This window comes from Trichosurus vulpecula, chromosome 3 (assembly GCF_011100635.1).
Source record: "Trichosurus vulpecula isolate mTriVul1 chromosome 3, mTriVul1.pri, whole genome shotgun sequence".
In the NCBI taxonomy this organism is placed as follows: Eukaryota; Metazoa; Chordata; class Mammalia; order Diprotodontia; family Phalangeridae; genus Trichosurus; species Trichosurus vulpecula.
This window is the reverse complement of record NC_050575.1, coordinates 67909035-67981123: the sequence shown is the minus strand read 5'-3', so window position 1 is coordinate 67981123 and position 72089 is coordinate 67909035. Positions and strand designations below refer to the sequence as shown.

Sequence of the window (72089 nt, the reverse complement as noted above, 5' to 3'; positions counted from 1 at the left end):
AGAGTGGGCCATTTGAACAATGACATTTTCAAGACTGTGCTTCAGGAACTTCAATTTGCCATCTGTGGAGGATGGATTTGAAAGGGGAGAGACCACAAGAGAGAACAATAATTATGAGACTTCTGAAATATCAAGTTAGAAATCATACTACGGTAGTAGTTCTATTAGAAGAGAGAAAAGGAAGAATGTGTTAAATCATAGACTACTGAACTGGAAGGGATCTTAGAGCTCCTTTAGTTCAAACCTCTCATTTTCCAGAAGGAAACTGAAACCCAAAAGAGAAGTTAACTTAGCAAGGATATAGGGCTGATAAGTTTTAAAAGCCAGGACTAGAACTTAAATGTCCTAATTCATAGTCTAGTACTTCCCCACTATGCCATAATGTCTCTCTTAAAGGACTAATATGTGTTTTGAAAAGGAAAACTATCTTTAGCTTTAAAAAGTCTATATAACTGTCAATTTATTTGAGATTGCTATACCCCAAACTTCTAGCCCTTTCAAAGAAGGTCTATGTAGTCTATGTATGTGGTCTATGTAAGAGCTAAGTAGAGCTCTTTATCAATTTCACACTACTTCGTTTCTAGTCCCTGAGAATCTAGAATCCCAGATCAAACTAGAAATCAAGCCTCCAGTAGGAGAGGAAAAGACAAAAACAAATAGATACAAGGAAGAGGAAATGATGAAAAATCTATGATTGAAGTAAAAGGGGCAACATCTGTCTTGACAAAAATAGCTTGACAGGACGAGATAGGTGATTTAAGGAATTTACCTGGCTCTTCTTCTAAACCAATTGCTCTTCCGTTTGAATACAAAGCTATATTCATCACTTTGTCCATACGCCATGACAATATCTTCTAGTTGTGTCATTACAGTCTGGGCACATTGGGTCATCAATTCCAGGGCTCGGCTATCATTGGGTTTTGTAAAGTTGTGTTTTTCTGCAAAACTTCATTGTGGGAAGGAGGAGAAACAAAGGTAAGTTTCCATGAAGGAAGTTAAGCAAAGATAATATAATGTAATAGCAGAAACAGCAACACTGCAAAGGCAGAGTAGCATGCTGGGTTTACAATCAGGAAAACTACATTTCAAACTGTGTGACCAAGGGAAAGTCACCTAACATCTGTGGTTCAAGGAACATTTTAAATACCATATTAAAGACTATCAAATGACAGTACTTTATTTCTTCACTTCTGTCTCAAGGGCCTTTCCTGCTCCGACCAGGAGAAGGAAGTGAGGCTTTCTTCCATGACTCCATCTTTCCTTCAGTTCTACGCCACATTTATTCTCCCTTGCCCCTCTCTCCTTAGGTATTCTGGCACACCTGGACAATTTGTGGACTAACACTCTGCAAAGCATGAGTGTTTAATAAATATTAAATGATACAATAATCATTAGAAACCATTTATTCTAACCTCCTCAGTTCAGAGGAGGAGAATAAGTCCCTAAAAGTCACTTGATCTCAAATTAATGCTTCTTTGCCTTTCGGGGGGCAGGGGATCCTCCACTTCCTGTATGCCACCCCCTCAAAATCCTAAACAGATTTTTTGGGTGCTATTTAGATAATGTAGATGCAGAGGATCATTTAATTAACCAGTTGCAAACCTGAGGGAAAAGATGGCATGGGAGGGGGGTGTACTTTGCCACCAGCTCTCCGGGTGGCCGATAATCGCGTCAAGCTCACTTTCAATCTCAGCCCCAAGAGAGACGACATTTACAACTCCTGTTCCTATCGATTTAAGATCTGCAAAGCCCTCTTTCCACGACGCTCCCCCCCCCCCCCCACCGCCGTTCCCTTCCCCAGGTGGCTAGTTAAAGGAGTGCTGGACAACACCGCCCCCTCCAACTCCAGAAAGGAAAAGAGGGCTCGAAGTAGTTAGCGACCTCCCCCAAACCACACAGCAAGTAACTGGCAGAACTGGCGCTGGAACCCGAGGCTTCTAGCTCCAAGGCCACGGCTCCCTTCTCACGAGAGCTGAATCGTCCTCTCCTTGAACTTCCGTAAGGGCCAGACTCCCGGCTTTTGGCCGCCTTTCCAGGGCGTGAGAATGGGGGACGCTTCCCACCACAAGCTCATTGGCTGCGGGCTTCCCTTGGTAACAGGGAAACGGAAGTGGATGGCTGGGAGGGAAAGGCGGGGGGGGGAGAAGGAACCCGCCCCGGAAGCGCATGCGAGCCACGCGAACCCCTGGCTGGGCAGTGCTCTCACCGATGGAAGTTCCTTCCGTCCAGCCGCACCACCACCCAGCAATGGGCTAGGCATGTGTCATCCGTCTCGAAATCCCGAACGTACTCGAATTTGCTCTTCGCCATGGCGACCCTGCTGCTAACGGAGACTCTACGGCAAGAGAGAGCAACGGCCCAACGGACACGAGAGGCGACTATGGCACTGTTTATAGCGCACATTTCCGGCCGGGGGAAGGAAACGCCCCGCCCCGGAAGTGTCTGTTCCCGACCTGGCTCCTCTAGCCCGCCTGGAGGACCTTCTTCTCGCTCTACCCTTACCTTTCACCTCCCAGTCCTGTTTCTCCAGTCTGGTCCCTGATCCCTCACTAGGCATGGGGGTGGGGGTGGGGATTTCCATTTCCTCTCTCCAGGCTTTCTCACTAGCCACTTCACTTTTCCTCAGGAACCACGCTCACGAAAGTCTCTGCTAGCTTCCTCTTGGCCAAGTTTCTCATCCTTTTAGGTCCAGTTTGTTAAGGGGTCCCCTGAACTTACCTTTTTGAGTTGCCATATTTCCCAGAATCACTGCACGCAGAGCATGCCGGAGGCCGAAGCTCCTCCTGAGCCGACATAATTAGTTGTTGCACCCCAAGCTGGATTCCATGTGTGTCCTTGGGAGGCAGGACAGGCGCCAGTCAGGCTGTACCAGGCTGGGATAATGCCTGCGCAGCTGGGGTCCTCTGCAGAGGAGCAGACGCTCCTGTCTCCGTAGGCTAGTAGTTCCTAAGGGAAAAGAATGAGGCTTTTGCCATCACCTTTCTCCTCCCTGTAGCGGGTGATCTTGTCGTTTTTCCCACCTTTGCTGCTAGCAAAGTCCCCCTTCCCACGTCACTCCCCTCCCTTCATCCTGCTATTATAAAAATGTGAACTTCTGCAGAGACTGGGAACTCCTTGGGTTCCACATGCATGTTCATTTCTCTTGTAACAAACCTGGTTTTCACGTAAGTCTGGTGACGTGATTGCCTGTTGACAAATTCAGCAAACATTTAACTGTCTTTTGTGGACAGGATGAGGGGTTGGGGGAATTGGGTAACACAGAGGACACAGCCCCGCCCGTGGGAAGTTTCAGTTTAATATCGAGGAAAGAGGCCAAAAGGCCTGGATCTGAACGTGCTTCAGATGCTAGCTGTGGGATCCTGGGCAAATCATAAACGTTCAGAAACTCAGTTTCCTTACCTGCCAAATGAGACTAATAATACATACACAACACCCTTCGCAGCATTGTGAGGAAAAAGAGCTTTGAGAGTATGAGTTATTATGTAGCCGACTGATACAAGGAGTATAGCAAGGGTCCAGGCAAAAGGTTAATGAAGTATTTGAGGAGGGAGAGAATGTTTCCAGCTAGAGTTGTTAGGGAAGACTCCCTGGAGGAAGTGGCACCTGAGTTGGGTCGTGAAGAAAGGAAGGGGCTTTAGCAGTGATAGGATGGGGGTGGGGAAGATGACATTAGTCCATTTTTACCCACCTGAGACAATCTTGGAGAAAGCAGGATAAGAAAGGGGATGGAGGATAGCTTGGGGTTGAGGTTAGCTGGAGTGTTGAAAACATAGTGGAATCATAATTTTAGAGCTAGAAGGGATTTTATAGGCAGGTCATTGAGTTCAGTTTTCTCATTTTACAGAGGGAGAAACACAATGAGAAAAGTTAAATGATTTGCCCTGCCACACATCTGGTAAGTGTAAGGCAGAATTCAAACGCAGGGCTTTATGACTCCAAGTCTAACATTCTCTGTTCGACTCTGTGCCATGTCTTCAGAGTTTAGAGGTGAAAGGTGTTAGGATCTTGACCAGCAATGATGAGGCGGGAGCCAAGATAGATATGACTCCAATTTATTGGAAGCCGTTATCCATATTTATAGGTTTTTGCACTACATAAGCAGACGCAGGTGTTCAAGGGGTAAAGGGATGAGAGCATGGGAAGATCGATATCTGGTGGGAAGAATCTGGATTATTGTAAACTATGTCGCCTACAAGCGTATGGGAAAAACTAGGGCTGTGGTAAGGTGGTTTCCATAGGAGTATGGGAACAGAGCGAGGTGCTGTCCTACAGTATCTACAGAGGCATGGGAAGGCTCAGGCATGTAGCCAGCTGATATCAGAGCTGTATGAGCTATGTGAGGCACGGGGCAGGATGCCCTTGTAAACTATCAAAGAAATTCCCATTAATTAAAGCATGTTTGTGTTAGGCACTGGTTCAAGAGCATTAGGTAGTGGCCAGCTGTGTTCCTCCTATTGGGCTTGTGAGTCCTTGGTGAATGGACTCTGCCTGCATGAGAAAGGATGGCTATCAGAGCAGGAGGGGGGTGCTGTTAGGGGGGCTGCTAGGGATGGAAGTCTTTCCTCCGGGCGCCTACCGTTCCAACTCCTACTAAGCCTGTCTGGTATTACCCAGGAAACAGGCCAAGCGATAGGGTCCGAGCAGCCCCGGGGTCGGCACTAACTCCCTACAGAAAGGGACCTTGGGCTTAGTGGCTTAGAGGCAGCTTGATGTAGGGAAAAAGAGTACTGGATTTGAAATTAGGAGAAACCTATGTTTGAATCCTACTCTTGACTGTGGGGTCGTAGACAAGTCAAAACTTTATGAGCCTCATATTCCTATTTATAATATGGGGTTAATGCCTGTAGCACCTATCTTATAGGGCTATTGTGAGGGTCAAAAGAGATGATATGTATTAAAGTACATTGTAAACCTGAAAGTGCTAGATAAATGGCGGCTAATCCAACCCCCTGGTTATGTAGAGGAAGAAATAGAGGGAACATGACAGGTGTCTTCCTCAACTCCCCACTATCTCTCACCACCCATAGCCAATCTGTTTCCATAGCTGGTCTCTCCAATACAACCCTTTTTCTCCTCTGACCACTGGTGCAAGTCCTCGTCATTTCACAAGGTGGACTATTGCAGTAGCCTGCTGGTGTATCTGCCTGCTTCAAGTCTCTCCCCACTCCAACCTATCCCTCCATTCAGTCACTAAAGTGATTTTTCTAAAGCGCAGGTTCAACCATGTCACCCCATACTCAGTAAACTCCAGTGGCTTCCTCTTCCTCTAGGATCAAATACAAAATTCTCTGTTTGTCCTTCATAGTCCAGTTCCCTTTTACCTTTCCAGTCTATTTATACCTTACTCCCCACTTTATACTTTTCAATCCAGTGACACTGGCCTCCTTGCTGTTCCATGAAGGAGACATTCCATCTCTCAATTCTGGGGTGTTTCCCATACCTAAAACATTCTCCCTTTGCATCTCTGCCTACGAGCTTCCCTTGCTTCTTTAAAGTCCCAACCAACATCTCATCTTCTACAGGAAGCTGTTCCCAAACCCTCTTAAATTATGAAGTGCCTTCCCTTCTCTTAATTATTTCCTATTTACCATGTACATAGCTTGTTTGTACATTTTTATTTACTTGTCTCCCCCATTATATTGTGAGCTCCTTGAGGACAGAGACTGTCTTTTTCCTCTTTTTGTATCCCCAGAGCTTAGCACGATGCTTGACACATGCTGTTGTTCAGTCGTGTCCAACCCTTTGTGGCCCTGTGTGGAGTTTTCTTGGCAAAGATGTTGAAGTGGTTTGCCATTTCATTCTTCAGTGGATTAAGGCAAACAGAGGTTAAATGACTTGCCCAGAGACACACAGCTAGTGAGTGTCCAAGGCTGGATTTAAACTCTGGTCTTCCTGACTCCAGGCCTAGCATTCTATCCATTGAACCACTTAGCTGCCTCCAGTATATAGTAGGTGCTTAATAAATATTTATTGACTGATTAATAGGTAGAAGAGCCAGGGTTTTTATCCCGGTCCTCTTGACTTTAAATACATTGCTCTTTGCACTCTACCAGTGCTCTCCAGGTTGTCAAAGGCCTAATTACCAGAATAGGGATCTTATTTATTACTGTCTATTATGGATAATGCCATATATACGTATATATGTGTGTATATACATTTATATACATATATACACATATATGTACACATACATACACACACATATACCATAGAATACTACCCTATGGACCATTTGGCCTTTCCATCTGACTTCTGACTGAGAAATTTTGTGTGAGCTGTTTCTCTCAATGAGCTACTTGAGAGCAGGGACCACCTTACAGAGAATAAGCATTTAAGCCTTTCTTATTCATTCATTCATTCATTCATTCATTCATTCATTCATTCATTGATAGGCAATGGGGAATCACTAACAATTTTTTTTTAAAAACAGGGGTCTAATATGATCAGAACAGTGCACTGCTTGAGCAGCTTGGGAAGGATGAGCCAGATTGGAAATAGACTGGAAATTCACACACTTTTCCCTTCTGTTCCTTTTGCTTAGTGGAATGAAGTTTCTCTCTTACCAAAGGTTGTCATAGGATTTTGGATCTAAAATGAGCTCATTTGTCCAATGCCCTTATCTTCTAGATGAGGAAACTGAAGTCTGGGAAGAAGTAACTTGTCCAAATGCACAGCTAGGTAGCTGGGACGAGAAGCCAGATTCCTTGACTTCCAGCACAAGTCTCTTTCTCATCCCCATCTTTCCCTCCATGGACACCAAGGTACTCAGGAATGCTTTAATAATTCCATGAATCTAAAAATAATAATTCTTTCACTATCCTGGCTCACCAGTTCTCCTAGAGCTATGATGTCTGTAGAGACTGAATTTTCTGATATAATCTTGATTTCAATAGAAGATGTATTTTTTAAAATAAATTTTATTGATATCTTTTGTTTTTACATTGTCAGCATTTCTCCCAGTATTTTCTCCCCCTTCCTCCTACCAGAAAGTTTTCCCATATATACCATATAACAATTTTTTTTAAAGAAAAGAGGAAGAAAAATGTTTATTAACTGACTGTTGCAGCAACTTTCTTCTCTTGATGATTTCCTTGGGGGAAAAAGATATACAAGGTGTCCCAAAGACACTTCCCAAACTCCCATTTCTTTGGTCTCGATGCTAAGACTTCTGGGACATCCTGTAGTTTTAGTTAGGCTTTGAACAACTAGTATTCTTTGTCAGACCATGTATCCCATTTTTCTGAAAATACAGTCATTGTAGCTACAGAACTTGTACCACTCATTTGACACTTGTTCTGCCTCATAGTACAATTTTAGCAATATCTGTGGGTCTGTGATCTTATGAATATGGGGCCTTTTCTAGCCTATTCACACCTTTTCAATCTGTGAGACTCTTATCTATATCCTCTAGCAAATCCTCCAAGACTGAGGCCTTCCTCCAAGTCTTGTAATTTTCTGTGGGCATCAATGCAAACTATCCATCTGTTATTCTTACATCTCATAACTGCCCAGTTCACCTCACCTCCTTTATTCATCATACATTCAATATTCAGCAATCATTAATGAAGACCATACTAATGTGCCAGGCTCCATGCTTGACCTTGGGCATACAAAACCAAAAATTAAACAGTCTCTGTTTTCAAGAAGCTTATATTCTATTGAGGGAAAACAAAGAGTATACCAAAAAAAAAATCTGAAATATACGAAGCAAACACAAAGTAACTTCTGGGAAGGGCTCTAGCATTAGGGGGAATCAGACAAAGGACAAAGGAATAGGACAAAGATCCAATAAGATAAAGATGTAAAAGTTTTAAATTTTAATGGAGTAGTAACCTTCGCTTTGAGAAAAGAATGAGAAAGAGAGAGAGAGAGAGAGAGAGAGAGAGAGAGAGAGAGAGAGAGAGAGAGAGAGAGAGAATAACTTTCAAATGTTTTTATTAAGAACAATGACAGGGAGAGGATTTCCCCCCACAAAAGAGTTAAAATAGCACCTTAGGGTGAACAAAGTATGAGTGGAGACAAAGAAGAATAGTGGCACAACTGGGGCCTTCCTGGGACAATTTGAAAAGATCAGAAGAAAAATCCCAGGACAGGTTTGGTCCCTCAAAGTGTAAACACCTCCAGGCTAGGTTCCTAGGTTCTGTTTTACCAACAAGCTGCAAGCCCCTTAAACTACAAGTGGCGAGCCCTGGGGTTAGTTGGTTTGAGAGGCTGCCTTGGCCCCAGCCACAGGAACTTTTCACCCTGAGACAGTGAGGGGGCGTTGGGCATTTGAGCCCAGGAAGATTGAGGGGACCTCTGCTGACAAGGAACTTCAGACTCAGCTCTACTGGGAAGAGCGGTGGGGGCAAGAAGGAACCAGCACAAGTCTGGTGAGTGCAGAAGCAGTGAGGCAGAAATCCCCTGGCTATGGACACTTACAGGAGGTTGGAGGTTTGGCTTTGACTCCAGGCTGGAGGGGAGAACTGAAGATCTGCGGCAAGAGGCACCATTTCCCATACCCCAGGTCTAGAAGTGATTACAAAAATCGAGCTATTACCACAAAAAATGCACAGGCAAAGGAGAAAGAATCCAACCATATAAACCTATTACAGGAATAGAGATGACCAGGGTTCATCTTCAGAGGAGGATATTGAAGTAAAAAAAACCCAAAGAGTAACGTCAAATGTCACCCACCCAAAAAGAATTTATGGAAGATCTTAAAAAAGACTTTAAAAATCAAATAACAGAGATGGAGGAAAAACTAAAAAAAAAAATAAGAATAATCCAAGAAAAACAAGAGGGATATGAAAGGAAAGTCAACCAGTTAGATAAGGAGATCCAGAATCTTAAGTAGGAAAATGACACCTTGAAAATTAGAATTGGACAAAGTGAAGCCAGTGAAATTATAAGAGATCAAGAAATAATTAAACAAAACATGAATAATGAAAAAATAGAAGAGAAAGTAAAAACTCTTATAAGAAAAACAACAGATTTGGAGAATAGATCAAGAAGAGAAAATATGAAAATAATTGGACTAACTGAAAGTTATGATAAAAAAAGAATCTTGATACAATAATACAAGAAATAATTAAAGAAAATTATCCTGAAGCATTAGAACGAGGCAGGGAAGTAGAAATAGAAAAAAAAATCCATCGATCACTACTTAAAAGAGATCCTGTGAGGAAAACTCATAGGAATATCATAGTCAAATTCCAAACCCCCAGCTCAAGGATAAAATATTAAAAGCATCAAGAGTAAAACAATTTAAATATGAGGGTGCCACAATCAGAATTACACAAGATCTAGCAGCGGAGACAATAAAGGACTACAGGTCTTGGAACACAATATATGGAAGAGCAAAAGACCTGGGGCTCCAGTCAAAGATATCATACCCTGCAAAGCTAAGTGTTATTTTGTTTGTTTGTTTGTTTTTGCAGGGGGGAAGGAAGGGCAATTGGGGTTAAGTGACTTGCCCAAGGTCACACAGCTAGTAAATGTGTCAAGTATCTGAGGTCAAATTTGAACTCAGGTCCTCCTGACTCCAGGGCTGGTGCTCTAATCACTGCGCCACCTAGCTGCCCCCTAAGTATTATTTTGAATGAAAAAAAAATGGACATTTGATAAACTTTCAGACTTGCAAGACTTTGTAAAAAAAAGAAAGTCCTCAACTTAATAGAAGATTTGACATACAAGAATGAAGAGAAACATGAGTTTCTAAACAAAGACTAATTATAAGGGATTCATGAGGAAGGACTGTTTACTTTTTATATAATGTAAAATGTATGTCCAAGATTCTTATTAATAACTGGTGAGCTCATAAGAGATTGGGGTAAACCTATGATATGAATTTTTAAAAGTAAAACCATTTAGGAACAGCAAAAAAGAGTAACTATTTTCTATAAATGAGGTACAAGAGAAAGAAAGGATATGGAGGAATTAGATGGAGGAGGAGGGCTGGTAGTTCTGGTAACTTACTTTAATTGGTAAGAGGAAACAATACATATATATTTAGAAAAGTGTAAAAGTCTTCTCAATTTAGAAGAAATAAAATGGTAGGGGTATAGAGAGGGGGGAGAGGACAAGGGAGAGATCTTTAAAGGAGAGAACGAGGAAACAGGTAAAAGTGGGGTATAGAAGGGTGTTTAGATTAAGGGGAATGGGAGAATAGGGGAGGGATCTTTGGAGGGGGAAAGGCAAGCAATAGGATGGCAAGGTAGTTGGTAGAGGAGGGGGGTAGGCAAGTAGTAGGAGGGCAGGGTAGTGGGTAGAAGTAAAGTAGAGGAGACAGGAGGGATAGGAAACAAGAGATATGTACAAACATAACGACAAAGATCAGGAGTAGAGTGTGTTTAGGAAGGTATATGTCTATATGCGCATGTATGTATGTATAAGTGTATGTACATATCTGTATGTGTATGTATATATCGATAAACATATCTAAACTATATTGTAGCCTTCTGGGGTGTGGGGGAAGGGAAAAAAGAACAAAGTTAAAAAGTGCACAGCAGAGAACAAAAGAAAACATAAGGAAGCAAAGAAAAGATGGACAATTCTGAATACAAGGTGTACAATACAGGCTTTCTTGAAATGAAAATTTATTGTTACATATTTTGAATCCTCTCTTATGTTCTGCTATGCACATGACATGCTTTTTTTCTTCCTTACTTTGTATTTAAGTTTCAATATTTAAGTTTATGATATGTTTTTGTTTCTTTTCTCTATTCTGTATTTGTGTTCTGGTAAAATAAATTTTAAAAAAAGAACAATGACAAAAAGATAAGTATAAGGTTAGCCCTATAAGATTTGAACTAGTTTTCACCTCATGAACTAGTTAGACCAAACTTAAGATGAATACCCTTCCAGAACTGCCTTGGGAATGAGCTATTCCAGAATCTTCAAGGAAAATCTTTCTATGGATCAAATGACTACATGGGTCAACTAAGACCCAAGATAAAATAAATTGATTGAGTGTAGTTTAATCTATAACCTGACTTAGTTTATCTGTAAAGCCTGTTTAACCAGGTTTGTTTCCTTAAGGGATGTATTCGATTAACGACTCTAAATTTGTTTAACTTTTATGGCACTGAAGGAAGCATGGGACTATACATTTGTCTTTTTTCTTCTTAACATTTGTGATACATGTGGCCATATATGTTCCTTTAGTGATCAGGAAATTTCACTGTATTGGGCAATACGTTTGTTTCCTAGTACAAATCTAAGTCCCTTAACTTGTCCCCTGATGCTAACTCAGATTGATCCATATGACTATGAGACATTGAGAAAAGTTTGCTACCAATCTGGTCCCTATCATTCATTAAGGAATTCTATCAACCTCATGATAAGATGAGCAGTGAAAGAGATGCCTCTGCTGACTAAGGTTATTTCAAAGAACTTCCATTGAAACTTTAACCTAGCTCATTACTTCTGTGATGGTGCTTCTGCTAGTATAGGAATGCTGGACTTTAAAGCACCCAAACAGGGAAACTATGGGAAAACTTTATTGCATTGAACATAGCCCTGCCTGGCTGAGAAACCAGACCTGTTGCTCAGAGACCAGATTTGTTTAATGCTTAACTCCTGACTCTAGCTTATGTTGGCCCCCACCAAAACCTTCCACATGAGTCGAAGATGGATGATGTGTCCTTTCTAGAAACTGCCTCGATGCTGGCCAATAAGATGACTGTTTCCTTTTTTCTTTGTTTGAATCCTATGTAATACATAACACACAGGCTGGGGGGAGTGGGTCAACCTTTTTTTCAGCTTTCCTCCTCCAATGACTTAATAAACTTCTTTCTAAATTATTTCAGTTCTGGATTTTGTTCTCTACCACAACAGTTAGTCAGAGAGAAGAGCAATTTCCTATAGACATAGAAATATTCCAGAAGCCCTAGTTTGTGGATGACATTGTATTGAATGAATCAAGATCTAGACTACTACAAGACCTTCTCAATGAGATCACCCACAAAAGACAGATCTCAATTTACAAGCCACACAGGAAAAAGTTAAATGTATTAAGAATGCCCATTGTCCGGATATTTGCAGTGGCCTTTTAAAATGTTTATGCCCCGCCACTCCCAAAAAAAATTGAAAGTGCTTCAAGTGTAAGGGCCACATTTCATACCTCTTTGTAACCTTTTGAATGTAGAAGCCACCTTTTCTGTTCCCTCTCTACTCTCCAGAACAACAGAGAAAGTGATTTCTGAACTCAGTAAAAATCCCTTCAGTAACTGTTCCAAACTTTTCCTCAAGGTTCACCTCTACTTCTCCTCCCTCTCAGAAGAGGACCTCACTTCATACCTGACTGAGAAAGTAGAGGCCATTTACCTAGAACTCCAACTTCTTCTCTACTCTACATTCAAAAACCTCTTGGCATCATTATTTATTTCCTCCTTCTTTGTTCCAGCCTCTGATGAAGAGGTGGCACTTTTTCTGGCTAAGGACCAGACTCTAATTGTACTCTTGGTCCTATACTCTTCCATTTTCTCCAACAGATTTTTGCTTTTGTCCTCAATCTCTTATTCCCCACTGCCCACAAACACGCTGAAGCCTACCTTGTTCTTAAAATAATAATCACAAAACAACCTCCCTCCTCTCTCATTTCTCATTATTTCACATTTCCCCTCATTTTCACAACCAAACTCCTAAAAAGTTGTCTGTACTCCATATTTCTACTTCCTCTCCTCTCATTCATTTCAACCTTGTACAACATAATTTCAGAACTCATCACTCAACTGAAACTATACTCCAAAGATCCTTTAGTCGCCAAATCTGATGGTTTCTTCCTAAACATCATGTTTTGGCCTCTCTGCAGCATTTGACACTGTTGTCTTGAACATCCTCTTCCTCCTATACTCTCTTCTTTCTGGGTTTTTTCTTTTCTTTTTAAAATTCAATACTTTATTTTTTCCCAATTACATATAAAAACAATTTTAAAATTCTTTTTTCAAATTTTGAGTTCCAAATTCTCTCCCTCCCTCCCCTTCCCACCTCATTGAGAAGGCAAGCAATTTGATAAAGGTTATATATGTGTAGTCATGCAAAACTCATTTCCACATAAGTCATGTTGTAAAAGAAAACACAGACAAAAAACCCAAGAAAGATAAAAAAGCAAAGAAAACTTCAAACTACATTCAGACTCCACCAGTTCTTTCTTTGGAGATGGATAGCACTTTTCATCGTAAGTCCTTCAGAATTGTCTTGGATCACTGTACTGCTGAAAATAGGTAAATTATACACAGTTGATCATCATATAATGTTGCTGTTACTATGGACAATTTTCTCCTGGTTCTGCTCATTTTACTTTGCATCAGATCATGTAAGTCTTTCCAGGTTTTTCTGAGAGCATCCTGCTAGTCATTTCTTATAATACAATAGTATTCCATCCCAATCAGATATAGCAACTTGTTCCAGCTATTCCCCAATTTATGGATATCCCTTCAATTTCCAGTTCCTTGGAACACCAAAAGAGCTATTACGAATAGTTTTGTGCATATATAAATACATATATATATATATGTATATATATATATACACACACACACACATATATATGTATGTGTATACACACACACACACACACACACACACACACACATATATATATGTATGTGTATATATACATGTCTTTTTCCTTTTTGTTTTTTGTCTTATCTCTCTTGGATACAGACCTAGTAGTGGCATTGCTTGGTCAAAGGTATACATGGTTTTATAGCCCTTTGGGCATAGCTCCAAATTGTTCTACAGAATGGCTAAATCAGTGTACAACTTCACCAACAGTGCATTAATGTTTTGATTTTCCCACATCCCCTTCAACGTTTAGCATTTTCCTTTTTTGTCATATTAGTCAATCTGACAGGTGTGTGGTGGTAGCTGAGAGTTGTTTTAATTTGCATTTCTTCAATCAAGAGTGAGAAGGAATTATAATTTTCATATGAACTGATATGATGTGTGTAATGAATATACTAATAATTTTGTTTTCTCAAGTGATGCCTCTCTGGCTCTGGAGTCAGAGCTCACAATGCAGCTTAAACTGATTAATCAAAACTGACAATGCTCACAATCACTAGACCTTAAGTGAAGCAAATTAAAGGTTATAGAACCTTTTCCTGTCACAGAATTCTGGTTCTGTACTCTAGGGGAGGTGGTCATGACCCCCAAAGGATTGACTCTAGAATTGTTGTGTTGTGGGACTTGTGGGAAACCACTAAGTCATTGTTTGTAATCTATTTTCCTCCCTCCTTCCTCACTTGTGATTTAAGTATATAATCTCTGCTTTTACTTCAACTATGAGAACACTCTTCATTCTGAAACTGATTTATTAAACTACTTGATGACTGGCACTGCCCTTTCCAGGCTTGCTTTGTGTGGCTCAGAGCATTCTCGGGTTAGAGATTGGCTCAGTAAAAATCTTGTCAACAATAGTGATTTAGAGCATTTTTCATATGACCACACATCAATTTGATTTCTTCATCTGAAAACTGTGTTCATATCCTCTGACCTTTTATCAATTGGGGAATGGCTCTTATTTCTATAATTTTGACTCAGTTTTCTACACATTTGAGAAATGAGGTCTTTGTCAGAGAAACTCACTGTAAACATTTTTTTTTCACAGTAACGATTACCAATTATATATTTCCCTCTATTTTGTTTTCCCCTCTTATCCTACTCTCTCTCTCCTTTCACTCTGTCCATTCTCAAAACTGTTTTGCTTCTGGACTTTCACCTCTTATCATCTTCCTCTCCTACTTTCTTGTATGGAAAGATAGATTTCTACACCCAACCAAGTGTGTATGTTATTCCATCTTTGAGCTGTGAGAAAGAAGAAACAAAAAAAGAGAGAAAGAGCAAATAATATGCTTCAATCTACATTCAAACTCCATAGTCCTTTTTCCAGATATGGATAGCATTTCCCATCATGAGTCTTTTGGAGCTGTCTTAGATCCTTGCATTACTAAAAGGAGATAAGTCTATCAAAGTTAATCATCACACAATGTGGCTGTTACTGTGTACAATGTTCTCCTGGTTCTGCTCACTTCACTCAGCATCAGGTCATATAAGTCTTTCTAGGTTTTTCTGAAGTCCACCCGCTCATCATTTCTTATAGCACAATAGTATTCCATTAAATTGATATGCCACAACTTGTTCAGCCATTCCCCAACTGATAGACATCCCTTCAATTTCCAATTCTTGACCACCACAAAAAGAACTGCTAAAATTTTTGTGTACATTTGTATGATATCTTTGACATACAGACCTAGAAGTGGTATTGCTGGGTCAAAAGGTATGCACATTTTTATAGCCCTTTGGGCATAGTTCCAAATTGCTCTCCGAAATGGTTAGTTCACAAGTCCACCAACAATGCATTAGTGTTCCAATTTTCCCACATCTTCTCCAGCATTTATCATTTTCCTGTTTTTTTTCTTGTCAGCCAATCTGATAGGTGTGATGTGGTACTTCAGAGCTATTTTGATTTGCATCTCTCTAGTCAATAGTGATTTAGAGTATTTTTTTCATATGACTATAGCTAGCTTTAAAACTGAAAACTGCCTGTTCATATCTTTGACCATTTATCATTTGGGGAATCACTTGTATTCTTATAAATTTGACTCATTTCTCTGTATATTTTAGACATGAGGCCTTTATCAGAGACACTAGTTGTAAAAATCCTAGTCTGTTTTTCAAGGTGTTGTTTTCTTCAGTATTTTTTGTGCCTTCTTTACCAAGCTGTTGACTCTTTTTTCATGATTTTCTTGCATCACACTCATTTCTCTTTCCATTTTTCTTCTACCTCTCTTACTTGATTTTTAAAATCCTTTTTGAGCTTTTCCATGGCCTGGGGCAATTCATATTTTTCTTTGAGATTTTGGATGTTGGAGCTTTGACTTTGTTGCCTTCTTTTGATTTGTGTTTTGATCTTCCCTATCACCATATGAACTTTCTATAATCAAGATATTTTTCTCTTGTTTGCTCATTTTCCAGTCTATTTCTTGACTTTTAACTCTATGCTAAGCTCCAGTTTTTTTGTGCAGCTGTTTTCAGAGGTAATTATGGGGACCTACAAGTTTTTGGTTCTTCCATGGTGGTAGGATCTAGGGAGAGATGTGTTTACTGCTCTCCTGGCCTGTGTACTGGTCTGTGAGTGACCAGAAGCATTATTTTCCACCCTGAAACTGTGACCAGGGTCCTCACTCCCCTGGAGCTGCAAGCTCTGATATCTGGTGTTCTTCCTTGCCATGGGATAGAGACCTAGGACTGTCATCTGGTTCCAAGTATGGGCAATGCAACAGAGTTCTGCTTCCACTTCCTGCAAAGGGACCCCTGTAATCTCTTTCTGACCAATTGTCCTACTCCCTTACAGTCTGTGGGCTGAGAGATCCAGAAACCGCCACTGCCACCACTATTCAGTCACCCTTAAGACCTGCTCCTGATTTGCTGGGGCCCAGTCTGCACTGGTGCAGCCTGTCCTCTCATCTTGGTGCAACATACCTTTCCTGCTGACCTTTTAAATTGTCTTGGGTTGGAAAATTGTTTCACTCCATCTTTCATGGGTTCTGCTACCCTAGAATTTGTTTTGAGGCATTATTTAAAGGTATTTGGAAGGGTTTGGGGGAGAGCTCAAGTGAGTCCCTGCCTTTTCTCCACCATCTTGGCTCTGCCTCCTGCTTTCTTGGTTTTCAAGATACTTCTTTCTTCATATTCTTCTCCTATCTATCTGACCACTCCTTCACAATCTCCTTTGCTGGGCTACTTATTATTCATGTTATATTCCTAACTGAGGGCGTATCCTAAGGCTCTATCCTGGACTCTCTTTTCTTCCACACTCTTTTGGTGATTTTATCAGCTCCCATGGATTCAATTATTGTCTTTATGGAAAAATTATCTAGCTTAGTCTCACCCTTGGATTCTAATCCCACATCACGAACTACCTTTTTGAACTGGATGTCTCAGAGGCATCACAAACTCAACAATCCAAAACAGAATTCTTCATCTACCCCCACAACTGTATTCTGAACTTCTCTGTTTCTATGAAGGACATTATCATCATTCAAAGGTGCCCAGATCCACATCAGCATCATCCTTGGACTTAGCAAATCAATGACTAAGTCTTATTTATTCTACTTCCACATCTCATATCTATCACCTTCTCTCCATTTACACATCATTGCCCTAGTCCAAGTCCTTATCACCTCTCACCTATGTGCTATTACAATAGCCTCTTAATGGGTCTCCCTGCTTCAGGCTTTCTCTTTTTCACCCATTTTCCACACAGCTGCCAAAGTGATATTCCTAAAGTACAGATGTCCCTGTGGCATTCCTCTGTTCAATAAACTATTGATTCCCTTTTGCCTCTAAGATCAAATACAAACTCCTCTGTTTGATATTTAAAGCCCTTCACAACTTGGCTTTAAGCTTCCTTCCCAAGCATATTATATGTTATTTCCCTTCACCTCAGCTGAACTGGCTTTCTTCCTTGCCCACTTTTACTTTGTGAGAATTAGCACCTGGACTTTGGAGGGAGGGACTGAGGCACAGTGCCAATTGCAAAAGCTATAATTTGAGGGACCTTTGCTCTTTGCTTTAGCTTCTGTGAAAGGGCTAAAAGCAGCAGTAGAGTAGAATGGTATTGAGCACCCCTGAGATCTACCAGAGAGACCCCATTTTCATTCACTGGGGAGCAGAGAGTAGAGCATTAAACAAGGTATAAGACATGCCCTATTACTGATGAATTTTCTTCTGACCAAGAATCCAAGCAACTAGTTAGGTGCCTCCTTCTTCTTTTCCATTTGTACACTTTCCCTTTCCATTGGGAAAGATAGATATCTACCTGCAGAATTTTCTGTTCCTCTTAAGTTGCTTATTTGCCAGGTTTAAGTAGTACTTCAAAGCTGTCTTTCCCTAAATAAAGATAACATATATCTTAATTGCTTTTGATGTGCATATATCTTTCAGTGAAGACATAAAGTACAAATTAGGAAACACCAATGGCCAACTTGAACACATAAAATTTAAACAGACAGCTATATCTCTGACCAAAAGTTAGGGGTTTCCATAACTTAAGTCTTGGTCAGCTATGTTTACATGATAAGATTTTATTGTAATAATTCTTATTAACAACCTGTATCAATAAGATCTTGAAAATATCAGAGAAAGGAACTTACATGGATTTGGGTCAACTTGCCCCTAGGCTAAAACCATGAGCTCTTTTCCTTTTAGTTTTTCATATCCATTTTTATAAGATTTTGAGTTCTAAATTTTTCTCCCTCATTGCCCTCCTCCCTTTCCCCTAGAGATAAAGAGAAACAGATGTCATATACATACACTATACATATGCAATCATATTAAACATATTTCCACGTTAGTTATGTTGTGAAAGTCTTTCTTTGTTTAAAGCCAATCTGGGTCACTTTAAATGCAAGTGCCATGGACAAAATCCAACTTTCACAGAAGGGTAAGGGTTGGGGAGAAGAGGGCAGTAACCAAAGGAAAGATAACACTCTGAGTTGACCCACTGGAAGGAGAAAGATGTGGTCTGGGAGAGATATATCCTCATCTTTCAAGTTGGGAAAAAAGAAAGCCTTGCTTAGCCAATGTTTCACAGCAATGCTTGTATGGGTATATGTCATTTCCTCCAATAGAATATAAGCTACCTGAGGTTAGAGACATTTTCATTTTGTCTCTGTATCTCTAGTACCTAACATAGGCCACAGCATACATTAGGCGAATAATGAATTTTTGTTGATTGGCTGAATTTTAGATGTGAAATAATAGAATCATATAATTTTGGAGTTGGGAGGGATACATATAAGAATATTTAGTTGAGCCCTCATATTTTGTATATACAAGTAAATAGAGACCCAAAGAGGATAACTTTCACAAAATCACACAGAGCTGGTGGCAGGATCAGGATTTGGATTCTTGTCTCCTGACTCCTGGTCCAGTATTTTCCTCACTTGGTCATACTGCCCTTTTTATTCAATGTACTTTCATAGATGTTATCTTATTTGATCCTTGCACTGAAAAAAAGACACAGTAGGTATTATCTCCATTTGACACATCAGAAAATACAAAGAAGTTAAATGAATTGTCCCAGTTCATAAAACAAATTAGTGTTAGCCCCTGGATGAGAATCCAAATCTCCCAATTCCTGTTTTGGGGATTTGAGAAAAGGAACTATCTAAAGTGGAGGAGCCTGAAAAAATGAGGATTACTGGCATGACAGGGATGCCATAGTTTTCTATCATTTGACATAAAAAGGGGAGTCCAAGACCCCCCCCCAAACCCCACCACCATCAAAACAAAAACCTAGATATTTCTTTCTCACTCAGAGAAGTGGCCACCCTGTTGGCCATTAGTCTCTTTGTATTCTGTAACCTGTAGAAAGCATAGAATACCATTTTTAAAAATAGCTGAATTTCCATTGGGCATTGAATCCATTTATTATCTAATCAATGGTTGCCTTTGGAAAAAAAAACACAAAACAAAACAAGCTCCTAAACCCGGAACATCTTCCTACTGAAAGCTGTCAAGTAGAAAACAAATTATATTTTGTTTGAAGGCTATTTTTCCAACTGTTCTCTGTTGCTGACTCATTTCATTTCTACTAATAAGACTCCATTATGTAAATTAAATTGGATTGGGGATGTTGTTCTAGTCAGAAGAGGAAATGATTTGTCTCTAAAATCCCAGTCATTCCACTCAACTACCACAATGTCATTTCTTACTTGCAAATAATGTATGCGCTTCTAATATAAGGCTGTCCTGTTCCTTTTCCGTTATTGGAAACTTGAGCCATTCAAGGGTTTGAAACTAAGACATTATTGGTTAACAAAATTATCACAGAAACTTGAATTTATGAAAATCTATATGTTTTCCATATTTCAGATTTTACTATTAAACTATGATGAGGGAACTGGCTTATAGATTGCTGCCCTATTTTCTGGCATTGCAGTGCTCTAAGCAAGCATACACATTTTTTCATCCACTCATTGTCCTGCGAGTATGAGTTCTAGGAATCCATGAGGACTCTTGTTGAAATTCTTAGTAGAGATGATGATAAAGCTAACAAAAAAGGAAATCAAAGATTTTCTGTTCCCTGTTCCCTATTCTCTATCTCTGTTCCCTATTCCCTGTTGATGAAATTCTTAATAGAGATGATGATAAAACTTACAAAAAGGGAAATCAAAGACTTTCTCTTCCCTATTCTATTTGACTCATGAAATTATAATCATAAATGAGAAACATAAGAATATATTGGGTCCCAGAATTCTAAAAATGTTGAACATTTGAACAAGACTTTTTGCTTGTATACAATCTTGGAATGTAAAAGTATAAAAAAAAACTCAGAGCTACTATTCAATTGATTAACAAGTCAATCACCTACTGTCTACTAAACACCCACATTATGCAAACAATTACATGTGTGTGTGTCCTGAGTTAAATAAAACAGGGAACATAAAATCTTTGATTTTTAAAATAAGATTCTAATATCTTTTTTTAAACTAAGAATTCTACCAATTATATATTTGGGTATAAGTACATAGTATAAATGCCTAAATAATGGAAACATTGATATATGTGTATATATGTATGTCCACCTCTCAAATTTTTAAAATACAGTATTATTATACCATAGATATGTATAGCAACGTAGTATTTAGAATTTTTATTCATATATATCTCATAACAATCTTGTGAGGCCAGATGACTAGGGCTTATTATGCATATTTTACCAATAAGGAAATTGAGTCTCAAAGAAGTTAAGTGACTTGCCCAAGGTCATATGTCTTGACTGAAGGAAACCTAAAACCTAGGTCTTTTGAGTTTTATACTAGAGGTATATTCACTATAAAATAGATAGTATGTCATGTAACCTTTAAGTATGAATTACCCTACCCCCAAGACATGGTTCTTAAGTTTTAGGGAGTTATGTAGTTATTTAGGAATTTTATATATATATGTATGTATATGTAAACACATACATATATGAACATATATATGTGTATATGTATATACACATACACACATATATACACACATAGCAAGATAGCTACCAATACAAAGCAATATGTGATAAATGCCAAATGAATAATCCAGACAATAAAGCTATTATAATTAAAAAGAGATGTATTAACTGTGGGCCAGAGTGATCAGGGAAGATGAAAGGGGCTTGACAGATGACCAGGAATTACATGTAGGTGAATAAGAGTAGGGAGTTCATTCCATGTGGTAGAAATGGAGTAAATAAAGGCAAAGAGACCTGAGTTCACTAGGCATATTCCAAAGGAGAGTGAATACACTAGTTTTATTGGAATAGAATATTTAGTCAGGGTATTAGTAGGAAATAAAGTTGAAAAGGAAATAAAGTTGAAAAGATAGAGGCAAACCAAATTGTGAAGGTGTTTTAATGTTAAGTTAAAGTATTTGAATTTGACCCTATCAGCAACAGTGAGCCATAAGAGTTTTTTGATAAGGAATGTAACATGATGATGGTGGTAATTTCTGAAGTCTGATTATGGCGTACATGATGGATCAGAGTAGAGCACATCCAAGAAGGGGATATTACAATACTTCTGGCATAAGGTGATAAGAGTTTAGAGTAATATTATAGTAGTGGGATTTGAAAAAATATGGTACATGAAGAAAAATGTAATTTGTCTTATATTTTGAAATCTTCAATATATCCTGTTTAACATTATTGTAGACACAAATAGTCATGTTCAGCTAAATAAAATGTTGAAGTCCCATTACCACAATAGATGTTATTTGTTGTTGTTTCTAGTCCTTCATTTTCAAAGAGGACCAAATGACATCACAGGGTAATGTCTTGACTTTCATGAGTTGGATTTAAATGAGGCAGAGTTGTACAAAGTCATCAGCCTTGCTCGCTCTTCCTGAGTCATTGAAGTCCAGTGGCAGGGCAAAGCTTGAGAAGACTGGTGATGGCCCAGGATACAGTGGATGACCTTGGTGTCTTTGATGCCTAACCAAGCTCTAATGCACCTACACGTGTTTTTTAAGGTCCTAGAGTGAAATGATAAATGATTCTTCAACCAATTTTTCACAAGGCCATCAGTTGGTAAAAAGATTAAATATAACAGTTTAATTTGACCAAGAGGGAAAGTTGTTTTATTGAATAAATTAATTAAAAAATCTTTACTCCTGAACATACCCCTCCTCCTAACTTCCTTAATTCTATTAAGGGTACCACCATTCAACCAGTCACCAGGTTTGAAACCTAGGAGTCATCTCTGACTCACACTCCTATGATTCATTCTAACACCCATTATCTAATTCATTGCCGAGTTTTGTTGATTGAATCTCTTCAACATCTCTCACATCCATCGTCTTCTATTTATACACCACCCTAGTTATATCCTGTTTACTCAAGGTCATCTCCTCTCATTGGATTGGTGCAGTAGCCTTCTAATTGGTCTCCCTGCATCCAGCTTTTCCCTTTTCCAACCCATCGTCCATAGTACCCAAACTGATATTTCTAAAGCATAAGTCTGCTGTGTTATTCTTCTGCATCCAAAATATAGTGGCTTCCCGTTGCTTTTAGGATAAAACACATTCATCTCTGGCCTTTGAAACCTTATACAGACACGCATTACTCTCTCATGCTTCAGAAAATTTGGCCTGCTTTGGCCTACATAAAACAGTCCAAGTTCCCTTTCCTGCCCCTCCCCACCTTTCATAGGTTATTCCCCATCTAGAATGCACTCCCACCTGACCTACTTCTCTTGGAACCCTGGGGTACTTTCCAGGATAGGCTTAAGTGCCACCTCCTTCAAAAGGCCCATCCAGGTCCCTTATTCCCAAGTTGTTTGTGCTCCTGTCATCATTCACTTGAATTTATTTCACATTTATCCTGTATATCCTTATCTGTGAACATGTTTTATCCCTCTAGTAGGATATAATCTTCTTGAAGGGAGGACCTATCTTAGTTTTGTGTTTGTATCCCTATCTTTGTGTTTATATCCTTATCACCTATTACAGCATCCGACACATAATAAAATCCTAATAAATAAAAACTTATTGATAGAGTGATAAAAAACCTTATATATAAATGGGATCTCCGGACTATGAACTTATACTTATTTGGCACATTTAGGTGAATTTAAAACATTATGATAGAATTGATAGTGGTTTAGAACATTACAGGGGACCTCTGGGCAAGATGGCTGCTTGAACAAAGGAAAGTAGATACATAGTCCAACATATTCCTGATATATTTTCCAACAGAAACCTAAAAATTATACTACACTGAGTACTGATTAAAAATTCCAATAAAACTATAGGAAGTCACTTCTTCTACCTTCAAATTACACAACAAGTCAGCCATAAGAAAAAGAGGTGTCGGCAAAGCCAGTACCAGCATGGGCAAACAGAGGCCTCCCAGTGCAACCAGAGATGGTTGAAAAATGGGTGTCTCCATGAGCTCTTTGCCGCAGCAGTGGTGGCACATGTGACTCTGGGCCAGCCCTTGTTCTGAGCTCCCTGGCTGAACCTAGATGTTGGTACTGAGGAGAGGGCGGAGCCAAGATGGCAGCTGAAAAGCAGGGACTAGCGTGAGCTCCCCGCCGAGTCCCTCCAAAAACCTATAAAAAATGGCTCTGAACCAATTCTAGACTGAAAACCCACAAAACAGCAGAGGGAAGCAGGACTCCAGCCCAGGACAGCCTGGATGGTCTCTGGGTGAGATCTATCCCGCACAGAGCTGGGAGCGGAGGGGAGCCGAGAGGAGCAGGGCCCAGCGTGGGTGGCGTGGACCAACCAGACCAGGAGCGAGGTGGAGCATGCCCTAGCGCCCTGAATCAGGGAGCTGCAGCAGTTACCAGACTTCTCAACCCACAAACACCAAAGACAACAGAGAAGGTTAGTGGGAAAAGCTGTGGGAATGGAAGGAGTTCCCGGTTGGGCTACCGCCCCAGGGGCGGTGGAGGTAGGGCAGCTACAGAACTACAGCTGCAGTTGCTTCTGGCCCCAGGCCCACCTGATGGGAGGAATTAGGTGGCGGATCAGAGCAGGAGTGAAGAGCCTGCTGAAGATCTAAGTCCAGTCTGGGTTGGGAGTTCTTGGGGAAGGAGGAGTGCTGGTGTGGCAGAGCTGGCGCATCCCCCCAAGCGTGGAACATAGAACTCTTTAGTCTACAAGCAGTCATACCCCACTGAAAAACTCAAGGGTCAAGTTAGTTGGTTGGGAATATGGCCAGGCAGTGAAAATGCACCCAGGTTCAGTCTCAGACTTTGGAATCTTACTTTGGTGACAAAGAAGACCAAAACATACAGCCAGAAGAAGTCAACAAAGTAAAAGAGGCTACAATGAAAGCCTCCAAGAAAAACATGAACTGGTCCCAGGCCATGGAAGAGCTTAAAATGGATTTGGAAAAGCAAGTTAGAGAAGTAGAGGAAAAATTGGGAAGAGAAATGAGAAGGATGCGAGAAAACCATGAAAAACAAGTCAATGACTTGCTAAAGGAGACCCCCCAAAAATGCTGCAAAATACACTGAAGAAAACAACACCTTAAAAAATAGACTAACTCAAATGGCAAAAGAGCTCCAAAAAGCCAATGAGGAGGAGAATACCTTGAAAGGCAGAATTAGCCAAATGGAAAAGGAGGTCCAAAAGACCACTGAAGAAAATACTAGCTTAAAAATTAGATTGGAGCAAGTGGAAGCTAGTGACTTTATGAGAAATCAAGATATTATAAAACAGAACTAAAGGAATGAAAAAATGGAAGACAATGTAAAATATCTCATTGGAAAAACCACTGACCTGGAAAACAGATCCAGGAGAGATAATTTAAAAATTATTGGACTACCTGAAAGCCATGATCAAAAAAAGAGCCTAGAGATCATCTTTCAAGAAATTATCAAGGAGAACTGCCCTGATATTCTAGAGCCACAGGGCAAAATAGAAATTGAAAGAATCCACCAATCGCCTCCTCAAATAGATCCCAAAAAGAAATCTCCTAGGAATATTGTCGCCAAATTCCAGAGCTCCCAGATCAAGGAGCCAGAAAGAAACAATTTGAGTATTGTGTAAATATAATCAGAATAATCTAAGATCTAGCAGCTTCTACATTAAGAGATCGAAGGGCTTGGAATACGATATTCTGGAGGTCAATGGAGCTAGGATTAAAACCAAGAATAACCTACCCAGCAAAACTGAGTATCATGCTCCAAGGCAAAATATGGACTTTCAATAAAATAGAGGACTTTCAAGCTTTCTCAGTGAAAAGACCAGAGCTGAATAGAAAATTTGACTTTCAAACACAAGAATCAAGAGAAGCATGAAAAGGTAATCAAGAAAAAGAAATTGCAAAGGACTTACTAAAGTTGAACTGTTTTGTTTACATTCCTACATGGAAAGATGATGTGTATGATTCATGAGACCTTAGTATTAGCTGAAGGGAATATTCATATATACATATGTTTATGTATATATATGTGTATGTGAGTACGTATGTATGTATATGTGTATGTGTATGTATACATATAGAGAGAAAGAGCGGGCACAGGGTGAGTTGATGATGAAGGGAAGATATCTAAAAGAAATAAAATAAAATTAAGGAATGAGAGAGGAATATATTGAGAGAGGGAGATAGGGAGAGATAGAATGGGGTAAATTATCTCGAATGAAAGTGGCAAGAAAAAGTAGTTCTGTAGGAAGGGAAGAGAAGTCAGGTGAGGGGGAATGAGTGAATCTTGCTCTCATCAGATTTGACCTGAGGAGGGAATACCATACATAACTTACCCCACAGGAAAAAAGGAGGAAGAAGAAGATTAAAAAAAAGGAGGGGATGATAGAAGGGAGGGCAGATGGGGGTGGAGGTAGTCAAAAACAAACACTTTTGAAAGGGGACAGGGTCAAGGGAGAAAATTCAATAAAGGGGGATAGGTTAGGAAGGAGCAAAATATAGTGAGTCTTTCACAACATGAGTATTGTAGAAGGGTTATACATGATGATACACATGTGGCTTATGTTGAATTGCTTGACTTCTTAGGGAGGGTGGGTGGGAAGGGAAGAGGGGAGAGAATTTGGAACTCAAAGTTTTAAAAACAGATGTTCAAAAACAAAAAAACAGTTTTTTGCATGCAACTAGAAAATAAGATACACAGGCAATGGGGTGTAGAAATTTATCTTGCCCTACAAGAAAGAAAGGGAAAAGGGGATGGCAGGGGTGTGGGGTGACAGAAGGGAGGGCTGACCGGGGAACAGGGCAACCAGAATATATGCCATCTTGGAGTTGGGGGGAGGGTAGAAATGGGGAGAAAATTTGTAATTCAAACTCTTGTGAAAATCAATGCTGAAAACTAAATATATCAAATAAAAAAATGTGAAAAAAAGAAAAATAGGTGCCGCCTACAAAGCTCTGTATTCAGAGGCAGTGAGAATGGTGGGATCCCATAAGAAAACCTCAGAGTGGTAAGAAAGACCCAAGATGGGAACCTTGTAAACCTAAGGAAATTGCATTGACTAGAGCAGGATAACAACATTAAGACATGGATGTCCCAGGGCTCTGATGTCCCTAGCACTCTGTTCTGAAGCACTACAAAGGGGCTTCATGAAGAACCAAAGCTCTGAATTTCAAAGATTCAGGTGGGCTTAAACTTAGGACAGTAAGGTCAGCTCAGGAGATGGGTTACCCAAGTGGAGATTAAGCAAGGCCACTAACCCAGTCTAAAGGCTCAACAGGATATGGAGCCTGGCCCTTGACCTAAATGCTAGTTCAGAAACTAAGACTGGGGAGATGAGTAAACCAAAGAAGACGTCAACTACTCTAAAGAATTACTGTGGATTCAGTGATTGCCAAAAATCTAACCTAGAGGGAGAGCATGCTACAATATCAAGTATAATCAGATAAGGTAGCTGGGAGGCACAGTCGATATAGTGCTGTCATCTTTATGAGTTCAAATGCAGCCTCAGAGACTTACTAGCTGTGTGACCTTTGGCAAGCCACTTAACCTTTTTTGCTTCAGCTTCCTCATCTGTCAGATGAGTTGGAGAAGGAAATGGCACACCACTCCAATATCTTTGCCAAGAAAACCCCAAATGGGGTTGCGGAGAGCTGGACCTGACTAAGACAGCTAAACAACAACAAAATTAAACAAATACTCAAAGAATAAATCAGATTTTCCACAAAGACTAAATAAATGCCTAGAAGAAATAAAGCAAGAGATAAAAATGAAATAAAGGCTCTAGAGGAAAACTTAGGAGAATAGCTTAGGACAGAAAGTGGTTAAAGCTTACCCAGACAATAGATTCCTTGAAAATGATACTATACCAAACAAGAATCAATGACTCCATGAGAAAGAAAGAAATATTAGAACAAAATCAAAAGTGAAAAAATAGAAGATTCAAGATAGCTGATATCAAAAAACAACTGACCTAGAAAATACATCAAGGAGAGTTGATTTAATAAACACTGGACTTCTTAAACAGGTGCATTAATGTACAAATTAGTGGAACTTCAAACTGGTCCAGCCATTCTAGAAAAGTTTGCAATTATGCCACAAGAGCTATTAAAACGCATACTCTTTGAAGCAGTGATATTACTACTAGGTTTATACCCCAAAAAAGATCAACAAAAGAGGGAAAGGACCTATATGTTTAAAAATATTTATAGGAGCTCTTTTTGTGGAGGTAAAGAACTAGAAACTGAGGGAGTACCCATCAGATGGGGAATGACTGAATAAGTTATGACATATGAATGTAATAGAATACTCTTGTACTGTGAGAAATGATGAAATGGATGGTTTCAGAGAAACCCAGAAAGTCTGGTATGAACTGATGCAAAGCAAAATGAGAAGAAATTGAACAGTTTATATAATAACAACATTGCAATGACAAACAACTTTGAAAGACTTAAAAGCTCTAATTAGCAGCAATTCCAATTCCAAAAGACTCATGATGAAACATATTATCCACTTCGTGATATAGAGGTGATGGATTCAGAGTATAGACAGAGACTTTTGGGGGGGGAGGGGGACATAGCCAAAGTGGGAATTTGTTTTGACTACACATGCTTATTTCAGGTTTTTTGTTTTTCTAGCTTTGTTATGGTATGTGGGGAGAGGGGATGGGGAGGAGAAGAAGGACATGGGAGGGAGAGAACGTGGACCTGAAAAGAAATTAATTTTTTTAATTTTTTTTTATTTTTAGTTTACAAAACTCGGTTCCACATAATTCTGAGTTCCAGATTTTCTTCCCTCCCTCCCCACTCCCTTCCAAAGACAGCATGGAATCCCATATAACTTCCATGTATAACTTCGCATTGAATTACACACTAGTCAAGTTATGGAGAAGAATTATGACCAATGAAATGAATCATGAGAAAGAAGAAACAGGACCAAAAAAAAAACCCCAACCCAAAAACAAAAACAAAAGAGAGAAAAGGAAAGAAAAAAAGGAGGAAAAAAAAGGCTAGCATGAAGGTTGCCTCAATCTGCATTCATACTTCATAGTTCTTTCTCTGGATGTAGATAGCATTCTCCATCGTGAGTCCTTTGGAGTTGTCTTTGTACCTTGTGTGGCTGAGATGAGCAAAGTCCATCAGAATTAGTCCTCACAGAATCCATATATCTGTGGTTGTGTATAATGTTCTCCCGGTTGTGCTCTGCCCACTCATCATTATGTCGTGTAGATTTTTCCAGTGCCATACCAATTGAACTACCAAAAAATTATTTTACAGAGCTGGATAAAATAATAACCAAATTCATCTGGAAGAACAAGAGGTCTAGAATATCTAGGGTATTAATGAAAAGAAATGCTAGAGAAGGTGGCCTAGCCATAGCAGATATTAAACTGTACTATAGAGCAGCAGTCATCAAAACTACCTGGTACTGGCTAAGAAACAGAGGTGTGGATCAGTGGAATAGGATAGGAACATAAGATGGAGAAGTCAATGACTATAGCAATCTACTGTTTGATAAACCCAAAGAGGCCAGCTTCTGGGCTAATAATTCACTATTTCACAAAAACTGTTGGGAAAATTGGAAAATGGTAGGGCAGAAACTGGGCATAGACCAATATCTTACACCATATACCAAAATAAAGTCAAAATGGGTTCATGATTTAGGAATAAAGGCTGATACTATAAGTAATTTGGGAGAGCAAGGAATAGTTTACTTATCAGATTTATGGAAAAGAAAAGAATTCATGACCCAACAAGAGATAGAGAGCATTATAAAATGCAAAATGGATAATTTTGATTATGTTAAATTGAAATGTTTTTGTACAAAGAAAGCCAATGTAACAAAAATTAGGAGGGAAGCAGAAAATTGGGAGAAAATCTTTACAACTGGTGTTGTTGATAAAGGCCTCATTTCTAAAATATACAGTGAACTGAGCCAAATATATAGGAATACAAGTCATTCCCCAATTGAGAAATGGTCAAAGGATATGAACAGGCAGTTTTCAGAGGAAGAAATTAAAGATATCTATAGGCATATGAAAAAATGCTTGAAATCACTACGGATTAGAGAAATGCAAATCAAAACAACTCTTAGATACCACATCTCTCCTGTCAGATTGGCTAAAATAACAAAACAGGAAAATGATAAACGCTGGAGAGGATGTGGGAAAATTCGAACATTGTTACGTTGCTGGTGGAGTTGTGAACTGATCCAGCCATTTTGGAGAGCAATGTGGAACTACACCCAAAGGGCTATAAAAATGTTCATACCCTTTGACCCAGCAATACCACTTCTAGGGTTGTCTCCCAAAGAGATCACACAAGTGGGAAAAGGACCCATATGTACAAAAATATTTATAGCAGCTCTTTTTGTGGTAGGTAGCAATTGGAAATCAAAGGGATGCCCATCAATTGGGGAATGGCTGAACAAGCTGTGGTATATGAAGGTAATGGAATACTATTGTGCTATAAGAAATGGGGATGATACGGACTTCATAACAACCTGGAAAAATCTAAAAGAAATTAATTTTAAAAAATCACTCGACTTCCTGAAAAACAGGATCCCCCTATAGGTAGATGCAAGTTCTTTCAGTCCATTCAATAAGAAAGCATTGCTTAAAAAGTCACAATGCGCAAAGTCTCACCTAGCACTTAACAAATGTTTGTCGATTGATTGAGATGAATTGGTGCCTGTTGAACCTTCTTTTTTTTTCTCCTGTAGGCAAACTCCTAAATGAAAGCTCATCAGTTGATTCATAAATTCATTCAATGATCAGGAGTCATCCTCACTTGTTTATCTGAAACAACTTAATCCAAACAATTCACCCTACTGCCTTGTGAACTAATCAAATCAATTCAACACAAATTCCTAAATATCAAGATGTTCCTCCTTTTGTTTTTTTATCTCCTAATAGCACAGTAGTAGTAAGAGCACTGTAGCTCTTAAATGCTTGCATATTGTATGAATACCACAGTGGGATTGAAAAATTTTGTATCTGTGGCCTTTAAAAGAGAAATTCCTCCTATGTGACTTAAAATATAATTTTATGTTCTTAAGTGCTAGGCACTTGATAAATAAATATTTGTTGCTTGATTAATTGAAATTAATTGGTTAGCTATTGAGCCTTCTTCTACAAAGTTTTAAATGAAGGTTTACCATCTCATAAGTTCTTTAAGTTATAAAGGCACCCTGCTGATGAACCACCTAAAGTGGATGCAATAATTTTATGCATTCATGTTAAAAGGAACACTTCAATTCCCCCAAATAATAGGAAAAATGAATATGATTAAGGAATAACTTTTGTCAGTGCATCCTACCCCATTATGGAAAAAAAGGTTCATGTTAGACAAAGTAACCCTTTTAGTGCAAGAATAGCGATATTAAATGTTAGTATTCACATAGTGCTTTAAGGTTTAGCAATGCTCTAAATAAATATTATCTCATTTTTTTTCCTCATAACAACTCTGTAAAGTAGGTGCTATTACTATCCTCATTTTACAGGTGAGGAAACTGAGGCACATGGACATCAAGTGACTTGCCAGTATCTATTGTATTTGACTTCAGGTCTTCCTAACCCCACGGCTAATGCTCTATCAATTGTACCACCTAGCTGCCTACAACCTTTCCTTACATAATCTCAAACTGATAGCCAGAAAGGCTGGACCACTTCAGTTCCACCAACAATATATTATGGTGCCTGTATTTACACAGCGCCCCCCACACCCCATTAACTGTTCCCATTTTTTGGTCATCTCTGCCAATTTAAAGGACATATAACTTGAGTTACTTTCCTTTTACTTTTAATAATTTGGGAAGAGAAAAAGGAGAGGAAGAGAGTGAGAACAAGAGAGAAGAGGAGTAGAGCTGGGTAGGGAACCGGCAGCCTCGAAGCCACATGTGGCCCTTTAGGTCCTCAAGTGCAGGCCTTTGACTGAATCCAAACTTCACAGAACAAATGTCCTTAATAAAATGATTTGTTCTGTAAAACTTGGACTCAGTCAAAAGGCCAAGCCCAAGGACCCAAATGTGGCCTCAAGACCTCAGGTTCCCCACCCCTATGACTAGTCAAGATGTATTTATTAATTGCTTACTACATGCTAGACACTGTGCTAGGCACATGCCAGGCACTGGGGATACAAAGAGAGGGAGAGGGGAAAATGGTCTCTGCCCTTGAGGAGCTCCTTCTAAGTGAGACACACATGCAAACAACCATGATATTCACCTGTGTAAACGGGAGGTTAAACAGGATTCAATCTATCATTTCAGTTACAAATATAAAAACAAACCAGTTCCTGCCCTGAAGGATCTTATTTTTGGGGGGGAAATAATATGGGATTTCCAAGTTGGAAACAGTAACAGCAAACATTTATATATCTCCATAAGGTTTACAAAGCATTTCTTACACATTATCACACTTAATTCTCACAACAGTCTTGTGAGGTAGACAGTACACATATTATTATCCCCATTTTATTGAAGAGAAAACTGAGGTTCAGGGAGGATAAGCGGTTCTTGCTTGTATAGCCAGTTTTGGAGGCAGCGGCTGAACTCAGCTCCCTTCTGATTCCAATTACAGCACACTTTCCATTATGCCTTGCTGCTACTCACACAAACAATGATGAACTTCCTCCCGCCCCCTACGTAGACTTGTTACTGTATTTGTACATTTTAAAAAGTAGTCACAGAACGCAAAGATTCAGGAAGTATAACATAAGCCAGAGGGTCAAATTGTGACGGAGGAGGAATACAAAAACTGAATTAGATACTGTCTCTGCCGTTGAGGAGTTCACAATCTAGTCAGGTGTGTGACAAGCTACATTTTTACAATGTTTTAAATGCTGGCAAAGTACTTTCGTGACAGCAATCCTGTGAGATAGTGCCGAACATAATAGTGGCTGAAGAGGAAAACAATCTATTCCCCCTCTCTAGCATTGACCTTTGCAGCGATGGAGCCGCATTTCTTAGCTCCTTCCTTCAGGGGTCAGAACCCCTAACTTGACCTTTCCCTTCCTTACTGACCTCCTCAGCTGACACCCCTCAGAGTCTCAGTGAAGGTTGATGTTCTTATTACCTGGCTGAGACAGAGCAAAAGAAAGCAATTTTGGCCAGAGGCCAGCAGCTTCAAAGGGAGCTTAAAAAGGAAGTTTTTTCTTACCAGGGTTCCTTGCTGCCAGAACACCCCCTGCTTAGTGCATTTATTGACTACACCTGGATTTACTCGGGCTTCTCTGCTTTGGGGGGATTTAGTAATATGATTTGTCTATCGGTTGGTGTCAAGTACTCAGCTAGACACCTCTGGGAAATGAAAAGAGAAGTATTCCTTCTTTATCCTGTACCACAGCCCCTTGCTACACCCAATCTTTCTCATTCTTACAAAGACTAATCCCCCCAGACCCCCAGTATGCCACCCACCTCCCCATTGTTTGCTCCATGATATTTCAGATTTAACATGTTGGACTCTGAACCCACTCTCTGAGAGCCTTTTATAATTAACTACCTTCTCAGTGTTCTCAGCTACCTTAAGGGGGTTGAAATTGTCTCTTCTCTGGTACTGGCTCAAGTCCTCTTTTGTAAACCTATGTATTTTATTTTATGCATTTAAAAATCTCCCTGGGGAGGAGAGGGGCAAGATGGTGCAGAGAGAAGTATGCCTCCAATACGTTTTGTGTGTTTGTTTTTGCTATATTTTTGAAGTAAAAATAAAAGCTAATCCAACATTAAGTTGTTGAACAGAACTGGGATACTAATCAATTGGCCCCTTAAAGGGAGTAGGATAAACTCAAGAGTGGATAGAAGTCCTTTGTTGTGAGGGACTGTACTCATATATTGTCATTTGAGCTGTTTCTGACTTCATGTCCTCCTTCTTCTCTGCTGGGAAAGCAGTCTGGTCTAACCAGCTTCCATCACCATCCTATCTACTGATATGAGGTTGACTGTCCTAAAGCATATCTGTGATCAGATGATTGTTGCACAAAGTAAAATTTTCTTCCTATATAGTGGAAACTGGATGCTCACTGTTCCCTTATATACCCAGAACTTTCTTCCTCTTAAAAGGCTGTACTTTCTACCTTTGTTGCTTCCCCTCTTCCCTCAAGATGTTGCCTCTTCCATAAAACCTTCCTTGATGCCACACCAGATATGATCTCTTCCTCCAGTGAACGATTCACTTTATATTTCTAGTATGGCGTTTCCTACACCAGACTTTGTACTAGAATTACTTTAAGGGATAGCTAGGTGGTGCTGTGGATAGACTGCCCGGCCTGGAGTCAAGAAGACTCATCTAAGTGCGTTCAAATCCGGCATCAGATATTTACTGGTTGTGATCCTGGGCAAGTCCTGGTATGCTTCAGTTCCTCATCTGTAAAATGAGCTGGAGAAGGAAATGGTAAACCATCCGGTATCTTTGGCCCCCAAATGGGGTCATGGAGTCAGACAAGATTGTAAAGTGGCGATAACATAGTTACTTTTATATGGGTCGAGAGGCATGTTGTTGTAGTGTAGGGGTTTTTAACCTTTCTCAGTATACTGGTGAAGCTTTTGGAACTCTTTTTGCTGTTACCAGCAATGCTCCCTTTTCTCACCTTACCTCCCCCTGCTTAGGTTGGCACATTTATAGTCCTTAATTCAGAGTAAACAGTTCAGATGGACTATATCAGAGGACTTTCCACTTCAACCTAAAAAGAAAGCCCTTCAGGTCCAAATCATAAATAAGACGATCATCTTTGAAGGGGCAAAGACCTTGAAGTCAAGACAACTTTGCATGTCAGAAAAAATAGAGTAGGACTAGAGATAGTCAGATGGAACAATGTATAAACGTAGCCTATTCTTAAATGTCTTCCCAGGGGCTAGATATGAGAATCTGCTGCAATGGAAAGCAGTTAAGTGTTTTGGATGTGGCTTCCAGAAGGTAGGCCAACCTGCCCTGGGAGTCTAGAGCATGATGACAAAGCTGTTATTTAACAGGGGCAAAAGTTGCATTGAGATGGGGAAAGAGGGCCGATTTAAATGCATGAATGAAAAAGCATTTATTAAGCACTTTGTGCAAAGTAGATTAAGGACCACTTGGGGTAGGTGTGCATGTGGATTTCCACTGGCAGAAGCAGCTGCCTTATCAAGAGTTAGAGGGATTATATGGTCTGATGCTCCCCACCACATGGTATCATAGATCCTATGTACAGATTGGCAATAGATCTACTTTCCAACCTCTGCTGCTTTTGTTTTTGTTTTTTTTTTCATTTGTTTATGGTATTTTGGGGGCAGGGAGTTTTCCTTCCTCTTCCAACCTGGAAGTGCGACAGTCACTCATGGGGTCCCATTTCTGTTTGTCTCAGAAGCCTTGACCTGCTCCAATTCTCAGGGGTCAGTTTCACCATCTTTTGCAAGCCTGATATGCTCCTCCCACCCTTGGTACCAGATTTAGTGTGGACACCTGATTGCTTTAGCCCTTCTACAATTCAGAACTCCTAAACTCAAGAGGCTCATCAGCTTCAGCTTCTCAGTAGCATGGATTATAGGTATGCATCATCATGCCTAGCTTAATCTGGTCTTGTAATGGCACTTACATGATTATTTGGTTCAGTGGGAGGCATTGGTAAAATTTCTCCTGACCAAAGCATTTATTAATTATTAAGTTATTTACTAAATTTCTCCTGACCAATGTAAGGGAAGCACCTTTGATTGTTCAGTCCTGTTCTCTCCAGATGCCAGAACAGTTGGCTAGACCCATGGCCACTACTCAGGAATCAGGCTAGATGAAGATCTTTATATTTCTAGTTTCTTTTACAGCAACCAAGCAGCTCACAGTTCAGCCCTCTGGGAGGACTTAAAGACATCCTCATCCCTTATAACATTTCTATTTAATGGATTGATGGCTTTAGAAGTGTAATTATACATGTCTGTCTCACAGCAGGCAGTGCCTTGGTTGAACAAGGCAAAATGGTGCTCCTTAGTTGCCAGTCTCTGTAGTTGAGGGCCCATTGGACTGGAGCCGTGACCAGAGACCTTAGCTTCTGGCAAAGTTAAAGCATGGTGTTGTAAAGAGTGCTAATACCTGAGGGACCTAGTGAAATTTTGAATATACCACTTTTATTTAACAACATATCATATCTCCTCAGCATACCACTCAAGGAAGCCTCTGAACTTCCTTTTCAGTGGAGAAGTGAGTGTTCATAGCTTTCTGAGGACCATGTCTATAATGACCTGGGTTTTCTCCATCAACTGTATTTCCCTAGACTTGACAGTGAACTAGACCCAGGAATTTCTTAGGATTGTTATCTTAGACCTTACACTCAAAAAGAAAAAAAGGAGAGGCATCTGTCATTCCTAGTTTAAGGGTTATTGCCCTGGTTAAAAAGAGCCCTATAGCATTGTAGCTGAAGGGAGCACAGTAACATTCAACCAAGCCGTTGGCTGAAAGTAGTGAAAGACTTTAGCTGCCAATTACAGAGTAAATCCAGGGAGTACAGTAGATCAAGCTGTCCAGTGCAGATGCCAGACCCTGTAATGGCTCAGCAGTAAAGCAATATACCTGGCCCTGCCTGGCAACGGCTACCTGGCAGTAGAGAGTAATCTACTTAGCCCAATTTAATAGCAGTGCAATGGCTAACTGATTTGTCTGGCTCAGCCCAGAAGTAGAAGTCTCTAGTGGCCAACCAACCTTCCATTCCAAACCATCAGCAGCTAAGCCTGGTGAGGATCAGGCTGAGTGACTTATTTGACCAGCCCAGCAATGAATTATTTCACTTGGATGGGTCTCCAAAAAATCCAGCTAAGTGACTATTTAACTGAGGTGCCTTGTCTTTGGAGAAAATAGTTCGCATGAGCTCTGGATCCATCACGAATACCACCCCCTAAAGTGAACTTTGTGAGGACTTTTTGGAGAAAGAACATTGAGGCCTGTAGCTCTGGAATTGTGAATTGTCTTAGCCCTGTTTATTCCCTATGTGTAGATTTTACTACCACTGTACTTTAAGTTTGAATCAACTGTTTCATCCCCACAGGCTTTGTGTATATTTGTGGGAGAATATACCTCTGGTTTTGAGGGAAATGCTTTGTAATTTCTCTGAATTTTATGATATTTGAATGAATTCCTTTCTTAAAGAACTACTGAGTCTGCTGGGGGGAGGTTTCAGGGGAAACACACCAATGGGGGCTCATGGGTTAGGTGATTAGGAAGAGAGCTACCAAAAGGATTACCTCTAGAATTTTGAAAGTAGTAATAGCTACCCTTCTGGGGTTATCTAACTCAGTAGAAAAAGGGAGCTAGAGTCTACAGATCTTTTCCCTTTTGGGCCAGTATAGTCTGGATTTCCTGGGCATAGTTTTAATTTCCTGGAAAGGACCAAGAGTGGGTGTGAGTGTTCTGCCTGTAGTGTGTATATAAGCTCGGTAGTTAAATTAGGGGTGAACATGATTGTGTCTCTGTTACTTGAAATCCAGAACTAGATTAGCACAGATTGATTATGTGGGAGTGAAAATATAAAGTGGACACTATTACTGGAGAAACCAGTTAGAACGTTACTGAACTTAATTAGTTAATTAATTTATATAAAAAAGTAATGATAGCTTGCTGTAGGGTGGTAGTAGTGAGAATAGGAAGAATGGGATGGATTTACAAGATATCATAGAGACAGAATTAGAGGTAAAATAAACAGGACCGAGTACCTGATATTAGGATGATAGTAAAACGAATAGCTTTAGGTTGCTAAGGATGAACTGAGGAAACAGATTTTCTTTTAATTACTGTGTATCTCAAAGTGATTGCATTTGACTCTACTAAGGAATGTTAGATCAACTTCAAGTATAGCAGTCTTTTCACTATACCATATTTTGTCATGGAGCCATCGAAATAATGCAATTTCATTGGTTTTAGAATGGATGATGTCTTTCATAAATTTCAACTGACCAATATCTTGGAATGAAGGTTGTTCCCTAGGCCTGAGCAAGGTCTCATATGTTAACAAAAAAAAAAAACATTCGTAGCAATACTTTTTTTGGTAGCAGAAAATTGGAGATAAAACAGGTATCTATTACTTGGAAAATTCTGAACAAACTGTGGTATGTGAATTCAATGAACTATTTTTGCACCATAAGAAATGACAAATATGAGGAACTGAGAGAAATGGGGGATGTGTGAATTGACTGACTAGAATGAAGAAAGCATAACCAATTAACAATGACTACAATACTGTAAATGAAACTGAAAATATTCAGATTAATTACATTGACCAATCTTGGTTAAGAGAACAGATGATGAAGTATGCCTCCTTCCTGTAATTTGAGAGTAGCTGATTATAGTGAATGAATGAATAAAGAATGTAGTAATCCTTGCTATGTGCAAATAACCTTGCTAAGTGCTGGGAATACAAATAGAAAAGTAAGAGTGCTCTCAAAGATCTCATTCTAAGGAGGGCAGAGAGAGACAACTCATATAGAAGGTTTCAACTACAACCCAGATGGAAAAGTCTCATGGTCCTTAGGTTGAAGAGGCAAAGCAAATGTTAATTCTTATTTAATGTCATTTCCATTGACAAGATCATGTAAGATTTTCATACTGTACTGTTTGACAGTATCAAGGATTTTGATGGCAAGACTTTCAGGCTGGGCTGTTTCCTAGGATACTGTTTGAGGGCACTGAGCTAGGCGCATTACTATTCCCAGTGCTCTTGGGTTCAAGGTCTTGGGCTATCCCCAACAAGATCTAAAGGGAGACAGTGGTCAAAGTGATGGTGTTATTTTAACTTGCCTGAAACATGATGTTTATTGTTAACTCCTTCAGGTTCCTGAATGTTCAGTGTATTGTCAGATAAGGTCATCTTGTTGGTCATTTTTTGTCGAACTATGGATCTTTGTTATAAAAGTGAGGTTATCTTAGGGGTGGTATATTGGAAAATGACTGGAATAAAAAAATTAGGGATAGGGTAGGAAGCAGATCTGTGGTTTTAATGGAATTGGTAACTCCTATATGAGGAAACTCTCTCTACTAATGCAAGTGGGCACCTTCTTTGCAACTTACAGTCTTAGGGACATCTGTAGAACAGAAACCCCATAAGCTCCTTGCTGTCACCTATCCCTTATGGGAGATGGGCAAAGAAAATTTAATTGCAGGAACAATGTTTGAATTAACTAGTAAATATCCTGCTGCACAATATAAACCACGAAAGAACAATAATTTAAATTCACATCTCATTTTCCTTGTATTTTTGATGCTTTTTTAAATGAGGGCTAGGAGGAAAAAGAGCAGAAGTTTTATTACACCATTTAGCAAACAGAGGTAATATTTTCAAGTAAGTCACACTCCTAGCACCCTACCCTCATTTCCTTAACAAGAGACTCCTTTGAACCAATCTCAGATCTGGACATGATCTAAATAAGTTCCTAAATTCAGTGTTGGAAAATGTCTGTCTTTGGTGGTGGTCTGCAATCTTCTGTTCCTGGTTTTAGCATTTGCATAAAATTCCTTAGCTCTGTGCTGCCTTAGGATAGTAAGGGGATTTGAGGATGAGAAGGAGGCTGTGGTGGTGATGGTGATGGTGATGGTAGCTGTGGGGTTTTCAGGACATGAAGGTACTAAGGTTGTCAAGCCACCAAACAGCTATTTGATTAGCATATTATCATAGAAGTTTATGGCTTCTTACTGGAACATAGAACATAAGAACATAGAACATAAGCTTACAGAGATAGAAGGGACCTTCTACTTCAACACCCTCAGTTTACAGATGAAGAAACTGAGATTCAGTGAAGGTAAGTGATTTTACCTATCTGCCATCACAGATTATATAGCAAAATTAGGATTGGAACTCAGGTTTTTTGACTTCCATTATAGCCTTTTAATTAAAAAAAAATTTATTGGTAATCTTAACTGCTTTGGAGCCTGTAGTTTCAAAGACTAGTGTTCAGATTTAAGCCAAAACCACATATTAAGGGTAGGAAATCAATGCTGAATTTTTCATATTCTGTCTGCTTTAAAAAGTGATAATGCTGACTCAAAAAAGGGCTCCTTAAGGGAAGCAGTAAGTTGGGAAAGAATTTTTACAACCACTGTCTTTGAAAAAGGCCTCATTTCTAAAATACACAGAGAATTGACTCAAATTTATAAGAATACAAGTAATTCTTCAATTGATAAATGGTCAAAGGATATGAACAGGCAGTTTTCAGAGGAAGAAATTAAAGATATCTATAGTCATGTAAAAAATGCTCTAAATCACTATTGATTAGAGAAATGCAAATCAAAACAACTCTTAGATACCACATCTCACCTGTCAGATTGGCTAACATGACAAAACAGGAAAATGATAAATGCCAGAGAGGATGTGGGAAAATTGGAACACTAATGCATTGTTGGTGGAGTTGTGAACTGATCCAACTTTTCTGGAGAGCAATTTGGAATTTTGCCTAAAGGGCTATAAAATTGTGCATACCCTTTGACCCAGCAATACCACTTCTAGAGCTGTATCCCAAAGAAATCATACAAGTACGCATATGTTAAAAAATATTTATAGCAGCTTTTTGTGGTGGCAAAGAATTGAAAATCAAGGGGATACCCATCAACTGGGGAATGGCTAAACAAGTTGTGGTATATGAATGTAATGGAATAATATTATGCTGTAAGAAATTAGGAGCAGAAGGACTTCATAACAACCTGGTATGACTTATATGAACTGACACTGAGTGAGGGGAGCAGAACCAGGAGAATATTATACATGATTACAGACACACAGTATCTGTGATGACTAACTTTGACAGACTTGGCTCTTCTCATCAACGGCAAGGTTTAATTAAAGTCAGCTCCAACAGACTACTGATGGAAAAAGCTAGAAAGAATTATGGAGCCTGAATGCAGATTGAGGCAAACAATTTGCTCTCTCTCTCTCTCTTTTTTTTTTTTTTTTTTTGGTTTCTGCTTTGCTTCTTCTTTCTTGTGCTTCACCGTATTGGTTATAATTCTTTGCAACTTGATTATTGTGAAAATACGTTTAGTGTGAAGGTATATGTAGAGCCTGTATCAGATTGCATGCCGTCTTGGGTGGGGAGGGGGGAGGAGAGAGAGGGGGTTAAAATTTGAAACTCAAAAACTCGAGGAACTGAATGTTGTAAACTAAAATTAAAAATAAATAAATTTTTTTAAAAAAGGGCTCCTTACTTGTAGATGGAATTCAATTAGATGTTTGCCAAAGTTGTACGGTCTTGCACGAAGTAAAAGTTTACCTTCCCTAAGTAGGGTACCAGGTATGCAGAAGGTAAAGTGGGTTTAGGATTTTCTTTTCTTTTTTTAATTCAAGTCTTTGCCTCCGTCCTTCACTCGGCAGCCTCCGCCCACGCTGCATCGCCCCCAAGGGCATGCCGGGGACGGGCGGCGCCCCTTTCTACTACCACGTGTAAAGGGCACGAGGGTTGACACCCGGGGCAATGGCGTAGAACCCCCGCGTCTCCAGGGCAACGCCATTGTCGGGCGCTCCTGCCGGGGAAGTGGGTAACTACGGACAACGGCCAGGAGAGAACCCCGGGAGAGAGAGGGAGAAAAATGGGGCGCACGTGCCGGCCTTGGTGATTCGAGGGCCCAGCACGAGGCTCAATCCATAGAAGGAAGGGGGTGGGCGGAGGAAGGGGAAGCGCGCCTGTCATTGGAGGGGCCAGGGTTCCCCCCAGCTTGTGATTGGACGGCGCCGGCCCGGGGCGCTGCATTTTGAACCGCGTAGCGTTCTGGGTAGCAAAGGGTTTGGAAGGGTCTTAACCGAAAGGGGGGTCGCCAACAAACGGCTGAGCTCACAATCCGGGAGCGGGCCGGGCCTCCCCCGCCCCCGCGCAGCCCCATGGAGAGAGCCCGGCCGGAGCCGCCGCCGCCGCAGCCGCAGCCGCCGCCGCCGCCGCCGCCGCCCCGCCAACTGCCGCGGGGGTCCCTGCCGCGCCCGCTCCGCCCGGCCCTCGCCCCGCTGCTCTCGCAGCTTCCGGCCGAGGGCGCCCCCTGCCGGCAGCCCGCCGAGCCCCTTCAGCCGCCGCCTCAGTCCCCGCCGGCTCCCCGGCCCCGAAGCCCCTCCCCGTGCCAAGCCCCCGGGGATCAGCCCTCCTCGCTGCATCCCCACTCCGGAGCGGGCGGGCCCCCTCCTCGAGGCCCGGCCCCCACCGTCCCCCGGCTGCTCCTGCAGGTGAAGGCGGAGCAGCCCCCGCCTCCCCCGCCGCCTCCGCCGCCTCCCCCTCCTCCTTCCATCCTGCTCTTGCATCCTACCCCTGCCGCAGAGGAGGCTGCGACGCCCCCGGCCCTGTCTTCCCACCCCTCCGCTGCCACTGCGGCCTCTGGCCCGTCCCGGCTGTTGCACGTGAAGTCCGAGCAGGTCCTGCTCTTGCCCCCTACCCTGGTGTCCGGGGAGGGTGCAGCTTGTAGGGGCGAGCAGCTGCCGCCTCCGTCCCAGCACATCCCTGCGAGCAGGGTGCTGCAGGTGAAGGCTGAGAAGCAGGAGCTGCTGTCAGCCAGGGAAGGAGCAGGGCAGGAGCTCCTGGGAAGAAGGGGGGCTGAGGGTGGCCACAGGGCTGCCAGAGCGGGCAAGGGCGAAGGTCCGGGCCCAGCCACTGACAGCCGCAGGGTGGAGGAGAAGAAGGGCAGCAAGGCAGAGGCAGAGGAGAGCAGGCGGGAGATGTCCAAAAACAATGGGGAGAGCAAGAGCCTTGGGTCGGTGAGAGAAGGAGCCATAAAAACTGAGGAGCCTGACAGGATGCCTGAGGACGGCAGGCATGGCAAAGATGCTGCACAAGTGAAGCCGCCTGCATCCAATGGCCTGGTCCCTTCCAACAAGGATGTCATTTTGGCTCAGCCTCCCAGCGGATTTGGCCCCCATTCACAAGATCTGAGGATCCCTTTGACTCTTCATACTGTACCCTCTGGGGCCAGAATCCAATTTCAGGGACCTCCACCTTCAGAGCTGATACGATTGACTAAGGTGCCTCTGACACCAGTGCCTATAAAAATGCAATCCTTACTGGAGCCTTCAGTAAAAATTGAAACCAAAGATGTCCCACTCACCGTGCTTCCCTCAGATGCAGGTATTAGACAGCAGGGGAATATGGTTTTCAAAGCTTCGTCCATGTTGCCCCATAGCTGACATTTCAGCAGTTCAGAAGCAAAAACTAGAAAAAAATGATGGAACTCTGATTCTTTTGCAATGTAAAGTCTGCACAGGTATCACTTCTGATTGAACTGTATATTTTCCAGTAAAACACAAAAACAGGTGTATCATTACTAAACACCTAAAATCATCTATTTCAAGATCTAAAGATAAAATTTTAAAATGGCCAAATGCACCCAAGCAGAAATATAAACATTTTTTGTTAGACATAATGTGAATGATGGGGTATCTGTTCAAAGGAGTACTACAGCAAATTAAGGTGTTGAAAATAATAGCTAATGTGTAACTATTAACTTTCACATTGTGTCAATGGGAGTGGTGAAGCAAATAGTTTACATAAGTAAACTGGTTATGAATAGCACACACTTAGGAGTATCTCTACATTTTTAAAGATGTCAGTCTTAGATATGGTTTCTTCTTAGAACAATTCTTGGACCTTGTAGCTAGCTTTTTTCCATTTGAAAACAAAATAAGGAATGTAAATATCGCTGTATAAGTTATTGCCAAATTTCTTAAATTAGAAAACCTATTCTGAAGGAATACATTGTAATTACCAGTGTCATTCTAGCAAATAGATAAATATTTCCGTTCAGTGTTTCAATACTTAGCAATGACTAATTATTACTCATTAGTTCAGGCTGAATGCTCTACAATATTTATATTTTTAATAACATTTCTCATATTAGCTTTCCCCCCCTTCTTTTGGTAGTTTCTATTTTTGCTGGCATTATTCCTAATTCACTTCTCCATTCCTATTTCCTTTTCTATCAGTCACCTAACATTTATTAAGCTTTATTAATTATTATTCTACCACTCTGACGCTTTAATTTGTCCTTAAGCATTTGTGGGTCCTTTTTTTTCTTTGCATCCTTGCTTCAGTCTAGATCTCATATGTAAAAGCAAAACAAAATTGAGAGGAAGTCGAGACGTTGGTAGTTAATGAGCTCTTCCAGAGATGTAGATTCACTCCTCCTTGCTATGATCAGTGACTTGCTCAAGGACAGTAAACCAGTTCTTTCATTTGTCTATGATTCAATCAATCTCTGGAAATGAGGCTAGTAGTACTAATTAAACTTAAGCTGTGAAGAACAGATGATTATAACTCATTTTGCTCTTGTAAATGTCCACTACTTTATTATACAAGGGATATTACTAATGGGAAAAAGTTGTATGTCAATCATTTTCAAGGTATTGATATAGCTCATAGAAGTAATATTCCAATAGGTTACTTGTGTTTTCAACAAGCATATTGTTCTCTGTTGAGGAAAAGAAGAGTCATTCTAAGCTACAGTTTAGAATGGTGAGTTCAGGGGCTGTAAGTTCTGGAATACTGGCAGTTCTTTTGCTAAGTATAGTTTGGATTTTCTCTAGATGCTTTATAAATAATTAAGTTGATAGAGATAGAGGTACTTTCTTACACAAAACCATATGTTCATCCCACATTAATTCAGTCTATTGATTTTTATCATGTAGGAATACCTGATACTCCCTTCAGTAAAGACAGAAATGGCCATGTGAAGCGACCCATGAATGCATTTATGGTTTGGGCAAGAATCCATCGGCCAGCACTAGCCAAAGCTAACCCAGCAGCCAACAATGCAGAAATCAGTGTCCAACTTGGATTAGAGTGGAACAAACTTAGTGAAGAACAAAAGAAACCTTATTATGATGAAGCACAAAAAATTAAAGAAAAGCACAGAGAAGAATTTCCTGGTAATCAAAAGAAAGAGATGATTTGTTTTTCATATTTTCTTTGAATTAAGATACTGGGTTAATATTTGAGACTGAAATGAAATTTTTTCCTTCTTTATCTCATTATTTAACGAGTCTATGAATTCAAGAAGTAGTGCCTAACCTCACCTTAGTAGAGATAGGGACTGGATGTGTAATTTCATTTGCATGTGGGTTTTCCAGGTGAGGAAACGCCCTCTATCAATGCAGGCTGACACTTTCTCTGAAACAGTCTTAATCCTGAAAAGTGACCTGCCCAGAGTCACAAAGTCAGAATGTGTCAGAGGCACCACTTCAACCCAGATCTTAGTTTCCAGGCCAGCTACCTATCTACTACAACTTGCGGCCTTTTGTCACCATAGTAGTTACACAGAATTTAGCTACCTCATGCATAAGAAAGCTTGGTAAAACCACACCAAGGGGAATTTATCCTTAAGCGTATCAGCTGCTACAACTGGGGGTGGAGAGGAATATCATTGTATCATATAGGCTTTCCTAAAATAATATATACAAGACTGAAGAATTTCTTGTTAAATCTCTGAGTAGCTTCTATGTAGGAAAAAAAGCACATGGGGAAAGGTATAAAGATTTGTTAATTTTGGGGGGAGGTTTAGAAAAGTGAAATGAAATTTATGTCCTGATTTCAACTTTGCAAAGCTATGTAGAAAGTAAACTGTTATAGCAAAGGAGAATAGTATTTAATGCAGCCATATATAAATGAGCCTATAAGGGTAAAGGGAGTTGTGGTCATATTGCCTTCCAATATCATGGAAGTATCAGAACATTGTTTTGCCTTTTGATTCATGTATTTTGCCCAGTTACTATATAATATGGAGTGAGTTTGTTTTCCCTCGTACAGTGAGGACAGTAAGATTCAACTTGTATAGATTCTCACCGGTATGACCGACGGGGCTGCAATGTTTGCTGAATTGAAGAATTTGTAGCACATTGATCCTCGTTTTTTTTAGCCAGACCCCCTCCCTCCCAAAAAAGTGACTAGGCATAAGCAAGCATTATAAAACACAAGTAGTTATGCTTCATGGAGTGAGGTAACACAAGGCGAGTAATCCTTTATACATTTGGAACAATGTCTTAGGGAGATGAATAACTTCAGAACCCTCACTTATGGTCTTTTATCTTGATTCTACCACTGGCAGTGTGTGATTGCATTAGACACTCAACTTTTCTATACCTCAATTGCTCCTTCTTTAAGTATGAATTACAGTAGCTAGTACTCAGAAGATTTTAAAAGCCTATATTTGTAAAGTAAGTTTAAGTACACAGAATAGTATACTTGTCTGCTGTGGTTAGAATGTTTTGCTTTTTTCCAAGCATAGCTAACAGTTATGTAAGAGCACAGGTATAGTATATATATATTCAAATTACAAGGAGTATCTAATCTTCCATAGGTTGGGTTTATCAACCACGTCCAGGCAAGCGAAAACGCTTCCCCCTAAGTGTGTCCACTGTGTTTTCTGGTACTACGCAGAATATCATCTCTACAAATCCAACAACAATTTATCCTTATCGCTCACCTACATACTCTGTGGTTATTCCCAGCCTGCAGAATACTATCACTCATCCAGTTGGTGAGTTAGTTTTGTTGTTGAATATCAATTATTTTTATAGCTGTAAATGCAGACTTTACTTTTTAAATAAATTATAATATGCTAACATTTTAGAATTTGAAGAAACAGCTAGAAATGAGCAAGATGACAAGAGATTAAGAACTGATTGAAAAATTCCAATAGAATTTATCACCACATTACAGCCCTAGTTTTGCAAATGGGTAACAGACATTCCATGTAAAATAAATTACATCTCTCAAGAAAATCAGGTTTCAGCTAGATGAACACAAGGATTATATACATAATACAGGAAATGACTAAGGAAATGGGAGTCTCTCTTCATTCCATATCATGAAAGAAAGAATCTCTTATAGTGTGATCTAAAAACATTCTGAAGATATTTAATGAAAATTCTCATCCTTTGAGATCATAAAAGATTTTTTGTTGTCTTAATAAAGTGAGATAATTAACCTGTTATCCAGCTAAATATTTCCTTGATTCTCTGTTGTCATTTCTGTGTTAACTCCTGTGTAGTTTTACTGGATACAACATTCCAATCTCTTGCTTATACAAATTTTCTTATTGGTTCGGATTAGTGCTATGTTGCAGGAGGAGGGGAATGAAGGGTGAGTGGGGTAAAACAACAGTTTTACTATTATCTTCAAAAAGTTAGGATAACTAGCTTCTAAATTACATAGGTTTACTATATCTTAATTTATTCTTTTGAACTTTATTTCTATTTTTATTTTCTTTTGTTTTAGAATATGCTCCATGGATTTGCCTAATGTCTCAAGTATTACTTTTCCATGTTGCAAAACCACTTCCTTCAAGTATCAAGTGATATTCTCTAATTACATCATTGTCAAAATTGTTGAACAAGTCCATATTCACTCTCTTCATGCTTTTCATAACTTTATAGACATCAATCCTATTTACTCTCTTCATCTTCCCAGGCTAAACCTGGACATTTTACTGTGTTTTTTTAGATAATTTATGAAGACTGATTCTATCAAAAATCTTTGCAGGGATTCCATTATTAACACTTATTTTCCAGAGACATGTCCTTCTCTTCCAGTAAACAGCATTTAAAACTAGAACAGATGTTAAGGTAATCTAGTCCAACACTGTCATTTTATAAGATGAGGAAATTGAAGACTAGAGAAGTTAATTGATTTTTCAAAGTCAACAGGTAGCAAATTGAAGAGTCAGGATTTGAACTGAATCCTTGGACTCTGAATCTAGTTCTCTTTTCATTGTACCTGACTGCCTCTACCCCTTCTCTCCTTTGCTTCCTATCTTTGTCCATGTATCTATTGATAGTCCTCAGTCTTTCATCTCTGCTCCCCACCCAATAACAGTACAATTAGTGAATTACAAGTCTTCCATATAAAAACCATTTTTACCTTTCTTCCACCAGGTTATGTTCACTGTTGTAATATGATATTGTAAATTTTACTAGCTTTCTAGAGAGGGAAGTGACATTCAGCAGTCTGTAGTTTCAAGGATCACATCTGGGGACCTTTCCTGTAAATGAAACTTATATTGATATCCCACTAGTTATCTGGCACAGTGATCATTTGTAACAATAGATATGTATTTTAGCTAGTGGTTTTGTAGTTGTTCTTTTTAGTTCCCCTAAACCATGTACTTTGCAAATTGGGTCTAGAAAAGGGGTTCCTACCTTGGAGACCACAGACCCCAGGGGTCTATGAATAGATTTCACTTGTCTGTGAATTTATTTCAAAAAATATTTTGATGATTCTGTCAGGGTAATTGGTTTCTTTGGTAATCCTGTGTATTTTGTTTTGTGCTTTTAAAAACATTATTTTAAGAAAGAGTCCAAAGACTTCACCAGACTCTCAGAGGAGTCCGTGACATAGAAAAGGTTAAAAACCTCAGAGCTGGAACATTATTTTAATACTTTTGGCTTGACTGCTATGAAAAACATTAGAAAGTCTTCTGAAGCTTTTTCTTAGTAAAGAGTAAAGCAACAACTTATTGAATCTCTGGTATATCATTTTCATCTTTGAGTACTGTCATTTATGCCATAATGGTCCAGTGATCCTCCTGCTTGTCTCATTAGCTTCCTGCTTGTGATGTCTGCAGAGAACTTTTTAATATTGGCTTTCAAGTTCCTTAAAAGTCCTCATTGAATTTGATTTTTTCCCCCCAGCTAATTTCTTTTCTTACTTTTCCTTGATCTTTGAGGGCTTTTCTGTTCTCCTCACGTAGACAGACTTTATTATTTTTTTGGTAGATATCTTTTCCTTTCCCCATTCTTTTCCAGTTAGCCCAGTCTCTTTGATCTTTGGCATACATTTTCTCTAGATTGCCAGTGTGACATTTTAATCAGTCTCTAAATTTCCTATGATTTTCTTACTTGAATTATACCTTTTTAAGTTTGTTTCTGAAAACACTTTAAAATGGATCATCACATGATCTTTTTGTCTTCTCTCTGATTAGTTACATTGAAATGTCTTATTATTTTCAGATTCTTATTACACGTGGCACCAGTTCTTTTTTAATACCCAGAATTGAGTGTATTTCCTTTACTTGTGGACTGTACATCTTGGTACCACTTTTCAGCCTCTTAAAGTACTCAGCCAATTCATATATGGATGGTTAAAGTGCTCCTTACTACTCTGAAATCCAACATACTAAATTTCACCAAAATCCAGCTTAGTATTATTTTCTTTATCAAGGAGCCAACAGTGTAACTCTGTTGCCACACATTTATCGAGTACTTTAAAGTCTTGTTAAAAAGAATTCTGTAGTACTCCTTTCATTTGCTAAAAGTTTTATGGTACAGTATGTTATCATAGAATATATTACCTTATTCCCAGTATTCTCCCATCTCTAAATCCATCCTATACAATTTTTAGAATGGCAACATCATATCCTAGATATTATCTTAAAGATGTGATCTTTATAATGTCTCCAACCAGGCATTTTAGTCATTCTATTTTGAAGATGTCAGGATTTTTCATAAAGGTATTTAAATATTTTGGCTCTGCCTTTTTTTTTTGCCATCTTTCACTTCTAATTAGTAGGTGTACTCTTTTGTTTTCTCCATATTTCTCCATCCTCCTGTTGGATTTCTTTCAGACTTCTTCACCACTACCATTACACTTCCATATTCATTGGCTTTCCATAAATTTTTAGTTTTTAAAACTGCTTTGCTATTCTTTTTATTTATCACTTGTAAAAATTCTGCCATTTTGGTTTAGTCCCAGAACAAGTTATACCTATCTCAAAAGGTCTACCAGTTCCTTTTTACTGTGTACATATATATATATATATATATATATATATATATATATATATATATATATATATATATGTAAAATTCTTTTTCTGCCATTATCTCATCTAAGCCCTAAGAAATTGGAGCTGTTTCACAATTCTTGCATGTGGATTGGCGCTATTTCAGGGACTATCTCCTAGAAGTTGTAGAATTCATTTTTCTTTATAGCAACCTAAACTGGATCTTAAGGGAACTCCCTATTTTACTGCCTTAATCATCAATACTCACATGTACTAGAACCATTCAATCTAGGAAAATCACCAAATAGTAATCCTGGTAGTGAAGACTTAACTGTCTATGCATCTTATGATTGAAACTCTCTTTGCCACCTTCTGCTTCTGCCTGTTCTTTGGGTTTTTCCTCCCTCAGAAGAACCCCTCTCGTGTAAAAGGGTACTGTGCCATCAGATAAAATATGGGTTCCTCTTAGGAAGGTGCTGCAGTATGTGTAAGTTATATTAATGAAGCATTTTGTCTCAGAAACTTTTAGTTAGCTGCCCTTACCTACAGAAAACCATTCTTGTCCAAATGAAGAAGAAAGTCAGCTGCAATGATATATAGAGATATGTTGGTTAACAAATCCTCTGGGAACAAAGCTCCCTTTTAACAAAGTTAGTTGAATACGGAGGGGATAGTTTTTGTTCTCCCCAACCTTGGATTGGTGGCTGTAGTTGAGGCACTGAGGCTGTCTCAGATTTGTATCTTTCAAAGGTTGGCCAGCTCAGTTGAGGAGAAACCAGGAGGTAGCACGGGATTTAGAAACTGGGATACACTGTAGAGATCATCTGCTCCAACCCACAGGCTTTGATGGTGCAGTTGGTTACCAGGGAGTGCAGGAGATCCACATTGTGTCTCTATAAAATTCTATAGAGTGTCATGACACAGAGGTATGCGAATGCCCCTCTCAGAGGTGAATCAGGCTGGAGACTTACAGCCTTTCTCTTCTGGAGAATGAGAAGGGAGTACACAGTGAAGCCATGAATGATCAAGAGGAAATCCATATCCTGAAATACATCCTTGTGCTCCCTCTATTCCTTCTACCTGTGGTAACAAAATTTTTGGCAGCAAAATGTGTCCTTGAAATGCATCTTTCTTGTTACTCTTATTTTACAGGCAAGGAGACAGATACTTAGAATAGGTGACTTGTCAAAGTTTCCATAAATAGTAAGTGATAGAAGCAGGACTTAAACCTGGATAACAGAATCTCAGTTTTTTGAGTCGAAAGATGCCTCAGTGGTCATCTACTCTAACCCATCTCCCAAAGAAGTCCCCATTACAGCATCACACAAGTAGTCATCCATCCTGTTATCTCTCAAGACAGCGCCTTCCACTTTTGGATACTCCTGACTAAATATTAGGAAGCTTTTCCTGACATCGTCTAGCAATTTCCATCCATTGCTCCAGGTTCTGGCTTCTTGGACCAAAAAGAACTGTTCTAATTTTGTTTCTACTTGACATCATGTCACATGTTTAAATATAGCTATCATGGCCTCCATGTGTTTTCTCTTCTCCAAGTTAAACATCTCCCAGTTCTTTAGCTTACTCTTATAGAACAGGGGCTTAAAGGGCTTTGTGATCATGGTTTCTCTCCTTTGAGCCTTCTCAACCTATCAATACACTTCCTGAACTGTGAGTGTGGTCTCACCCCAGAACAAGATCCAGAGAGACTGGTACCTCCTTCTGGAAGTTATCCCTCTTTTAACGCAACCAAAGATTGCATACACTGCTGACTCATACTAAGTTTATAGTCTGCTGAAAACCCGAGATCTTTTTTAGATAAACTATATTCTAATCCTATCTATACTTGTACCTGTGAAGTTGAGTTTTTGAATTCCAGTACAAGATTCTATCCATAGTGAAAGTGATCTTATTAAATTTAGCCTACTCTGCTAGCCTATCAGAATTTTTTTGGATCTTGGCTCTGCTACCTAGTGCATTAGCTGTCCCTTCCAGTATTGTTTGTCTGTAAATCTGATAAACAGGCCTTTCTCTAAGTTATTGATAAACATGTTAAATGAACATAAAGAACTAAGGACAGACCCCTGGAGCACTCCACTGAAGACCTACCTTTTGTAGTTAAACTCCTTGAGGATTGTCTCTAATAGGTGCCTCTACTTTTTTTCCTCTCACCTTCTTCTTAATTCTCGACATTTTGACTTCCAACCTTCAACCAAAACTGCTCTCTCCAAAGCTACTAATGATCTCTTTAATTGCCAAATCTAATGGCGCTTTCTCAGTCCTGTTCTTTTTGACCTCTCTGCAGCCTTTGGCGCTATTGGTCACCTTCTTGATACTCTCTTCTCTCTTAAGTTTTTTTGGGACTCTTCTCTTTCTTGGTTCTTTTCTTACCTGTTATTCTTTTCCTACCTATCATTCTCTGAATCTTCATTCAATTTATGTTGCTAACCGTGACTGTCCCACAGGGCTCTATCTTGGGCCCTCTTCTCTTCTCACTCTATGCTATTTCACTTGATGATCTCATCAGCTACCATGGATTCAATTATCGTCTTTATGCTGATGATTCTCACATCTACTTACTCAACCATGACCTTTCTGATGAACTCCAGCCTTGTATCCCAGTTGCCTATTAGATATACCTGTAGACATTTTAAACTTAAAATGTCCAAAACTTGATTCACAATCTTTCTCCCAAAAGACTCTTGTTTTCCAGACTTTCCTTTTATTGCCCAAGGTACCACTATCTTTCTGGTTCCCTAGGTTAGCAACTGAGGTGTCATCCTTGACTCTTCATTCTCACTCTTTCATGTCCAATCTGTTGCCAAGGCTTGTTGACTTTACCTTTGTAACATTTCTTGCATATCCCTCTTCTCTGATACTGCCACCAGTCTGGTGTAGGCCGTTATCATACCTGAATTTTTGTAGTAGTTTGCTACTTAGTTTGTTTGCCATAAGTCTCTCCCTCCTTGTTTGCCATAAGTTTCTTCCTGTTCCTGTCCATCTCATTCAGCTCTTGAAGTAATATTCCTAAAGCACAGGTCTAACAGTGTCACCCTCCTATTCAGTAAACTAAAGTAGTTCTCTATTACCTATAGGATCAAATATCTCTATTTGGCATTCAAAGCCCTTCATAACAAGCTTCCCCCCACCCCACTCCTACATAGCTGTTCTTCTTATACCTCACTCCTCAATCTAGTGGCATTGACTTTCTCATTGTTCCTCACACAAGAGAATTCATTTCTCAACTCTAAGCCTTTTCACTGGTTGTCCCCCATGCCTGGAATGCCCTCCTTTTTCATCTCTGCCTCCTGGCTTCCCCGGTTTCCTTTAAGTCCCAGCTAAAATCCCTACATGCTTTATCATTGCTTTGATTAGAGTTTTCAAGTTTTTGAAAACTGTCCATTTTTGCAGGGTTTTAGTTTAATCATATTGTAGTATAAATTATTCTCCTGGTTATGCTTACTTTACTCTGCATCTGTTCATTCAGGTCTTCTCAAGTTTCTTTGAAATTGTCCTCTTCATCATTTCTTATAGCACAATGGTATTCCATTACATTCATGTATCATAGCCTGTGGAAAGTCTTAAAGCCGGTCTACTAAGCCACAGAGGACTTGTAGTCTATATTGATGGAAGGAGTATCTACAACCTTAAAATCATGGATCCTTGAAATATTAAAGTACTACTTCCAAAATCTACCTTTCTTTTCTTAGGCCTCTGTCTTCAGTGCCATAGTGATTAAAAAAAAGCTATACCCCTAATGTTTTCAGTTTCCTTAGTAATGCTTTCTTGATCCTCTCAGGTAGTATCACTTTTTTCACATCAGTTACCAGAAATGGCTAGTAGTCATCAATTTTGGCACGTCTCAGGATGCTCTCCATCATGTTCTGGAGACAAGTGTAGAAAGACAATATACATTTTCAGTGTTCATGTCAGACGGACATATGGCCATCTTGATACTCTTCAGCAAGGAGTCACCAACCATCACAGTTTTTTGTCTTTCATTCTGACCAGTGGTGGATATCCTTTCCTGGTAATACCTGTGTCTCTTTATCATCATATCATAAAGAAAAATAAGTTGCTTTGTCCTTAGAGAATCTAGCTTCATAAGAAATTCACATTCAAAGCCAGCAGTACCAGTTTCTGCTAGGCTGGCATCTCTTGAACCCGCATTCCTTAGGGCATTGTTGCTGGGCTGGCTATAACATCCAGCTTAGATTCTTGGATTCCTAGACTTCTATGGCTTTTGCTTCTGGGCCAGATTAGAAACTCCATTCCTTGTGCTTAGAATGGAAAAGAAGGAATGAAAGGGTCAAAGACTCAGGTCTATTTTTCAGGCCCAAATGACCTAAGGAAAGAGGAGGAGGGCAGTAGGTGCCCCTTGGGTCCTTCCATCTTACCACATGATGTGACTGCCCTCAGACAGAATGCGGCAAAAGCCCACAACTTGTTCTTAATGAAAACTGTATTGTCTCTTTGTTTCTTTTTCCAGTTGTTCACTAAGCATCTCAATTAGCCATTGTAGAACTTTCCTGAGAATTAAAGTCAAGGTCACTAGCCAGTAGTGCGCAGGCTTTTCTTTCCCCTTTTGCTCTTTCACGTTCGTGCCCCATTTCTGGATTTTTCAGCAGTCATATCTGCTGATCCTTTTAGTACTGCAGATGTAGTTCATGTAGGCCAGGTGACCTGAATTCATCAAGGGTACGTAGGTGCTCTCTTGGGTGTCACCTCTCCCATTAGCATTTTGTTCTGTTCTTTCAGTTTTCCTTGGCAGAGAAAATAGAAGCAAAATAAGTATTGAGCACCTCTGTTTTCTCTCTGTTGTCAATTATTATCCTTCCCAAGCAGCAAGTCTCTCCCTTCTTTGATCCTCCTCTACTCCCATTTTAACTTAAAAAAAAACACACACGTACAGTCCAACCCCAACCCCCCCAAACCCTTTTTATTGTCTGTAGTTTTCCTTGCTAGCTTCAGAGCATGAATACTACAGACTCTTTTAAAATGACTATGCCATATTTTTGTATTCATCTTGTTACCTGATCTTGCTTCATTTTCTGTTCATACTTTTTATAATCAGAGTTGGCTAGTGAGTTCCCTGTGTTTATACATCAGTCTCTTTAGGCAACTTCTTTTTTTTCCCCACTTACCAGAATTGTTTCCTTTTGTATCTTTAGAATTTCATTCTTCAGCATTTCCCTCCAGTGCTGACTTCTCCTGTAGAACTCTCTGTAGTCCGTGGGAATCCATCCTGTTCTTCCTCTGAACCCTTTGAAATCTATTCTCCTGAAGCTTAGGGTACACGGTAGCCTATGTCTATTTTTATTCTCCTTCATCACAAACTCTAAGAGGAAATGTTCATCCCCCCCCCCCACATCAAAAACCAATTATTTTCTTTTAGTGAGAATCCAAAATGGAATTTCTCCAAATTTTGAAGGATGAAATTTTTGTAAAGGCAGTTAAGAAGTTTAATAACTCTGCTTTTGGGAAAGAGAGAGACAGAGAGAAAGAGAGAGAGAGAGAGAGAGAGAGAGAGAGAGAGAGAGAGAGAGAGAGAGAGAGAGAGAGAAAGTGAGCACACTCTAGCAGCTGTCTAGGCAACTGAATTCTCCCACTACTTTTCACCTCTATGCTAGGCTTATGATCTGTTTCTTGAATTCCTCAACTATTTCCTCTTTTCTGTCCAGGTAGCCTGTAGAATATTCTGATTAAAAATTGCTTGTATTTCCACCTCTATTGATCTTAACCCAATTGCTTGCCCCACAGTACAACCTTCTAGTTCCTTAATTTCTTCAGAGGAGGGTGTCTTAATATCAAACCTGCCCTTCACCCCTCACTGACCACAATGCTTCCACCTCTAGCTTCCAGATTTCATTACATGAATATTCCTTCTTAATGTACAACTTGCCCCCAACCATTGCCCACTGCTTTAGCTATCCTGTTTCCTTTTAATATGATACATCCAACCAGAGACATGTTCCAGCCCTAGGTTTCATGCCATTGCGTCTCAGTGATGGCTTTGAGGTACAGTTTGCCTCTTTGTGTGAGGATTTTTAGTTCATTTTACTTGTGGACATTTATACATAGACATTTAATGCATGGGTCTTACAACTGTTTCCTTTCTTGAATTTTATATTCTGTAAGATTTTGGGGGTCTCAATTCCTTTCCTTCATTGTGGTTACTTTCTACCATATCTAGCTTGGTGGACATACATAGGAAGTTGGTTTTTTCCTCCATCTTTTTTTATTATTATCTTAAAGCCCTTTTTATTAGCTATGCAAGACACCAGCGAAGTAGATTCTTATCAGACTTTGTTATTTTCACTCCAAAATCACTCACCCTAGTTTCCTGGAGGAATTGCTCTCGGAAACACTTTTGTTCTATTTCTATCCCAAATTGATCTATTCAGAACCCACATTCTAGTCTAGAAATTTCCTTCTTGTAGAAGTTTGGGGAAGAAATATAGAGTTAAGCTATTGACTTTGATTAGTTGTATCTTGATTTTAGTAATGGATACAAGCTATTTTTATTTTTGAAGGTGAAGCCCCACCTACTATCCAGCTACCCACGCCTCCAGTCCAGCGTCCAAGCCCTATTACACTCTTCCAGCCAAGCGTTGCCAGCACTGCTCAGGTGGCCGTCCCGGCTCCAAGCTTGCCTCTTCGTCCAGCTCTTCCACCACAGCGCTTTGCTGGACCCAGTCAAACGGACACTCATCGTCTGCATTCGGGAGCTAACCGCTCTGTGAAAAGACCGACCCCAGTCTCTTTGGAGAGTACCAGTAGAAATCCAACTAGTGCAAGTACTGCTCATGCCAGATTTGCCCCCTCTACCATTCAGCCCCCGAAGGAGTACCCCAGCGTTTCTACTTGTCCCCGAAGTGCACCAATCCCTCAGGCTCCACCCATTCCACATCCTCATGTCTATCAACCCTCTCCCATTGGCCACCCAGCTACATTATTTGGTGCACCTCCTCGATTCTCCTTTCATCACCCTTACTTCTTACCTGGACCTCACTACTTCCCATCAAGGTAAAAAATGAATTTTTCTTTTATATAGAAATAGTTATTTGTGCTTTTAATGAAACTCAAAAATCAGACTCCTGCAATATGTAGAACTGGCTTAAATATGATTTTTGAAAAACTCAGTTAATTATGAGAGCATGATTATACCTTTTCCACTCTGAGAAACTGAGTTGTCCAAATGTGGTTATACTCTTCATGACTTTAATTCTGTGATGCATTGGTTTTCAGGACAGATATAGAGCCATAGTATTTTAGAATTGGAAGGTATCTTTGAGATAATTTAGTCTAAAGCCCTCATTTTATAGATGAGGAAATTGAGGCTCAGTGCAGACCCGTTCCTATCTCCTGGCTCTAAGTCCAGTGTTCACTACACCATATGCTTCCTGTATAAATTATTACATGTAAATTGATTCTTCCATCAATTTTTATTAAACAGCCTAGAAAAGGAAATTTATGATTTAGAGATAGCAACATCAAGCTCCCTTGCAAGTATACCACTATCCGTTTATTAGTCTTTTCATTTATTAAGCGTTCTTAAGTTAGTAGGTGTAGGTAGTAGGTTCTGAACATCATAGAGTATTATATATTGGTACGAGTCTTCACCTGCTCCAGTTTCCCCACCTTTATGCCTTTCTCCTTCCAGCTCCACCTCTCTCCACCTAAAGAAAGACTTATTGAAGCATCAAATTAAACCTACCCTGTCTAGGCTGGCTTATTTCAAGTTCTTCCTTCGGTCCTAGCAGAAAAAGGGGAAGTTAAATTGGAAAAGAGGAGAGTTTCAGTTATTGAGGTTGAATTGGAAGTTAAATTGGAAAAGTGAGAGTTTCAGTTATTGGTGGGATAGGGAAGGGAATGTGGGCCCTAAGTTTGCTTTCTTGTACCAGGCTCTGTGTTTACTTTAGCAGTGTCTGGGGGCTGGATCTAAAGTTCAGGGTTGGGGTATATCTTTCTCCCTGGAGTCTTCCTTCTGTGGGATAGTGTTTACATAGGCAGGGCAAGAGCCTTCGATTCTATGCAATGTAATATGTTCATCTATGTCCTAAATTTGAGGCTTCCAAGGCAATAGGACTCTCCTTTTTACCTTTTGTATGTTGTAAAACTAAATAGATTGCCAAGTCAAGGCTTGGGCAGTGTTTCCTCCATTGGAGGAAGAAAAGAAGAGGCAATGGGCAGAGGATATGTCCCTTGTTCTGACATTCATTTGCTCACCATTACCTTTTTCACTTTCTCAATGCAGAACAGTACCCCTCAAATAAGTTGAGTAACTGACCTTCAGCAAGTGGGTACCTTCTATAAATTGAGAGGATTTAGCTGAAGTGAGTATTATATATGAATGAAGCATTTTTATGGAGCTTTAAAAGGTCTTCTAATACTATTTAGTTCATATCCCTTGTTAAATTAGCAGAAACCTCCAGAGGAGATGGTGAAGATTGATTACTCAGTCTTCTGAATGTTGGTCCCTTAGTACCATTTCAATCTTCAGGTTCCTAAGGCTTTTAGGAGCTACAAAGGGAATAATTAAACATATCAAATATCAAATGAGGTAATATGTATAAATAAATATGCTTTGGAAACTACAAAGCTAGAATTATTATAAAGTTAGACTATTATACTAGTGTGGGAGGGACAGAAAGCACCAGGGTTTGGTGGACTTTTTAGAGGGTCGTAGCTAGAAATTTATTTTAGCCTTGATCTAAAATTAAAGCACAATTTATGAATTATATCTTCTGAGCATGTGAAATAGGTAGTAAAATTATTATTATAATCATTTTACAGATGAGGAAACTGAGAAAGGTGAATTGATTTGCCTGTAGTCACATGGCTAGTCAGTGACTGAGTCATTATTTGGATCTTGCAGGGTCTTGTGACTTCAAATGTGGTACTTTTCCTAATGTACTCCACTGGTACTTCCTGTCAGAGTCATGTAGCCTTGTGTCTAGTTGAAGTGACAGTTACCTTAGAGAACTAACATTTGTAAGGATGCTTAGGTAGCAGGGAAATATATGGAAAAGCGTTGTTGGAAAGTTTAAAATCAGTCATAAATTGCTTATATAGTTAAGTGGTCTTTGTTTAGATTATTGGCATTCTTGGGCAGAGAATGTTTCCTTCTTTATTAAGTTAATCCATGATGAGGGCTACCTCCCTAACTCTAAATGTATGTGAATTTAAAGATCCTCAGACATTACGAAGCAGATCACTGGGCATCATTCTTTGAATTCAAATGCTCAGGAGGCAGGCTCATTGACTGGAATGTTTTATAGTGTCCTACGTATTGGGTACTTGAATGTTTATTGTATTTTGTGAAGGACCAAATGAACTGAATTTTAAAAGCAGTGTTATTAACATATTGGACTTCATTTAATTTAGGGATTTCAAAAGATTATGTCTGACAGCAAACCATGGTGGTATAGGGAGAAGTTTCTCTTTAGTAAGATATGGATTTCCTAAACAGAAAAATCAGATATTCATATTACCTCTTTATCCAGTTGCTTTCCTGTCTTTTAACCTGTATATATATATGTATATATATATATATATATATATATATATATATATATATGCATAATGCTGTAGGGCTTAACATTTCATAAATGCTGTCTCACGCAGTCCTCAAAAAAAACCCTGTGAGGTAAGTAGCAATTACCATCTTACAGATGAGAAATGTGAGGGTCAAGGTTCCATAGTTGGTTCTGTAAGGTGTTGGCACTCTGGCCTTCTGACCCCTAAGGCTCAGTGCATGACCCTTCATACTTTTCTAGAGAAATAGGTTGATCTTTTTTATGTTTAATTAGATGAGATAGGTCAGTGAAACTCAGGTGATATTTAAAAATTAATTAAATTATTTCTTTTCCATTTCTCTACTCTTCAAATCCTTTACTTAACATGGGTGAGAGACTTTTCCTTCCTCCCATATGATTATGGGATGCTTTTTAAAAGTTTATCCTATAACTAATCCAATTAGTAGATGTGTAAAGTTATTCAGTTTAATTATCATAGTAGATGTATCTAGAGTAAAGGTTCTTAACCTGTAACCTATAAATTTGATTAAAATTTTTTTGATAACCATATTTCAAAATATTGGTTTCTTTTGTAGTCCTGTATATTTTATGCATATAAAAACATTATTCTGAAAAGGGTTCGCTAGGCTTCATCAGGTGCCAGAGAAGCCCATGACACAAAAAACCTGAAGAACCCATGGTCTAGAGTAAAAGGCAAAGAGGTGACCAATGTATTAGTTTGATCAGTTTAACGCAAGAGTCATTTAGCTCAGAAACCCTTATTTCTACTTTTATGAGCTAATGTATCATCTGTCCCTTCAGTTTCTACAATAACCTTTTTTATACTTCCATGATGTGCTAGTTCCTTAGATTAGTTCTTTCACTTTCTTTAACTACTAAATAAATAAGTCTCCCACACTAAAAGGAATTATCAACAGCAATGATGTCAAATTCAAATAGAAATGGTACATGAGGATCCTGGCAGATACATATTGACTTAGAAAACCACGTATTAACATCAACCATGCCTTATTGCATTTTTATTTATTTTGCCAAATGTTTTCCAGTTATATTTTAATGTGGTTCTGCCATGTGTTTGACACCTCTGATCTAGAGTAACCATTCTTCTAACTACCAAGTGAAAAAATGATACAAAAGACATCTAGAACAATTGGAGATAGAGATTTCAAAAGCAGGACATTTGGGAAAACACAGGCTTATTCCCTGTAGGAAAAATAATCTCACGTAAATAAGGATTTTTTTACTTTGATCTTCCACTCTGTTTTATAATCTCACCATAATAATGAAATCTCATAATTTGAACTAAAACTGTTAGGGGTTTTGGATTGGACTGGGCTTGATGTAAGAGCAACAAATGTATACAAAATCTGCAACGTGAAGTTATAAACAGACAAGTCCAAGGTATCCTTGCAAATTTGGAGGGAATTGGAATTGAAAGGAAGGTAAGTGAGAGGAAGGAATGATGCAGTACATTTTGAAGTTGGGCCTAATATTGGTTCAGCTATTGACAGGAAAAGGCTAGGAAGAAGATTTAGGAAAGACCAGCTGGGTCACAGGCAGGCTGCCTTCTTCAGAGCAGAACCATGCTGAGCATATGCAGTCCAAGTGCCAATAGAAAGCACATAGTCCTTCTTCCTCAATCCTCATAGTTTCCACTGGCTTGTTTCAGGGGTAAGGCAAATCTCACACAGCTACTCCTCATACTGCTGATGCTGCCAAGCCTTTGCCCTCTGGTCCCTATGCTAGGTTGCAAGTGAGACCAGGTCATATGTGAGGTAGGATTACTGAAGCTGATCTGTTCCTCTTTCTGTTCTTGAGAAGCAGAGCGTAGGAAGAAGTTGCCATTTTTGGGAACAGCTGTGTGATGAGTTCCGTTTATCAGGAATTTAAGAGTTATGCTGAATAGCTGTCTTCACAAGGACAAAGAATTGAGTGCATGTTGTGGACTTGATGTACTGGATCTGAAGCATATTTAATTTTGTGTCCTTTTGAAGTAAGCAAATTGAATTCTATATAGTTCCCTTTTAAAGCAGTGTTTAAGGAATTTAAAACAGAATTCCTAATTTATAAAAAAACTCTACTTATTCTGCACATTCTCAAAGACCTTTGTTCCATTGCTGTTTCATGCTTTCTTTGCCTTCTATGATTTGTTATGTTTCACAAGGTCAGGTATCTGCAGCCTACGACCAGGATGCCAGACTACTTCCCTGTCCCAGTGCCCTTACCACATCCATGCACATTGCCCTGCCACTTTAGAGAGCTCCTACTGAGCTCCCAACTGTCCTGTTGTAAGGGTCAGTCACTACATGTGCTTTCCCTTCCCACCTAGGGGCAGCTAAGTGTGACTTGAATTAGGAAGACCTGAGTTCAAATCCCACCTCAGATACATACTAGCTGTGTGACCCTGGGCAAGTCACTTAACCTCTGTTTGCCTCAGTTTCCTCATCTGGAAAATGGGGAAAATAACACCTCCCTCCCAGGGTGGTTGTGAGGATCCAATAAGATAATAATTGTGAAGCACTTAGTACAGTGCCTGGCACATAGTAAGTGCTAAATAAATGTTAGCTATTATTAATCCTGTCCACAAACGCTACATGATGAAATATGTTGGAATCTTGGTATGCCGCTTTTCAAAGAAGCTGCTGACTCTGGTGTTAGGCCTTTGCTATCTTCACATATGTTTGTGTTCAACACACAATGTTTTGGAATGAAATATATCCTACAGTATCAATAAATGCTTAATGAATCAACTCCTTCCTCCTTAACTTGTAAAAACTGCATGAATTTGTGCAGGTCGTGTCTCTGGGTTAATGTTGTAGGACGACTAGCTTGATTTCTGTGGGCCTCAGTTTTCTTATCTGTAAAATGAATGGGTTGGACCAGATGGCCTCAGAGACTCCTCCTGTCCTAGATCTGTGCTCCTAAGATCTTTTGAATGGCGGTTCTGCTCCATGCAGATACAGAGTGGCATTGCCCATGGCCATTTTGACCTTGAATTTCCTGAAGGGCATTACCAGGCATATGTGCATTCTTCTAGCACCACAGCAGGGAGCCCCTGAAACACTTCTCAAGGCTGATGTCTGCACAGGAGAGAACTTTTCTGTCTTAGATCTTGAGTATTAGTTTTCTTTATGGGGAGAATGCAGGAGGGAAGTGAAAGAATGATAGCTGATATTTATATACTACTTTAGGGTTTACAAAGCCTTTTATATATATTATTTCATTTGATCCTCACAGTCTGATGAGGTAAGTACATCATCTGTTCTCAGTGATTTGATAGGATCTGACAAACATACAAGTGCCTAAGTATGAGAAACGCAAAAGCAAACTCCAAACAATCCTTGAGAGAATTGAGCAGAACGTGAGTGTATTACTGTTTTATATCTTATGAATGCAACATTTAAAATGTAGCTTTCTTTTAGAACGTAAGGATTCTTTACATTTAGAAGCTATTTTCACATATGTTATCTCATTTCATCCTCACAATCAGAGGTAGGCAGGGCAAGAATTAATATTGCCATTTTACAGATGAGGAAACTGAGGTTCAGAAGGGTGAAGTGACTTGTCCAAGTTTACCCAGATGGCGACAGAGCCAGGATTTAGGACTGGGCTTTTTCTCTTATACCGTTCTGGCTCTGGCCTTCGTAGATTGCTTCATGGAACCTTTTGTCCTCATCTCAGCTGAATGGTTTTTCCTCTGTGCATCTGTATGACTTACTCTCCATGCCACCCTTCATGGCATTTATTCTATACTAGCTATATTGTGGTCATTTACGTATATGTTTTCTCTTCCCCACTGGATTGTAAACTCCTGATGTGTCTTACTAATGTTCGTATCTCAGCCCATTAGGCTCAGAGTCAAAAGAGTTGACACTTCTTAACTGTGTGGCCTTGGGAAAACCCACTTATTTTGTGAGCCTCAGTTTCCTTTTCTTGGAAGATCAAATGAAATAATGTATATAAAATTCTTTGTAATCATAATGAAAGTCAATATTGTTATTCTTGATGAGTGAACCTGTGGTTATAGACTTGTGGGAGATGGGGGTGGGGGGCAGGGAGTATGATTTGAATTAAGCCTTGAAATATGGGTAGGATTTTTAAAAATAGAGTTAGGTAGGGAGAAACTGTATGAACAGGTAAGAAGGTGAGAATATAAGAAGGCATATTTAGTGAATTGTTACAGTAGTCAAGGTGTGAAATAATAAGGGCCTATGCTAGGGTGGTAACAACTGGAAGAAAAATCTGAAAATATTACTAAGTTAATGGATGACTAATTAATTATCCATTTATTGGTCAATTACTAAGGAATTTGGAGTTGGGGTACAGAATTAGAAATCACACCCTCCCTGCTATGGAGAGAGTGTGGTTTGGGAAAACCACGTAGGGATTGATTGACAGTCTACTATGCAGATTACACTTAACACTTTTAAAGGTAAGCAGTTAATTGAGAAATATTAAAAGAAACACAACTTGTCATGACATTTGCAATTAAAATTTATTAACATCTTCTTGTCACTAGATGGAGTCCATGAGCACAGGGAACTATGTGGGTCAGCCCTTCCATACCTTGTATGATTCCTGTTCTGTGCCTCTGAAAGGAAATGTCTTCAACCTTTAATATTTATTCACCTTGAATCAAATGGATTTGAAGGGCAATTATCTACTTGCTCTTTTTAATCTTCCCTTGAGATGTAGCAAAATAATTTTTTCAGTTCTTCTGATTTTCCCCTGAACACCGAATCCCTTTAAAACCGCAGAGTAATGTCATTGAGTTCCAGTTTCTTCTGGTGGTGAATAGATTTTTCATGTTATTTTTTTGCCCTTTAAAAAAATGGCAACCAAGTTTCCATCTGCCTTTACTTTCCCAAGAAAATTAATTGACCAAAATTGTGCTAAAATTTCTCTGTTAGCTTCCTTTAAATGCAAGTAGTAACTAACAGTTATGTCACACTTCACTGAGTGTCAAAATTCTTAGCGTGCCTTATACATGCTTGCACTTCCAAGCCCTAAATGGTGTATAGCATTAGCAGAGAAAGGACTGAATCCTTTTTCTTTATCAAGGTTGTCAAAGGTGAGAAGCATGAAGCAGATAATGGGGTTGGTGAGTTTTTCAGTCACGAGCTTACTTTATCACATTAAAAGAAAGAGATATGAATCCATGAAGTGGTTTCAGAAAAACAACCCTGGTAACAGTCTAGATCCAAATGAGGATGTAGTCAATTTTCTGTCTTAGCCTTTATGCAAAGTGATATATAACAAAAAGTTCAAGTTAACTCCTTTTTGGTATCTTTTTGCTACAGCACGTGTCCTTATAGTCGTCCTCCCTTTGGCTATGGAAATTTCCCAAGTTCAATGCCAGAATGCCTTGGCTATTATGAAGATAGGTACCAAAAGCATGAGGCTATGTTTTCTGCCTTAAATAGAGACTATCCCTTCAGAGACTACCCAGATGAACGTACACACAGTGAAGATTCTCGAAGCTGTGAGAGCCTGGATGGAGCCTCTTACTATAACAGCCATAGCCATAGTGGGGAGGAATATTTAAACCCCATGCCTCAACTGGACATTGGAGCCTTAGAGAATGTATTCACAGCTCCTGCATCTACTCCCTCTAGCATCCAGCAGGTTAATGTAACTGACAGTGATGAGGAGGAAGAAGAGAAAGTGCTCAGGGATTTATAATTTTAAATCAAATGATAAGCACAGAAAATAAACATTTCTTAAAAAATCTTTTGGGTCAGTTGGTGTGAGAAAAGCCTAGAGTGCCTTGCTGACAGTTTTCAGCCTTGATCTGCGGAGTCAAATTCAAATGCAATTTCTGTTTTAGGAAAGTTTTGACGAGTGAAATTGAATTCTTTCTGTTTCATAGTAGGAATATTTAGGATGTGAAACAGTTTTCTTTTTATGTCAGAAATTTGCATACAAGATTTGTTAATATATTTTTGAATATTAAAAAACCTCACAATTTTATGTGAGAACATGGAATTTTTCTCTGGCACCATGAGTGATGATTTCCATTTTCTCTTAGGATACATTTGTTTATTCTAATATATTTATTTTGTTTGACATTTATATACTTATGGATGTTGTCAGTTCTAATGTAATATTTTGGAAATAATTTGATAACTTTTAGCAGTGAACTGAGAGTCAGTTCCTGAATTTAATTTATACTAGTAACATTTATAAATTGCTAAATGTGTTTTAATGGCACCTGGGTGGTCACTCTTGGCAAACTAGTCATTCTTGTTTCTAAATATTTTTGTCTCCTCTTTTTGGACATTTCTTCCATTTGGTATGCATTGTTCTACTTTTGTTACACTTAAATAAACTTAGATAAAATTGTTCTTGTTGGATGTTTCTATTGATAAAACATAAGGCACAGTGGGAGCTTGGGGGTGATGTACAAATGAACGTTAGTGTTTTGTAGCATCCTATAAAAAGGAGAAGCAAATAAATATGGATGGTCTCAGGATAAGCAGTTTTCTGACCCTCCAAATGCCATTTTTTTTAGTGACTTCCAGAATTATACATATGCATTCTATTGGACAAAATTTGTATCAATATCAAGAAACATGGAGGTTGTACATTCAGATATGTCATTTTCCAACTTACTGTACATATTTGGATATGATTTTAATTCTTTCGAAAAGAATCTTTGTTCTAGTCCATTCTGGCAGTTTTTTTAATTAGAGATTTTCATATATGAGTCAGACAGGCCAATAATGTGCTGCTGCCAATGAGACTTTATTATAGCATATTTTAACTTATTTTAAATCGAAACACCCAATGGCAGGGGTGTAGGTGACCAAAGTTCAGGGAACAAAGACTTTAAGGGCAAGGGAAAAACCAGAGTCTCAGTTGCCAGAAGGGTCCCATAACAACTGGGTCTCAGAATGTGATAGCTTTTAGGACACAATAAGAAGGAAGAACAGTGGGGACCAGCTATGGTCCTTTGCAGAGTCTGTCTTCAGACTGGGCATACACAGATTTTTGTCAAGTTTTCTACCTCTCAATGTGTCAGATGCCTGACTCCTTAGTGTCTTCTACATCAAGGTAGGTCAAGGAGGTCCACAGGCCTCTATTTTAAAGGGAAGGGAACAAGTTCTTGGTCAAGTGCAATTGATTTATTTTAAATTTATGACCTTACAGGCAGGTAGCTGCTAGGCATTAACCAATGATTCAAGTAGGGAAAGTAAACATGGAGAATGGAACTTTACAGAAAAGAGAAGGGAGCCAGAGCATGTACATAGGAGATGCGAGAACCAAATGAGTCTCACCCTGTACCACTACCCCCCCAAAAAAACCCCCAAAAGTTAGAAAGCTTTTAGATTATCACAACACCTCATACAGATTCAATTTAAGCAGCTCCATTTAAACCCTGAGCTTTTAGTGCTTGTATTTCACTTAATAGATTTACAAAAGTGTGTAATTGTGGTGTAACGAATTTTGGGCAAACCTCTTCAAAGAGTATTACACATATGGTTTGAGGTGATTTTTTCCAAGTCACAATTGGGGGCCAGCATGATTGATAATATGCCTGGAAATACTCAGGTCTACATAGTGCAATAATGGTGCAGATAATTCTGGCAAATTATGCCATCCTCTCCAAAACCCCCAAACCTATCCATTTTTTAAAATGGATATTTTATATGAAATCAAATTCTTTTTGCCTAAAATTACCTGGATAATTGTGGCTCTAGAGACCTGTTCTTGGCTTTGTATGATAAAAATGTATCTCTACTGTGCACATGTAGAAGACTTCAGTTTTCCAGGTTATTAATCTTCTACCTTCCATTAACACCACCTTTTTAAAGCATTTCCTTCACCACTTTTCATAAATTTGTATTTTCATCATCATGTTTCGTTCTATTATTCTATACACAACAGAGGCAAATTTAATTGTCCAATGTTATATTTATGTGATTGAAGAACAAAGTTGTTTCTCACCTGACCTTAATGATCCAAAATATTCTACATATTTTATAAAAATTATTAATTATATGAGGGCAGTTGGGTGGTGCAGTGAGTAGAGCACCAACCCTGTAGTCAGGAGACCTGAATACAAATCCGGCTTCAGACACTTGACACACTTACTAGCTGTGTAACCTTGGGCAAGTTACTTAACCCCAATTGCCTTGCCTTCCCCACTCAAAAGAATTGTTATATGATATCACATCTACATTGATGATGTCTTCTTTGTTATAGCTTAAAGCTGTGTCTGTGTTATTTGGAAAGTATTATCTCTCTGAAAGATGGCTCTTATGTCATCCAAGATTAAGCAGACTTGGGCCTGGTTATACTTTGATGGGAGCTTGTGGGATATTTGTAGGCTAAAATATGAGATGCAGCATGCATAGTGGGTGGAGGCTCAGCATTGGAATAGGGAAGGCTTGGTTTCAAATCCTGCCTCTGAAACACACTACTGCCTGTGTGATCACAGACAAGTCACTTTACTAATTAATGCCCGAGGCAACTTTCTTAAGACTAACCTTTTCAGAAAAGTCACTGGAAGTTCCCTATGCTGATTAAAATCAGTTTCACATTTCCCTCCCCACCAAAAAAGGCTATGTCTAACACATAGGGCTATCTAGATACTGAACTATTCCACTGAATCGTAGATTTAAGTTTGATTTCAGAGGCTATCTAATCCAAGCCACACTTAAATGAGACTACCCTCTCCAAAATCCCTGACAAATTTGGGACATCCATCCTTCTTGGAGGACCTTCAAAGGGAACTTTGGTAGGGAACTAATAATCATATAAGGTGGGCTTTTTAGATTTTTTTAATTGGCCCAGTTTGGTATGTCTTATTAAATGCATATTAGAGGCATGCTGTTGGTATTTTGTTACACAGGTTCACAGTAAGGTGACCTGACATATCAGGCTTATAATATTTAGAGTTCCTATTTGAGTTAGCGGTAGTATTTATGCTATAGCCATGGCAGTCATATATCTTGACTCTTACAAATCAGCCCAATTTCTTGTATAAATATTGATACGTTTTGTTTTTACATAATTTTTGTTTTTGAATGTATCCTCTCTCCATTCTGTTACTAAATAAGCCATCCTTTGTGACAAAGATTCAAAAAGAAAGAGAAAAGTAATTCAACAGATCCACTAATCCATCTGAAATGTTGTTCATTCTTTGTTTTTGAAGAGGACCAATGACACCAAAAGGGTGATGTCTTGTGTGTGAATTGGATTTAAGTGAGGCAGAGCTGTGCAAAGTCATCAACCTGACTCTCTCCTTCAGAGTCTTCAAAGTCCAGTAGCAAAATAAAAGACAATGTATGTAATATTTCACATCCTTATTTCCTATCCATCATCTCCACCAAAGAAGGAAGTACATTTTCTCAGTTCTTCTCGAGCCAAGCTTTTATTTTTAACACAATTGTATTTTTATACACAATATTCAGAATTTTGTTTCTTTGTTTCTGATGTTGTTGTTCTTCCCATTTATATTACTCTAGTTATTTTATGGGTTGTTTCCCTGGTTCTGTTTACTTCACATTGCATCAGTTCACATATCTTCCTAAAGTTCTTCAAATTCTTCATATTTTCCCCCTTTTATTGCCCAGGAATATTCCATTACATCCATGTACCATAATTTGTTTAGCCCTTCTTAAATCAATGGCTATCTACTTTGTTTCTAGTTTTTTGCTATCAGAGAGATGCTGATTTGAAAGTTTTTTGATATGTATATGAAACTGTTCTTTTGGTTTTTGACCCGAGAGGTATTTGCTACCAGTGAGACCAAAGGATATAGACATCCTAATCACTTATTTTAAAAGATAATTCTAAATGTCATGAATGGTTTCTGTACTTTGTAGAGCAATATTATAAAGAACATATATACTTTTGGGGGGCTTTTAAAAAACAATCATTTACTTTCTGTTTTTCCCAATCTCCCCTTTCCTTGAACGAGAAAAAACAATGAAAAGAAAAACTTCACAATAAATATGCATAGTTAAGGCAAATTTTCTTATTGGCCATGTCCAAACATGTATGTCTTATTTTTACATTTTTAATCCAAAAGCTCTCTGTCAGGAAGTGAGTAGTACTCTTTATCTTTGGTCCTCTGGAATTGTAGTTTGTTACTGCCATTGGAGAAGAAGAGATAATAAAACTTTACAACAGAAATATTCTTATTCAGACCAGGTGTCCTGATTTTTGGTTAGAAAAATATGATAGGAGTTTGTCGGAGCTATGGGAGACAGAAGCACAGAGCCTGGGGCCATGGGAGCAGCTACTCCTGAGGCTATCAGCCCACAGTCTAAAGATTTGAAACTTGCCTTCTTGAACTTCTGGGAGCCATGATGACTGGGTAAAACATAGGTGCTCCCATCCCTCCCTTCCTCACTCAGAGAATACTGCCCTGGGAAAAACCCTGGAATAGAGGAGCCAGAAGTGAGGGTTCAGCAGACTTTTACCTTGGGAGGCTAGGGAGACGGGCCCCTCTTGTGGTGGCAGAAGAAGACCAGTGTAGGAAGGGAGGCATCCCAGCAGGCCCCACCTCAGCACACCAGTGAGAGTTCCTGAGCCCCAGGGGGTTGGCGCCTGCCAGTGCCAACACCAGGACTGCAAGTGTGCCTTTGCACAGCCAGGGGAAGTGGCAGACACCAGCACTGACAATGGCTGAGACCACCTGTTCTATAGCACAGTCCTAGGGGAAGAGGAGACTTCCAGCAGCCAGACCACCCCTCCCCTACTCTCTACACAGTGACAACCAGGGAAACTCAGAAAGACTTCACTGGGCCTCGATCCGTGGCACACACCAGCCAGCTTCAGCTTAGCTCCATGTGGGCTACAGCAGAATATAGCCTCTAGCTGACAAAGTCAGAGAGCACTGCACACAAAGCCAGTAATTAGGCCCCCAGTTCCCAGAATAAGAAGCTTGGGACAGAGCCTCCTGTGCCCCAGAAGCAGAGATCCACTTTAAAAGCCAGGAAAAAGGCGACCACCATGAAGAAACAATCCAGAAAAAAAGACCATTGGATCATATTATGGGGACAGGGAATTTCAAAATATCAATTCAGAAGAGGACAGCATTGATACTATATCCACATCTGAAACCTCAAAATGAACTGGTCTCAAGCCCAAAAAGCATCTCTGGAAGAGCTCAAGGAGGATTTTAAAAGTCAAATTAGAGAGGTAAAAGAAAAAATTGAAAAAAAAATTCACCGATGAGAACAAATCTTTAAAAAGTAAAATTGGCAAAATGGTTAAGGAGGTATAGAATCTAATTGGAGAAAATGACTCCTGAAAAAGTAAAATTGGCCAAATTAGAATTGGGCAAGTAGAAGCTAATGACTCTATGAGGCATCAAGAATCAGTCAAATGAAATCTAAAGAATGAAAAAAGAAAAGAAAGTGTAAAATATCTCATTGGAAAAAACAACTGAACTGGAAAATAGATCCAGGGGAGATAATGTAAGAATTATTGGTCTACTGGAAAGCCATGATGAAAAAAAGAGCCTGGACAATATCTTCCAAGAAATCATCAAGGAAAGCTTCCCTTAGGTCCTAGAACCAGAAGATAAAATAGTCAACAAAAGAATCCATTGATCACCCCCTGACAGAAATCCCAAGTTGAAAACTCCAAGGAATATTGTAGCCAAATTCCAGAATTATCAGGTCAAGGAGAAAATACTGCAAGCAGCCAGAAAGAAACAATTCAAATATCACAGAAGTATGGTAAGGATCATACAGGACCTTGCAGCTTCTACATTAAAATATAGGAGGGATTGGAATATGATATTCCAAAAGGCAAAGGAGCTTGGATTATAACCAATGATCAACTACCCAGCAAAACTGAGCATAATTTTTCAGGTAAGGAGATGGACATTCAATGAAATAAGGCAATTCCAGACCTTCCTGATGAAAAGGCCAGAGCTCAATGGAAAATTTGATCTTCAAAGACAAAACTCAAGAGAGACATAAAAAGGTTAACTGGGGGAAAACTTCGTTATTCAATAAGGGTAAATTGTTTACATCTTTATATAGATTATATTGGTTTACATATGTTATATATATTAATCTTGGGAATGGCATAGTTATTATGACAACTAAAAGGGATATACATAGATAGAAGGTGTGAGTACAAATTAACTGATGTGAGGACAAAAATAATTAAGTGGAGCAAAGGGACTGTTCTGGGAGAAGAGGTAAGGAGGAGGTACAAAAGGGTAAACGATATCACATGAAGAAGTACAAAAACATACTAGAAGGAAAGAAGGGAGGGATAAGAGCAGTATTTGAGCTTTACTCTCATTGTATTTGCTTAAAGGAGTGAATAACATACTCTCTTAAATATAGAAATCAAACTTACCCTACAGGTAGTAGGAGCAGAAAGGGGAAAAAAGGGGGGGGTGGTTAGAAGAGAGGGAAGAAGTAGTAAGGGAAAAGGGTAAGATAAAGGACAGGGCTGTAAAGGAGGAAATATGGAGGGAAGTGGTGGTCTAAAGCAAAACTCTTTTGAGGAAGGGAAGGGGAAAGGGAGAAACAAAAACATAAATGGGGGTGGGGAGAATGGGATGAAAAAAAGACACAGTAATCGTAACAGTGAATGTGAATGGGATCCACTCTCCCATAAAAAGGAGGTGGATAGCAGAATGGATTAAAATTAAAATGGATTAAAAACCAAAATCCTACAATATGTAGTTTACAAGAAACACATTTGAAACAGGGGGATACATACAGGGTAAAGGTAAAAGGCTGGAATAGAATATATTATGCTTCAGCTGAAGTGAAAAGAGCAGGGGTAGTAATCCTAATCTCAGACAAAGCAAAAACAAAGTTAGATCTAATTAAAAAAAGATAAGGAAGGGAACTATATCCTGCTACAAGGCACTGTAGACAATGAAGTAAAATCATTACTAAACATATATGTGCCAAGTGGTATAGAATCCAGATTCTTAGAGGAGAAGGTAAGGGAGTTACAGGAAGAAATAGACAGCAAAACTATACTAATGGGGGACCTTAACCTACCCCTCTATGAACTTGACAAATCTAACCTCAAAATAAATAAGAAAGACGTTAAGGAGGTGAATAGAATTTCAGAAAAGGTAGATATGATAGACCTCTGGAGAAAACTGAATGGGGGTAGAAAGGAATATACTTTTTTCTCAGTGGTACATGGCACATACACAAAAATTGACCATATACTGGGGCATAAAAACCTCAAAATCTAGTGCAGAAAGGCAGAAATAGTCAATGCATCTTTTTCAGATCATGATGCAATAAAAATTATTTGTAATAAAGGACCATGGAAAGATAGACTAAAAATTAATTGGAAACTAAATAATCTAATCCTAAAGAATGAGTGGGTCAAAAAACAAATCATAGAAACAATCAATAACTTCATTCAATAAAATAGCAATAATGAGACAACATACCAAAATTTATGGGATGCAGTAAAAGCAGTTCTTAGGGGAAGTTTTATATCTGAATGCTTACATGAATAAAATAGAGAAAA

General features: G+C 39.3%; 2 protein-coding genes across 7 annotated transcripts in view; one reads left to right on the top strand and one right to left on the bottom strand.

The window, feature by feature from the left end:
* THG1L (tRNA-histidine guanylyltransferase 1 like) overlaps nucleotides 1-3237 on the bottom strand; it is a 7259-nt gene extending 4022 nt beyond the window's left edge. The window contains exons 1-4 of one of the 6 annotated variants that reach the window (XM_036752082.1): nucleotides 3154-3237; nucleotides 2719-2946; nucleotides 2207-2335; nucleotides 770-946 (exon numbers count right to left, since the gene is read on the bottom strand). In XM_036752082.1, coding sequence (XP_036607977.1) covers nucleotides 770-946; nucleotides 2207-2335; nucleotides 2719-2795 — 383 coding nt within the window. In that variant the 5' untranslated portion in view covers nucleotides 2796-2946; nucleotides 3154-3237. The other 5 variants (XM_036752081.1, XM_036752083.1, XM_036752085.1 and 2 more) reach the window with 5 other exon arrangements.
* Nucleotides 3238-41209: 37972 nt separating this feature from the next.
* SOX30 (SRY-box transcription factor 30) lies at nucleotides 41210-64298 on the top strand. The gene is made up of 5 exons (XM_036749738.1): nucleotides 41210-42434; nucleotides 43991-44230; nucleotides 45658-45837; nucleotides 55611-56103; nucleotides 63917-64298. Exons 1-5 carry the CDS (start codon nucleotides 41210-41212, stop codon nucleotides 64296-64298), a joined length of 2520 nt encoding a protein of 839 aa, XP_036605633.1.
* Nucleotides 64299-72089: the final 7791 nt, after the last annotated feature.

Coding starts and splice junctions, on each gene's coding strand:
- SOX30 (XM_036749738.1), top strand. CDS start 41,210: ATGGAGAGAGCCCGGCCGGAGCCGCCGCCGCCGCAGCCGCAGCCGCCG. Junction 42,435..43,990: donor CGTGCTTCCCTCAGATGCAG/GTATTAGACAGC, acceptor TTTATCATGTAG/GAATACCTGATACTCCCTTC. Junction 44,231..45,657: donor GCACAGAGAAGAATTTCCTG/GTAATCAAAAGA, acceptor AATCTTCCATAG/GTTGGGTTTATCAACCACGT.